This window comes from Clarias gariepinus, chromosome 8 (assembly GCF_024256425.1).
Source record: "Clarias gariepinus isolate MV-2021 ecotype Netherlands chromosome 8, CGAR_prim_01v2, whole genome shotgun sequence".
NCBI lineage: Eukaryota > Metazoa > Chordata > Actinopteri > Siluriformes > Clariidae > Clarias > Clarias gariepinus.
In genome coordinates this window covers 4,803,216-4,870,246 of record NC_071107.1, presented here as the reverse complement: position 1 = coordinate 4,870,246, position 67,031 = coordinate 4,803,216, and the positions used below count along the sequence as shown (strand labels likewise).

Sequence of the window (67,031 nt, the reverse complement as noted above, 5' to 3'; positions counted from 1 at the left end):
AGTTAAAACCACAGCCCTGAACTAAAAGAAAAAAATGAATTAACCAAATCCCTTCATTTAAATATAAAACCATAAACAAATCGCTTCTTGTCATTTACGGGTATCTTCAGCTGAAAGCCACGTTTATAGTATATATACACTGGCGGGCCGAAAAACTACTCTTTCAAAAGTGCTGTTTCAGCGTTTATGTACAGTAAAGGCTTTTTCACCTTTAAAACTGGGTGTCTTTTCAGTGCCATGTCAAGTCTTAAACATCCTGAATATCTCTTATAGACTTGTATTTTGTTATTAACAAAGCCTGAGAGTAGCGGCTAGTCTTGTCTGCTACTTAATGTTTTTTTTTTGTGTGTGTGTTATGGCTGGGTTCAATGGCGATGACATAATTACAGCCTAATATTTTCTCCTTATAATGTTCATATTGCGTCATCAGTCTGACTGAAGTGTAATGTGCAACCAGGGTAAGACAACACCGAGATGAGAACAAGTGTTGCGTTATTCTGTAAAGATACTGGTCATAGTATACTAGTATCACTTAGTCATACTGTATGCTGAAACTTGACAAACCATTATGCAAGTAAAAACTCATACTGCAAATGTCTATAATGTTAGGAAAACCCAAATAATTCATCATGTCCTGGTTTAACGGTTCATTGCCATGCTGTAAATAACGTAACCATCCATCCATCCATCCATCTAGGAACCTCTGTAGTCCAACTTGGGATCATGGAGGCCAATGGTGACCACTGTACTGTGTTTATTCCTATTTTTAGAACCATGCAAATTCACACACTATGGGCAATTTGGGAACGCCAGTTAGCGTAATCTGCATGTCTTTGGACTGTGGGTGGAAACCGGACTACCAGAGGAAACCCACCAAGCACGGGAAGAACATGCAAACTCCATGCACGTAGACACACGGCGATAATCAAACCGGACACTGGAAGTACAAGGGGACAGTAAAAAATATCTAAGCGACCATGCAACCAAATACTGTATATTATATATTTAATAATGAATACACTGTCTGATATAAATAGTTGTTAAAAATGTGTTGATTTTGTTTAAGACTGGCTTTTTTTTTTTTTTTTACTGTCACTCTGGAGTGCAGTGGCAAGGAGGGCCATTGCTGCTGTGCTGGTTCTTTTGTATTAGTCAAGTAAACAAATTATGAGTGTTAAAATATATGAAAAATATGGATATCTACTGTATTTCCTGCTTGCTTTGCCTCTTGACCTCATTTCAGCTTCGCACTGTGCTGCCCTAGCCTTATATTCTCTCCAGATTCGATTCTGGTTCCTGGATATTTTCCATAGCTGACCAGTTCGTGAAACTGGTAACTTAGCAATCATTCAGCTCTCCCAGCTCGCCTCAACATGCTAGCTAAATATTATGTATTTACTTTGGGCTGCAAGCAGTGTTTGCAGATTGATAAGGGAGTCCACCTCCAGTCTTTATCCAGGATATTTGTTTATTTTGTGCTTTTAGAATATTTTACTCCACGCCTCATTATGTTACACGCAGCACTTTGTATGCAAACGTGACCTTGCCTGTGTAATGCATCCACCCAGGTCGACAGCTGTGAAGTTCCTTGTCACTGGAATGCAGGTCAGCTGTGTAGAAATCAGAGAAAGGGTTTAACACGGACAAAACATCCACACCCAGGACATTCTCAAAAATATTTTAACTTTTTTTTTTTTTTTTAACATCTGGTCGAGGCAGAGGGACAGGTTTGCTTGCTTAACTACTCATGCCATACTCCCATGAATTCCATGCTATCACTGTTGGAAAACATTCCTAACACCTTCCTACTGTATGTAATCGTGTTCCTCTTACCACTTACAGTACCAAAGCTTTGAGGACCCTAATTCTTTTCTCGGTGTATTTCCATTGCATGTAGACAGTCACTAAAACTACTCAAACCATATTTAAACTTTAATCTGGATTTGACTTGACCCACAAAGCAGGAAAGGATCTTTGGCATTATCTTCCAACACGAACTCCAATTTATCAGACATAAGTAACTTAAAATCAGCCAGGCCTCTTTTAATCCCTTGTGACATTCTTGTCAAGCTATTATGAAGTCTGATCACTCATTTTTAAAGAAACGTCTCTTAAATAATGTAAAATTACAGACTTGCAAAATTACAGACTCCATGTGGTCTAAGGCAAGACGTATTTAATTTTTGCAGCATTGTTGTTGAATATAGACTCATTTATCTTGGCCAATCTTCTTCAGTTCCCCGAGGTTACAAGTTGTTCAATTGTTCAATTTTTATAAACTCGATACCAGTCCATGATAGGTGACATTAGATGACATTGCTTGAGTATTACTAAGGATTAACCCCTTATCATGATGCTCCCACCACCGTGCTTTACTGTGGGTATAGTGTGGAATGAGCTGAATTATTACCAAACACAACAAAATTGATTATTCTTCCAAAGAAAGTTCTGATTTGTTCTAGATAAGATTTGTGGATGGTGTAGAAATGGTATAAATTATGAGTGAGTCAGTATTTCTGCCTTCAACTCTTTTCAAGTAACCGTTGGCTCCCTTCTTACTGTAAGGTAACTTCCTTACATTATCCTGAAATCATGTTGTGAATTCTTACACAGCTCACTTGTCTAGGGATTATTAACTGTGATTCCATAAACGTTCCACCTCCATATTATTAAATCAATTGCAGTGACTGAACTTGTTGAAGGTTTTATCTATGAATAGCATTTTCCATTTCAGTGATGGGATCATCAATCATGTCAAGAACTTTAGAAAGCTCCATGGAGCTTGTCATCCTGATAACTACCATATGTGTTGCGCAAAATCTTCCAAGCCATTCGCAATGTCGTTCATAAAAACTAAATAAATAAATAAACGTAGTCAGAATAATTATTTGCAACATTTACATGGATGTTTAAGTCACAGCGGGACTTTTCTGCAGAATAACAGAACACAGTTCGGAGAGTGAAAACTCCCTTTTACACTAATGCACTGGAGACAATCAAGGAGGCAAATCAGACTGCCTGCTTCATGTCCAAAACACTGGCCCCCCAGGAACTCCTTCATTGGCCCAAACATGTGGAAATGGCTTGGAGCGAGCTCAGGACCGTACGGGGGATGTGGCAATAACTTACAGCTGAGTTCCTGTAATTTGCAAACGGAGTTTCTCCATTCATTGTTCATAGAATCATTTCATTACAATTTCCGGTTTGACTAGGACGTCCCTGTACAGCATATAACAGTATATAACCTGAATGTGTATTTCTATTTTTAATATACAATATTGTGATGCCTGTATACTTTCTTTCCTAGCAATTTTGTTTGTTTCTTATTTACTTTTATCACATTTGGTGTAGCTTATGAATACTTCCTTTTAGGCATTAAAATAATATTTCTATTTACTGTATACATGCAGATGTTGGATAAAACCTACAGCAGGCTCAGCTCGGTATCTGAACCAAATGTGCTTTATAGGGCACAGCGGTATTCAATTCAACTAAACACATTGAATACCTTTCAGTGAGAGCCAAAAGTAGCAGAACATGAGTGTCAACAGCTGTATAATGAGTTCCCAGAAAGCGTCAAATGACTTAAGAGTGTGTATATTGTTTGCATCCGTAAAAGGCACTAGGAATGTTGAAAGGCAATGCAGACTAGATTCCAGATAAGCATGAGGTGTAGAGTTCAGATATGCACTATGAACTATAGTGGGAAAAGCAAACACAATATCCTATTTTTAGTGTAAACACAAACGGTGGATTCTTCAGCTATGTTTTATAAGTTACGGAAGCGTCCCTTGGTCTTTGTTAATCATCACACTGCTATTATGGTTGCTCAAAATTTTTTGAAACATGAAAATACATAGAAGCAGACTGTAGTACCAGTAGTTCTGAAACAGATCTGATCTTGTCTGTTTACATACTTTAGAACTGACCCTTATCCAGTTTCCATGTTTATGTCACTACCTGCATGAAATGTGCTGAAGCAACGAACAACATTGCTGTGGTCGTAGGCAGGAAGCCGCTCTGTTATTCTGCTCCTTTTATTTTACATCAGCATTGCAAATTGGACTGACTGTCCCCATGCAGCTGCAGAAATGTCCTTGTAGTTTGTTTTATGGGTGTTTCCATCTCACCAATTTATCTTCTTCACTGCTCAGCCTTGATGACTCGTGTGTATCTTCACAAAACCATAATTCCTCAATGCTAACTGAGTCACTCCAAAGTAAGCTGCATATTTCTTTACAATTCTTGTCCAATGCTTGTCCCGGTGCACTTACCTTCCCACAAGTACATTTGTTATTCTAACCCTTCCCACAGGTTTGTGAAAACTATTTTGACTGGCAGACGACAAGCTTTGGGCCGGGTGCCAGTGAAAACAACTCCGCCGTGATTAGCCAAGAAAATAAAAGCAAGAAAAGATGTATGATTTCAATCAAGTGAGCACAGAGGAAATTCGTTTCGGAATGAAATGAAGAAAAGGACGCAATCTAGTGGGTCAAGGAAAAGCAATTATTCTAGCCAAGGAGCCAGGATAAATACACACAGGAGCTGTGACTTTCATACACAGGATCATTTTCCAGTCTTAGGTTTCAGTTGAACAAGGAATGTAGAGTATGCGGTTAATAAAGTCTGCTCCTGCACACCCACGTGCCATCCGGAACAACATACTGAACACAGGTTGTGTGATAGATGATGCAAGAGGAAAAATGGATGATTCTGATATTTATAGATCTAGGAATGTAAGTGAATCTTTATGGGATTTTTTTTTTTTCTTGTCAGGAGGTTTCACAGGGCATCTGGTTAAACCTAGACGTATGCAACCGCACTTTAATCACATAAAGCTACAAAAAAGGCAAATGGGAGAAATATAAAACTAAGATAAGAAGATCGCGGGAAGTTATTATGAGTCGTAGTGATTTAAATAAAGGTACAAGTTTATTTATTTTTAGATAGAAAGATAGAAAGATAGATGGATAGATAGATAGATAGATAGATAGATAGATAGATAGAGACCACCAGACTTGTTTGATTCCTGCCCTCATCTGTAGTTGACAAATTACCGCATAAAATGGAATAATATAGCTGAACTCTCAGAGCCACTGACCATGCTGATGTTTGAACATCTGGATTCTTCCCCCCCCCCCCCATCTCTCACAGAGGCAAAGTAGTAGATTTCCTGTTTATCCTAAAACAAAATAAATTGTGCATGATAAGCCACGCCCACTTCAGGTTCGCAATTCAAATACCGATATGGATTAATGGATATATTATACAGTACATTACAGTACACCAATGGTATGGTGCATTTAAAAAAAAAAAAAACATGTTTGACTTCTGTATTGCTAAACAAAATCACAAAGGTAAAAGACTGTCTTAGGGCCTAAATGAGTGCAGCAGATTTATTCATTTATAAAAAAAAAAAATAAAAAAAACGGCCCCAAGTGGCACAGCAGTAAAATCCTATGTGATGCTGTAGCCTATTTGCATCCCTCCAGAGGGGAGGGATGGGAGGCACTTAGTTCTTTCACATCAATCACGGCTCTACATCCAATCACGGGCATCTGTGAACGTACAGAAGTGGAAGGCGTGGATAGCGCTGTCCTCTGAGTGTGTTACACTGATCATAAGACTTATGTGAGTGAGCAGTTCAAAAGATGCAGTTGGCGGCGTCACGTGGTTCAGACAGCTAAGAAGGCATAGTCTGGGTCATAGTTGTAGCCTTGATGTGGGAGTGCCCTAATGACTGGTGCGAACTGGCTATGATTAAATTAGGGAGAAAATCGGGTAAAATCCGGTTCCTTAGATCTTTGTTTTTGTGTAAAAACATAAATGCAAAAAGTGCAAAAAGACTTGATTAGCTCTGAAATAAAAGGGGCGTTCAAGTCAAACTGGGATTTGTTGTGAAATTTCTGGTGACTGAAGGTGTAAAACTGATTGACGTTTACAGAAGACAGTACATTGATGAGAATTATAGCCGCAGTTAAACATTTAAACGATGCAAATATTTAAAAAAATGATGATGTGGTTCAGAGCCCATTCCATTCCCGTAAACATTTTGCGAGTGTTCTGTAACATTTCACTGTTGTTCTGTACAATCAAAAGTCCTGCTTTGATTTGAACACCATTTATAATTTAGTAGAATAATTTAATGGTTTTGGATGGTGTTTTATTTCCTTGGTAATCCTGAAACCACCAAAAAAGCTCGGAATTTCTGACATTTTTTTCACATTGCTAAAAGTCTACTGTACATTTGCGAAACCTTCACGATTTGGCCATTGCCCTCTTGCTCTGCAGATTTTTTAGTAAAAGCCACTGAGCACTTCATGTTCTTTTTGCGGTTTGGTTTATTAGTCTCTCTCCTCTCTCATTAACTTGAATGATGAGCTCAATTAGCCCAGCGTGCCTCAAGAAACGCCCGACACCAACCAATCAAGACAGAAAACAGTTCAGCGACGCGCACGAGGTACAGCTAATTAGGGCCGAGAACGAACCCGATGCAGGCCGTGCGTCTGGCAAACACTACACAAACAGACGCTAAGAGGTCTGGATGGAATGCTCTAAATGTTGATTTTCGTCCATTCTCCAGAAGCAGGATGTAAATGCCCCTGAGAATGAAATTTCTCACAATGGAGACCCGCCCCACCCTGCCGGTATGCTTTTCTGAGAGGTCGTGATAAATGGAGGTGCAGATTAGCGTAACGTTGAGGAGCACCAGAGGCATGCGCTCTACGGCTAATCAGGAGCACGGCTAATGACACGTTCGCTTGGGCTCCTGGATCGCTTTTCGTTTTGGCCTCCGTTCTTTAGCGTGTGATTATAATTGTAGTCATTAAGCCTAATATGCACCTTAATATCCATTTCCTCCACCTGAGGCAGCATGATTTGTCGTTCGGGTGTAATTTTTTTTTCCACAAACACAAAAACCTCAGTGTGGCTTAAATCTCAACTGTGCAGATCTGTATGGTCACAGCTGTTTGAACTTTCCCTGCTGGAAGTCACCTGATTTAACTTTCTGGGTACTTTCCAGGGTTATTTCCAAGCCTTTATGCGGTGAAATAGTGATATCAATCTTTCTGTTGGAAAAAATAATTAATTAATTAAATACAAATTCCACAATGTCCTAAATGAAGCTGATCGGCAAAAAAATGAGTTACAAAGCTACTGTAATTTTAAGCCATGTTGGAAATGTCAAGGAAGTAATTTGGGTTTAATACAAACAGCATCACAAAGGAACCACAGCGCTCACAAAGTCTCCATTATGATCGATCACAAGGTTTCACAATTTTCTCAAACATGTTGCTTTGGAAAGAAAACCTATAATCTTCCAAATTATAGTCTTCCAAAATCTTCAAGGCAAAGGATGCCATGCCTTATGGTTCCATAATAAGTTGTCATTTTTCTTTTTGTCTTTAACTTTAAGAGAGGCAGGAAAGTGTATGAGAAATGGTTAAAAGCTGCCAATTAAGTGAGATCAAGAACTCACCTGTTTTTTTTTTTGTAGCTACAGTTTAAATGGATAAAAAGTTACATTGTGGCATAAAATTAATTAAATCAATAAAACACTTTTCAGGCTGTGTTTGCATGAACAATCATTTGCACATTGCACAGGAGTACAATGAAACATATGCAGAAGTGCAGAAAACATATATGGGCAACATAATTTGTAAGCATGGTGTTAGTTTTTTCGTTGTTATGCTGATGACACACAGTTATATGTCTCAGCAAAACCAGAAAAACCAGCTTAATAAAGTTGTGCAATGTATGAAAGAGATAAAATACTGGACGTTAATTAACTTCCTTCTGCTTAAAACGTTAAAAAGTTTTAGTCATAGGACCTCAGGTACAGTAGCTAGATGCAAGCTTTCTGTTCCATCAAGTGCACCAGTAAAATACCTACTGTAGATGTGATTATAGATGCCAGTGTTTCATTTGAAGCTTATGTAAATAATGTTCCCAGGATAGCATTCTTTAACTTCAGAAATATTGCCAAGATAAGAAATACATTGTCATTAAACAATGCAGAAAAATTAGTTTATGCTTTTATCACCTCTAGGCTGGACTATTGTCATGCCTTACTGTACTGGTTGTACAACTGGGTGTATAAAGAAGCTTCAGCTCAAAAATTCAGCAGTGGGAGTCCTCACTAGGAACAAAAGATACGAGCACATCACCCCTATCTTATCTTCACTGCATTGGCTCCCTGTGAAATTTTGCATTAATTTTAAAATACTACTTTGGACGTATAAAGCATTAAATGGTCTCGCAGCCGCAGTATTTGAGTGAGCTGCTAGTGTCTTACGATCCGCCACGCCTACTTCGATCAAAGGATGCAGGCTGCTTGTCAGTACCGCGTATTATGAAAACTACAGCAGGGGGCAGAGCTTTTTCTTACAAAGCACCAAAGTTATGGGATAGTCTTCTATTAATGTTCGGGACTCAGACACAGTCTTAGTGTTTATCCTGTATTCAGGGTCACGGGGACCTGGAGCCTATCCCAGGAGGCTTAGGGCACGAGGCAGGGTACACCCTGGACAGAACTCAAGGCCGTTTCAAATCCATCGCAGGGCACGCACACATACACACACTCACTCGCACACTACGGGCAATTTGGAAACGTCAATTAACCTTACCTACATGTCTTTGGAATGTGGGAGGAAACCGGAGTACCCGTAGGAAACCCACCAAGCACGGGGAGAACATGCAAAATTTATGCACACAGAGACAGGAATCGAACCTGGACCCTGGAGGTGCAAGGTGACAGTGCTAACCTCTACACCACCGTGCCGCCCACATTTCATACAAACTTCCACGTTAAAATCGCTGCGAATAAAATTGAATTAAATCCTTAAAGATACAATAAAAGACCACTGCTGCTCATTATTTCATTTCACACTCCATGGCCACCCCGTACTGCAGCTATCACAGTGCACATTCCACATGCTTTATACAGTTCTTACTTTTTACATTTCTATATTTGTTATACTTTTATTTATATATTTTTCATATTACCTTATTTCTTTTATCGCACTGTGTAAGGGTGTGTATGTGACGAGTAAAAATTTGCATTTGCATTCGATGAACCCTAATCTTCCACTAAAAGCCCAATCAGAATATACTGTAAGTGCACAAGTGTGTTTGGACACACCTTCTAACTCCATGGTCGTTCCTGATTTTTAAAAAAAAGTTTTGGGCTTGCTTTCCTAGGAAAGGTCTTTATAAGAGCCAATTTGCTGACTCGTATAGTAGTTTGTCTGGGCATGTTTTGTGACATGATGAGTTTTGAAGAAGGAAATTTTGCTTTCATTTCTGGTTTGTAAATTTAATAAAATCAGACGACTATCTCACATGTGTCTTTATATCTAAAAGCTAAAAGAAAAAGAGTGCTGATACTGGAGACTCCTTCCATTTCCAAGGTTATATTAACACCTCGTTAAAGGAAGACTCTCCATGTTCTTGATTATTGATGAAACATGTTTAATCTTCTATTTTTAGTCTAAAACTCTCTTTGTTATTGTCACATTCCCCGTACAGTCCTGACCTCACTCCAAACCACCTCCACATGTTTTGGCTCTTTAAGAAGGTCCTGGGAGGCCAAAAGAATGTGAAGCAGACACTCTGATAATGCTTCTGGTGTACTGAGGGAACTTTCTATCTTGATGGTGTCCAAGCACTAGTGAAACACTGGGGTAAGTGCATTAGTGTAGCTGGGGATTATATAGAGAAATAATGGGAGTTTTTTTTCTTTATATAAGGGAGTTTCTCTATTTCTCAGAACTGTGTTCTGTTATTAAAAGTCCTGCTTTGATTTGAACCCACGCAAATATATATATTTTTTTGCATACAAAGTATTTTTTTCCATGAGAAAGGTCAAAGCATCTACATTTGTGTTTAAAATAATAGCAGTGTGTTAAAAAAAAAGTGAGTAAAGCTCCATATCCATATAAAAACTTTTTTATTTAAATCACATAAATGCATTGGACACCCTGCACATTCTATTCTGAATCACAACATTTCTATTGGATTAGGGTCTGGCGATTGGGCTGGACACTCCATAACGTTAATCCTATTGGTCTGGATCCAAGATGCTGCTGGCTTACTGATGTGTTCGGGGTCGTTGTCTTGTTGAAACACCCCAAATTTCCTCTTTGGCATAAGGCAACGTGACCTCTTTAAGTATTCTGATGTACTCAAATTGATCCCTGATCCCTGAAATGTGATAAATAGGCCCAACGAGAAGCATGCCCATATCATGATGCTTGGGCCTCTATGCTTCACTGTCTTTACAGTGTACTGTGGCTTGAGTTCAGTGTTTGGGGGCCTGACTAACTGTTTGCGGCCTCTAGACCCAAAAAGAACAATCTTGCTTTCATCAGTCCACAAAATATTGCACTATTTCTCTTAAGGCCAGTCATTGTGTTCTTCATTAGCACATGTCTTTTTTTCAACAATGGGATTATACGGGGGCTTCTTGCTGATAGCTTGACTTCACATAGCCGTCTTCTAATAGTAACAGTACTAACAGGCAACTTTAGATGTTCTTTAAATCAATTTTGTTATTCTTCGATCCATTCGAATGCTAGTTTTCCGTTTTCTTCCACGTCTTTCTGGTTTTTATCTCCATTTTAAAGCTTAAAAATGCCTATCATTTTCTTCACTTCTTTGTATGTTTTGCCATCTCTAATTAACTTTTGAATTAAAGTACGCTGTTCTTTTGAACAACCCATTTTACTCTGATTTTCAGAGAGAAATGCACAGGACAACCTTTTCTGCATTTAAACTTAAATAAGGGGAACACCTGTTTTTCACAGAATAATTTACCTCTCTAATTGAACTCCACAATGCAATTTTTTTTTAACAGACTAATATTTGTTTTTTTTTCACTTACGTAATTAACAAATAAAACATTTAGCACATTTTTCTTCATGTTGTGATTCAGAATAGAAGGTGCAGGGTGTCCAATGCATTTATGTGATTTAAATTAAAAGTTAAATTAAAAGTTATTATATGGAGCTTTACTCACTTTTTTACACACTGCTATTATTTTGAACACCACTGTACTTTGCGAAGTATCACAGCTTGTAAACATGTTTTATGAAAGTTGAAGTCTTTCAGCTGTTTTTTTACTCATTCTTTACAAAAGGCTTCCAGCGTCCTTCTCATCTAAGGTCTAATCACAGAGTTTTGATAAAGTGTAGGGAGTGCGAGAAGGCAAGAAGTGTGTTTTAGATCACCATCATATTGTCGAAGATCACTATCCTGTTGTTGTTGTTTTAAACAGACAAGGTGATGCTTGCTTCCAGAATTGTCCTGGTCTTTAGCTCAATCCGTTCCTCCGTCTATCAGGGAAATGATCCCCATTGCCCTAGCTGAAACACCAGCCCAAAGCATGTTTAAGAAAATGAGTATGAAATGTGTGGAAAAATAAATCATATAAATCATAATTGTCCTTGATGAGCAAGCCAAGGCGTCGGTGGCAAAAGAAAAAAAAATCCCCGAGTTGGTAATAGAAAGAAACCAAATTCAACAGGAAATCCATCACAACCTATTTGGGTGATATCACATAGCAGGGATTGATCTGCAATCCTACTGGGTGTTTGGAAGCTCTAAGTTCAGTATAACAGCAGGAGGATGTGTTTAAACTAATATGCAGTCCATTATTGTTATTGGAGGCTCAAGTATGACTTGCAGTTTGACAATTTTGTGCTTTATTTGTCCTCCAACATACCATACATACAGTACCATGACGTTCTGCTTTACCTTTTTTTCCTTGCTGTATTATATATATATATATACACACACACACACACATTATATATATATATATATATATATATATATATATATATATTTTACTATACAGACCTGCAAGGATTATTTGAGAAGTCAGATGATTTTCTAAAGCATTGCAATTTGCATCACATTATTACATTAATAGGTAAATCTCTTACTTTCTAAACTTTTGCACAGCAGTCCTTTTGCTTTTCATTTAATTTTTTTCATACTTTTTGTTCTTGTCAGTTTTTTATTATCTTAAAATGTACTTAAAATGTTGAAATTACAACTACAACTTTACCTTCATGCTTTCAGAGATCAGTTCATCACCTGATCATTTAACTAATTTAAAAAAGTTTTGACACCATGCATACTCAAGCTTTCATAAAAAAAAAAAGAAAAAAAAAGAAAAAATAAGTGTGTTTGTGACACCTGCCCGAGAGAGAACAACATCTACATGTCTCTTCCTGTATTTGTATTATTTAAGGCAAAGGACATTTTCTTTTTCAACTCTACAATAAACTGTTTAGACTTGTCTTATTTGCCTTAATATGCATCTATGAAGATTGTAAAGCAAGGCAGCTAAATGTAAAGTACCATACAAAGAGACTGCTTTGCTTTAAACCATGTGCATTATAATGCTTAATAATAGGCTTTGAATCTGATCAACAGGCTGGATTGTATGAGATACCTCGGGGTGATTTTGCTGCAGAGTTCCCTGCTCACATCTGTACAATCGCTCAACATAAACACTCACACAGGCTTTTACAAACTTCTGTGGTTTTTACTGGATATAAAGGCATACAGGCATACAAAAGGAACACATCATGTTTTACCTCTGCGCTGAAGAACATTGTGCTAATACACATCACGGCCCACAGGGGGCAGAAAAGGCATGATAATATGAGGTACAGCGTTACAGGGACATCTACTGGATAAGGCACTTCAACGATAATTAACCTCAGCCGAAACGGAGAAATGCATTTCAAGCACTCGAGCTTAAAAGTATAACCATAATCATAATGAAAATTCACTACGAAGCAGCTTAAATCATAACTACATCCTGTCTACTAAAGAGTATAAATAAATACAGCGGTGAGGATTTTAACCTCTACATTCACTTTGATGTGACACACACACATCACATGATCATCTCAGTCATATAAACTCATATTGTCGGCTCGATATTCTTTAAAAGGCTGGATGTGTCCTTCATCCTGCAAAGCACAAATACAGGAATACAAGAGATGTATATACAGTAAATAAGCATTAAAAATAATCTGTTCACTTAGATGACTGAAAAGAAATATACAGTACGCTGCATAAGTATCCCCCCCCCATCAGGATCTGACTTAATCACATAGACGCATGTGAAACTTTAAAGGGACTCGGGTCAATTCAATTCAGCTCCAGGTTTTAACATGAGGAAATGACGAAGGGGTGAATACTTATGCAAGGCATCGTAAAAAAAAAAAAACAGTTAAAACAGTTTTAAAACAGTTAAAAATACTATGAAAGGTGTTCAAGTCAAACCAGGACTTTTGATTTGATTATTCTGCACAATCAAAAGTCCCTGTTTGAATTGAACACCGGCCATATACAAGGTTTTTTTGAGCTTTGATGATGCAAACTGTTTTGTTGGTTTGTTATTTTTATGAAAGAGTTATAACTATTCTTACAACGATGATTAAGAAAGATTCATCACCCGTTATTCAGCATGCACAGAGTATTTTGGAGGTCAAAGTGTCAATAGTTGGAGCCTTGCCTTTGGTTATTAATCATTGTCAAATATTACAAAGAAAGAAAATACATGTTCAGGGTTCAGTCCAAGTCCAAATACCATTCAGCTTTGGACATGAAGAATTAGATTACCAACAAATAGCATAGCTACAGCGAAACCTAGTGGCAGGCGCACAGATAATACTTAAATGTTTGTAAATAAGAAGTTTGCTTCATGTATTGCATATATAATTATTTGAATTATTGCTTCATTTTGCACTTATTTTTAAAAATACAACACTTACATACTGGCTATTCTCTCCAGCCGCTCTTTAATATTCTCCTAAAGAAAGAAGAAAAGAACAAATTCAGTCGTCTCTAATGACAACAGATTAGAATACTACACAATGAGCTTCCTCTACACATGAACACCCTACACAAACTGTAGTTTCAACCACTTCAGGACGCCAGATTATAACATACTGTCATGCAAAAATCATAAAATATTAGCAGGGGTCATGATGTAGTAGATATACATTACACACTAATCTAATAATCTACTATACCTCTTAAAATCAACGCTCATTATTAAACAAATTCAGAACACTGGCACTTAACGAATGGGGAAGATTTCTTTTACTGGACTATACCAACACTGCAGGAGTCTGGAAAGACAAACACTTGTGTGTATACTTTGTTTGCTAGAAGAATTAATTACTTAATGGATGGATTTAATGATGGATGGATAAATGTTTTATGATGGACAGATGAACATACAAATGGAGATATTAAGAGAGAAACCGATTACTGTATTTAAGGGATGAATTGGGTGGATAAACAAATTCATAAACAACTTAATGGAGGGATGAATGGACTGAATAATAATCCATAGATGAATGGATGGATGGATAGAAAAATGATAGATGGACTGATTAATGAATAATGGATTACTAGACAGATAGATTATGGCCGGATAGATTAACAAGCAAATTAATTATTAGACAGAAAATGTTATGGATGATTGGATGATGGATGGAGGAATGGGTGGATTAATGAATGAATGAAATGGATTTCTGGACAGAGAGACTAAAGGATGGATAAGCAAATGAATGGATACATGGACAGGTCAATGAATATCCAGTATATGAAGACAAATAGACCGTTTATTGGATGAATGGATGAGTTGATAAACAGATTAAGAAATGGGTTAATGGATGGGGGAACAAAATGGGAAAATAAATTAATAAATGAAATTAAATGAAAATGAAAATGTACAGATTAATGTATGTATGGATGGATGGATAGGTAGATAAATGGGTTAAAGGTTGGGTGCATACACAGATTACTGGATAGATGATTAGATGTATTGCCTATTGAATTTATGAATTGTGGGATAAACAGATTGATGGATGGCTGTACGGAGAGATGGATGGACTAATTAATGGATGAATTGAGGTAAGGATGGCTACACAAGTGGACAGATTAACAAATCGATGGATAGACAGATGAAATTCACCTCTGAGGACGATGATAATCGGTTGCCTGGTGAGGTCTGGTGTGCCACAGTCGAACGACTTACCAGCTCTTTAACCCACATAAAAGAACAAGGACGCAAAAATACGAATATTTAATAATACATTTAGCAGAAATAATGTGTGTTAATATAAATGGGATCCGAGTTCTCCCAGTGCCGAGAGAGAATGAGCCCCTACTCCTCACCGGTCTCATCAGGGTGATGGCTCATCTCCACACTCCTAACTCCGCTCATTGGATCCTGCAAAAATTGAGAGAAACCCATTTCACACACCTCTTAGTAACACAGCTTTAATGAGCCAGAGTCACATGCATCCCTTGTTAAAACAACGCTAATCAAGCTCACTGCTCTTAAACGGTAAATAAATTAACAATCTGTGTGCCTGAGATAAGGTCAGCCCCGTCTCCAGCAGCAGCACCCGGTTCTCCAGCTCCTCCCACACGCTGCGCTCTATACAGATCGTTCCAGCTGTGCTCTTCTCCAGCGCCTGCACTCTCAGGTCCAGAGAGCTCAACTGCTGCTCCAGCCTGCACACACACTGCTGAAGACTCGTCTCCACCGCCCTCAGCCTGCTCTCCGACACACACTCCTATAGGAGTACAAGCGGGAGTGTGTGACTTTACTTGTACAGTGGTATTATTTCATCATATTCATTATTAATTAGATCACTTTTACTAGAAGTATTTCTGTTCTCCAAGTGACTCAAAGGCAGTGTTGCCTTTTTGAGATTTGTCTTTGTCATCTCTTTTATTCTTTCTATCTAATCTCAGAGTCGTGTTTTTATTTCACTGTTAAAGTCTCCAAATCGTCTGTTCCGAGTCGCCTCTCCTCGAGTCAGGTCTCCGAGTCGTCTTTTTGAGTCAGGTCTCCGAGTCGTCTTTTTGAGTCAGGTCTCCGAGACGTCTTTTTGAGTCAGGTCTCCGAGTCGTCTTTTTGAGTCAGGTCTCCGAGTTGTCCTTTTGTGTCAGGTCTCCGAGTTGTCCTTTTGAGTCAGTCCTTCAAGGCATCTTTTCAAGCCGTCAGTCCTCCGAGTCGTATTTTCGAATCGTCAGCCCTCCGAGTCGTCTTTCCGAGCTGTCAGCTCTCCAAGTAGTCTTTTCGAGTCATCTTTTTGAGTTGTCAAGGAGTCGTCTTTTCTAGCTGTCAGTCCTGAGTTGTCTTTTCGAGTCAGCCCTTCGAGTCGTCTTTTCGAATCAGCCCCTCTAATCGTCTTTTCGAGTCAGCCCTTCGAATCGTCCTTTCGAGTCAGCCCTTCGAGTCGTCTTCTCGAGTCAGCCCTTCGAATCGTCTTTTCGAGTCAGCCCTTCGAATCGTCTTTTCGAGTCAGCCCTTCGAATCGTCTTTTCGAGTCAGCCCTTCGAATCGTCTTTTCAAAGTCAGCCCTTCAGAGTCAGAGTCTACTTTTCGAGTCGTCAGGTGTCCGAGATGACTTTTTGAGTCAGTCCTTTGAGTCGTCTTTTCAAACCCAGAACATTTCAGAATCATCTTTTTAACTAATTTTTACAAATCAGCTCTGAGTCGTCTATTAGAATCATCTCTGAGTGGCAGCTTTAAATAATCTCTGAGTTATCTTTTACAAGTCACTCTCAGAGTTAATTTATAATCTCCTCCACTCGTTTCATTCAGTCTCCGAGTTTGTTTCGAGACAAACTTTTTACGTGAATATTTGAAGTTGACGCACATCGGCCGTGTTTTGACTAATGTAAAGAATTCTTAATCAAAACACAGAAGCTGCTTTGTTGAGATGTGCGCTTGATTCCCAGCTTTGTGTATGGAGCAACATGACGGAGAATCCGCTGCACTGCTGAGGATGTGCTGAATGCAGATGAAGAATAAATAAAACTACATTTCACCACAACTCCACTTCAGCAGAAAATTCATTACTCACATGATCGGAAACACGCTCAGGATAAAAAAAAACAAAAAAAAAACAGTGAGTTATTTTCAAGCCAAGAGAGGTGCGTTGGTGTGTATCTATACAGTGTATTTCAATACAGGTTTTTACAGATTCTCACTGTGTGAGCAGGAGGTGAAGGAACATCTCTGTTGTGAGGTCTCCGCCTTCCATCCTCGTTCTTGTCCTGATCTTCGTGCAGCTGCTGGTCGTCTGAGGAGAAGCTGGTGTGTGCTGGAGATCGGTGAAGCGGGTGTCTCTCGACCAGCGACCTGCTAGAAACTACCTGCAAATGGACAAAGCACACATCCTTAAAACCACTTAATGACCAAAACTTTCTAATAAACGAAGACAAAGTCGGTTTAATAGTCATTTAAATTATTCCCATGGTTACTAATAAGGATATGGAATATGTGAGTCAAAAATTAACCATTAAGTTCAAACTCATGATTTTTGGGGAATATTAAAGGTCACATATTTTACCTTTTTTTTTTTTTTTTTTTTTAATCCTTAAACACTTTTTTATTTTACTCCTGCTCCAAATGTGCCGTTATATAACCTGTATAGTGCAGTAATAAATCTGTCATTATAGATTTCCTTATTACTGCCCTACTGTTAAACAATATGAGCAACATCATCACAATCATTATTATTATTATTATTATTATTATTATTATTATTATTATTTTTCATTTGCTCACCTTCTGGCCAGGTGTCCTTTGGGTCTCTCTGGGTGGTGAACATTCCACAGATTTCGAGCGAGACAGCTGCCTCATTCTCAACTGACCGATGGGCTGAAAAATAAAATTTCACTCTGATTGTAAGTCATCTGAGAATGTTCAGAATAAGTTAGATTACAATCTGAAGCAAAGAAAAAAACTTTAACCACGTTAAAGATCAATTCAGCTTGTGTATTACTTGAAAGAATAATGAGGTATGTATAAATGTCTAAACAATGATTGAAATATTTATTTAATTCATAAGAGCAAATTAGATTTTTTATGAACCTTTGAGAAAGCCGCACTCAGTGACGTGACTTGTTATAATTTATACGCTATTTGAGTTAAAAACATGACTGATGCAGAGATGGAAAGAAAAACACAGTCAAAAAGTCAACAGGATGTGTTGTAGCTATTTTAAAATCAGCATCTTCACAATGATGTCATCAACCAGACACAAACTGGAGCTACTCGTATCGCCCTCAAGTTTACTGTTTTTCTATAATGTTGCGAGTGTTTTAATCCTCTTATGCCACAGTGGTCACAATTTTATTGGTTTTATGAACTCCATGGCTTACTTTTTATAGTTGTGAAACTTCCAAGAATTAACTTAGTTCCAGTTATCACTTATGCTATAGCAACTATAAACCACCTAGCCTCTCTGAGACACAAAAATGATGCTTGTCATGTAAAGCAATGTCATTAAAATGAAATAGTCAATGCATGACTGCGCTCCCTAATTTATATTCTGTGAAGGTTTGGTCACATTCCCATGAATGGTTTAGGAGGGGTATAGAGGGAAAAGTGTGACTGATTACGGTGATGCCAAACAGCAGATCATTTACATTTGTATACATAATGTTTTTTTTTGTTAGAGTGAGGATTAGAAGCCGTAGTAGTGCGCACTACAATCCATACCTTAGTGCCTTTAGTGAGCTGTTTGTGTTTGTCCAGGATGAAGCCGATGATGTCACAGAGAAGAGCGATCTTCCGCTCGGCAAAACCGGACTGCAGGAACTGCTGCCTCGTCAGCAAGGGTTTATAACTGAAGAGATCACGCAGAACCTAAAACACACACGCACGCATTGCACATTAATATTTCTACATCAGTCAGTAAATTACCTATAAAGGATTATTGATATCCCCGAAACTTGAAATCACTGATACTGAATTTATCTAAATAACAATATTATATCATCATATCACCCAGCCTTACTCCAGCTTCACTCCAGCTCTCAGTGTCAGGTCTCAGTCTCCAGCTAATCATCTGCTTCACCTTGAGCCAAATGCACGATAACACACTTAAACCAACAGAGATAAACATAAGTTTTTTCCTCTCCTCCCTCAAGTTAAAAATAGGAATTCCTCAGCAGCTGGCACAGAGCGTGAGCAATCGAGCCAGCAGGGAGGTAAAGCAGATGCTCAGGGAGAACCTTCTGGTTCTGATAACCTGCTCAGATAAGGCTTTACTAACTGATAAAAACAAAGCCAGGTCATGGGATTTGCTGGATCGTAAATCCATCATTGGATTCTCAGTCCTGGTCCTGCCTTTACCCCAGCATTAAGGCTCTGAGCCAGTAACCAGGGGGTTGTAGGTTCAAACCCCAGCTATATAAAATATATATATATTAATTAACAGCCAATCAGAATCAAAATTTGATGTTGTGTCAATGTTGTGGTATAAAGTGGAAAAAAAATGTTTTGTTTGTGTTTGGGAAAAAAATAATTTAGAGTAATTGAGGTGGGGACCAACAGATGTCCGATTGGAACTGGTGCATCTTCTTCTTCTTCTTCTTCTTCATGTTCACACTTTGTATTCATTTTATTAATTTATTCAAATTTGGATCAATGTTAAAGGACAATCTTAACTACCTTCACACCAATTTTGAAGTACACCCCCCCTTCCAGAATGTTAGGACCACTGACAGGTCATATATGAGCATTCGTTTATAATTACAACTGCATAAAGATATATCGTCCAAATGTGATTATGCATTCTTCTGATTCGTTGGGTCTGCAGACTACCATATTAATTACTATTAATTTCTACCATTTAGTATTTTCCACTATTTTAATTTTTTTATTTAACAACATGACCCAACATTTGTGTTAATTTGCAACCTTAGGAAAGCCAATAGAAACAGGAAGTTATGCAATATTCTAGCATCAGTGTTTTGCCCGTCCCTAAACATTGTGCAACCTAAAATGCTTGGCCCCACTTGATCATGGCCAGCAGCTAGAGCTTTTACTTTAAACTTAACTAAAGTATAACCACAATTAAGCCCTGGTATAAGTAAGGGTATACAAACTTTTTGACTGACCTTGTAAACAGATTCCATGAAGCTCATGTCGTTTTTTCCTGTGAGCTCGACGCCAAACTCCACCAGGTGCTCGGCCACAGCGGGAGAGAAGGAGGTGAAGGTGTAGCTCACGATGGGCAAGCAGCATGACGGATCTCCTTTAGCTAACCTGCAGGAGCAGGAGGGGAAGAACAACCCAGTTTAACACTTATGGGAGGTCTTGGGGTGATGTGTTAGACAGCATTGTCCATCTGCACAGGCATCATGTTCATACAGATATCTAGAACCTGCAGCTCTTCTGGTAAATGGTGTTGGCTCAACAACTTACTACTAGACATGTTAATGATTAACTAATTAAATATGTATTTGATGGCCTTAGTTTGTATTTCGCTTATTTAAACTAAGTGAGCGATTCAGTGAGTGTGTGAGTGAGCGATTCAGTGTGTGTGTGAGTGAGTGATTCAGTGAGTGGGTGAGTAAGAGATTTGGTGAGTGTGTGAGTGAGCGATTCGGTGAGTGTGTGAGTGAGAGATTCGGTGAGTGCCAGGGGCCAGGGGTAGCTCAGTGGTTAAGGCATTGGCCTACGGTTCAGAAGATCCCAGGTTCAATCCCCACAACCACCAAGTTGTCCCTGTTGGGCCCTTGAGCAAGGCCCTTAACCCTCAACTGCTCAGATGTGTAATGAGATAAAAATGTAAGTTGCTCTGGATAAGAGCGTCTGCCAAATGCCTAGATGTAGATGTGAGTGAGCGATTCAGCGAGTGTGTGAGAGAGAGCGATTCGGTGAGTGTGTGATTCAGTGAGTGAGTGATTCTGTAAGTGAGTCTGTGGTGAGTGATTTAGAGAGCAACTCATTGAGTGAGTGATTCAGTGAGCGAGTGATTATGTGAGTAAATTTACATTTACATTTAGGCATTTGGCAGACGCTCTTATCCAGAGCGACTTACAAAAAGTGCTTTAAAGTCTACATCATTGGATACATACTTACACTGGGTTAACTAAGTTAATGATTCAGTGATTCTGTAAGTGAGTGATTCAGTGATTCTGTAAGTGAGTGATTCAGTTATTCTGTCTGAAAGTAATTGATTCAGTGATTAAGGCTGCAAGTGAATGAGCCTGTGAGTGAGTGATTCTGTGCTTATGTAAGTGAGTCAAAGTGTGTGTCAATCAATGAGAGTCAGTGAGTTAACTATGTGACTTAAACATTCAGATCGGGTGAACGCGTCGGATTGGGCGAATGAGTCAGAGAATGTAATTCAGTGAGTCAGCAAATGAGGCAAATGTGTGTTATTGAGTACGTTAAAAAGTAAGGGTACTGAGAAAAAAGTGACTGACTCAGTAAATAAGTCAGTGATTACTGTATATGAATAATTCTGTGAGAGTTATTTAGACTAATCCATCTACTAAAAGAAAGGGGTAAACTTTTCACCGATGTGATTTGGCTCTTAACCCTCACCTAAAAGAGCTGAGCTAAAAAATAAAAAATAAAAAAAAAAGTGACTTGTAGTCTTTGAATCCTGTATATGGTTGAGTTACCTTCACAACAACTCTAAAAAGGAAATCAGACCTAAACCCTGCGACACATCAGCACTATAATCCCAGAGTTTTTATAATGTCCTTATTCGTTCTGCACTTTATAATATTAAAGTTTATCTCATTTCCTACCCCTGGTAATCAACATCTCGTGGGTATTTCACAGCTCTGAGAGATGCCTGCAGCTTCCTGAGACTTCCTTTCACATCACCTGTAGCCATCTTCCTCTTCTTCTTCCTTTTCTTCTTTACTCAGCCTGCACAGGAAGAACAAATGATTACATCCCTATATGCATCTTAGGTAATAAGGGGGAAATATCATTTACTCTTATGAACATCAGAGTTCCTAAGAGTAAATAAATAAGCCAACCTGAATAAGAGCAGAAAGCTCCACTTCCTGTGCCAAATACATGTCAGTTAATCAGCCTGTTAGACAGGAAGTGTATTAAATGAACTAATTTGATTAATGCATCAGTATTTTTGTGCTTTATTACCTCACCAAAATGATGAAGCTGATAATAAAGAAGATAAAGTTCCTTCTATTCAGCTCTCTTCACTATCATAAGCCTTACTTGTCTTTGCGAGGAAAAAAATTTGACCATGCTTAACTCTCAAATCTCGCACTACACACTAAATAGGTAGACTAAGTAGTGCATTAAATAACACACTACACACCCTACGTAGTGCGCGTAAAGAGCGCTACGACGCCATTTTGTTTTAGCACGTCCTTCGTCGGTTTCCATGCCGTCATACGTTAAAATTAGCTTTTTATTCCGCATTGAAACATTCGTTACAAATCGCAGAATCGCAAAAAAGGATAACTCTATCTATCTATCTATCTATCTATCTATCTATCTATCTATCTATCTTAAAAAGTTACACTAATTTACGTCATCAAAAATAATTAAACATTTAATTTAATAGAGAAAAAGAAAGAAGGGAACAGAATTAGCCTGTTTTAACTCAGGCGCCAATATTATTTCACTATTTGTTTAATATTCTACATTTTTTTTATATATCTCTTAATTGCATTTTTAGAATGTATTTACTTAAATAAATGTAATCACGTATTAAATTGTAAAATTTCTTTTAAATTTAGTGTAATGGTAGCAAAAGTAAAATACCTGGTTACATATAAATGTTCAGGATTAAAAACAAGATTTATATGCAATAGATTTCATGTTGTAATTATATTCTTAAAGTGATATATTTTATTAGAAAAACTGTACTTTTGAACGAAAGTGCGATTTTAAAACCTTTGAGTGGTTCTACCAGCGTAATTGACGTCATTTCCGTACAAAACAACGAACGTCAAACCTGACAACAGAGCGCGCGCGTGCGGGCATGCCAGGCAGGGGGCGGATCTCTGACGTTTTATTGCGTAGAATTATTAATATTACATAACTAATAACAGTTTATTTAAATACTTATGCATGTTCAAAACTCTCTATTTTAGAAAAGAATATCTTATTTAAATAAAAATGTTGTTACGCTTCATAATAAAGGTTTTACAAAACAGAATGTGGGCGTGACTGTAGCGACGAGGAGGCGGGGCAGATCAGGAAAAAAACTGACGTCATCGTCCCAGAGTACAGGACTGTGTGTCAGACTCAGAGTACAGCGGAGTTTGTGGAGTTTAAGCACCGGCGTATCAGCTGGAAATGCACCGTTCATTTGGCCACAGAGTGTGAAGGACATTTTTTCGCTCTGTAACTGGATCCAGACCAGCGTTGTTGTTTCGTCGCGGCGGCGGTAGAATTAATCCATAACAACACACAGGTGGGTGGGACGGCCATGAGCTGAAAACAATACCAGGTTTAAATGGCAGTTCTAGCAACCAATCACGATGCGAGGCTGTCTGACGGATCTGTGTTGGAGCCAATCGTTTGGTAGTAAGGCGGGGTTTGAGGGTGTACGTCAATCTAACTTTACATGGAACGTCGACTCTGTCAGTGCTGTACAGTAGAACAAAATCAAAGTGTTTGTGATTAAAATTAAAATGTAATGAATTTAATTTCCAGAATCAGAATGTTTATTAATTGGAATTATATAATGTCTAACTTTACACTTGGGTTGTGTTTTGTTTTTTCAGCAAGAAGTCTTGAGTCAATGCAAATATAAACAAATGATGTGCAATAACAGGTGTACAGAGTGACCATAAAGTGTGTGTGTGTGTGAGAGAGAGAGAGAGAGAGAGAGAGAGAGATTTTACCTGAATGGTTGAGTAGATGCATGAGTCAGTATTTACTCTAAACACAACATGGTGTTTACTGAAAATGCCAGAAACCTTAGAACAAGATGACTTTGTGTGTGTGTGTGTGTGTGTGTGTGTGTAAACCTTGTGAGAACATGCAAGGTATAAAACACTCACCTGTCAGTGCCAGCTCTCTCACAGTCAATCAAATGTCCAGTCAGAATGTTCTCTTTCTACCTGTTTCACATTGTTCTCAGTCATGATGTGATCTTTATTACTTTGTGTTATGGGTTAAAAAAAGTTCTGTCTGTCTGTCTGTCTACTTAATTATGATTCTTGTGTGTAGCGATTCATGTATCTCCACACTGATTCCAAATTAGATTTTCTTTTTTATATAATTAATTTCTAAACTGGGGTAAAATGTTGCAGTTCCTCCATGAACCTACAGGTGGCATGATCTTACTGTTCACACAGTTGGAGGCAGCACAGCGTCCTGAGTGTGGGAGGTGCGAATGACTTGTAAAGTTTGTTTAGAAATGGAACAAAATCTGAAAAAAATATTCATATAAAATGGTCATACTTACAAAACCGCAATCCAAATCGAATCAGCCCCTAGGTACCGTGATGACATCGTATCGGGTGACCCTACTGATTCTCATCCCATCTATCTATCTATCTATCTATCTATCTATTGATCAATCGATGTCTGCCTGTCCCAATCACTAACCTGTATTATATATATATATATATATATATATATATATATATATATATATAAAACATATATACTGTATACACACACACACATCTGTTCTGTCTATTTAGATATTTTTATCTATCTAGCCATTATATCTGCCTGCTCATTTGCATTTCACTGAAAACAGAGGGGTTATATATATATATATATATATATATATATATATATATATATATATATACATATATATATATATAAGTATTTTATTACATTCTGTTAGTCAAAATATAAAGTTTTAATAATAATAATTATAATAATCTTTTACTCACTCATCGTCATTACCGCTTTAGCCTGTATTCAGGGTCGCGGGGAGCCTGGAGCCTATCCCAGGAGACAGGGCACGAGGCAGGATACACCGTGGACAGGGTGCCAATCCATCGCAAATATTTATAAAAAAAAATAATAATAATAATTATTATTATTATTGTTATTATTATTATTATTATTATTATTATTATAAGCAGTAGTAGTATTTATAGGTGATATTATAAATGCTAGGAAATATATTTTGTGTTACATTTCTTTTAAACAACCAGGTTTTTTTTCCGTTAGAAAACAAGTAATACAGAAGTATACAATTTGCGACTAGTTTTTTTTAACGTGAACAAAATTTTATCAAAAAATCATAACTCTTTTTTTTATTGTATATTTGTGAACTTTAATATTTCGCCATATATGCACCAGTGGGGTGAAAGCAAGTCGAGGACTGTAACTATGGGAATGTTACTGAGCAAGTTCGATAGCTTCTGAGTCACGGCCTAGACTCTCTCTCTCTCTCTCTCTCTCTCTCTCTCTCTCTCTTACTCTTTATTTTGTTTTTAAAAGCTAATCCCTGTACCTGTTCTCATCCGCACATTGAACAGTGGAATTCTTGATTCTGATTGACAGTAAAAATCACAGGTTTATGTAATGGTGCTAATAATCGTCACAGTTTCTATAGTAAAGACTTATTAATATTGTTGCTATTGAGAGGTCTTATGTAAGGATTTGTTTAATTAGCCATGATGGAATGAGTCTCCAGTGTCAGTCAGTGAGTCAGAGGTCAGTGTTCGGGGCAGAGGAGTGGCCAATAACTTATTACTATGAGCTATACACAAATAAAAAGTAGCATTAGCAAGCTGGAGTGGAGTCAGAGGAATAAATCCCTGTGACGTTGCTACTGAAAGGTGAGAAAATGATGTAATAGGATTACTTTTATGAGCCGGAGTTTCTGCATGCAGGTCTGCAGATGGGTCAGGGCCTGTGGAGGGTGGCGAGGAACCAGCAGCTGCAGCAGGAGTACAGCGAGCAGTGTTATCTCCAGCGCAGCGAGCGTCGACGCAGGATGGCAGCGCTGCTGAACGAGACGCCGTCGCAAGTGCGCCGCACGCCACAGTGTCACGCCGACCTCGGGCACCTGCTGCGCGCACGGAGGTCTAAAGAGGAGCAGGGCTTTATTGACTTGGACATGTTGCCCCCAGAGCTCAGCATCACCATCCTGTCCTACCTGAACGCCACAGACCTGTGTCTAGCCTCCTGCGTCTGGCAAGACCTGGGCAACGACGAGTACCTGTGGCAGGGGTGAGGGCTCGCACAGTGTGTGTGTGTGTGTGTGTGTGATGATGATGCATACTAATGTAAGCATTGATCTGTCTGTCTGTCTGTCCGTCCATTGATTCACACACTCATTCTTCCATCTATTTATTCATCAATCTCTCCAACAATCTGTCCATCCATCCATCCAGTAAACACATTCTTTCATCCATCCACATCCCCATTCTTCTATCCATACATTCATCCATCCATCCAACCATAAACCCATTTTTCCATCTATTCACCCACCCATTCGTCTGTCCATTCATCCATCCATCCATTCTCCCACCCACATTCTTCCATCCATCAGCCATCCATTCCTCTGACCAAAAATCCATCCATCCATCAATAACCCATCCAAAAGGCCATCCATCCATCATTCCACATACCGATTCTTACATCAGTCCATTCAATCATCATCCATTCACTCCATCCATCTGTTCACAAATTCTTTTTTTTTATTCTTTCATCCATCCATCCATTCATGTGCATCCATTCACATTCTCACCATCCCATCCATCCAGCACTGGCAAATTCTTCTTCATCTTCACATATATAAACATGTAGAAGCCCATCGTTCCCAAAGACCATAGTTTTTTGTTTTTTTTGTTTTTAATCATTTTCAGTAATAGTTCACAAAATGTCAAAACAGTCTCTCAGGGTCTCCTGTTGACATTTTTTACCCCTCTCTCTCTCTCTCTCTCTCTCTCTCTCTCTCTCTGTCCCTGTTTGCTCTTCCAGCTTGTGTAAGTCCACTTGGGGTCACTGTTCCATCTACAACAGGCTCCTTCCCCTCGGCTTCTCCTACAGAAAACTCTACATGCAGCTCGATGAAGGAAGTCTGACGTTCAATGCTAACCCTCAGGAGGTGAGGGGACCTGGCACGCCACGTTCTCACGCTAACACGCCTGCTTCTTTTCACCGCTCGGATCACAGGCTGATGTTTAGGTGCTCCGGCGTTCTGGTTAATGATGAGAGAGAGAGAGAGCACGGTGGAAGCCGTTCATGTTTTATAGCTTCGTGCATGTCATTAACTTACATTCATACAGCTTTAGGGTTCGATTTAAAGCTCATGTGATCTGCATGTTCTGGCCTTAAGTATCTCTCTCTCTCTCTCTCTCTCTCTTTCTTTTTTTCTGTGTGTGTTTGCAGGGAATCGCTTACCTCATGTCCAAAAGCATTCTCATGGACCATCCGAAGGAAATCGCCAAGTTCATATTCTACACCCGAATGCTGAATTGGAAGATGCTGCGTATTTATCTCGATGAACGGTTTGTCGCACATTTTTAATGGATTTAACAGGAGAAGAGAAAGCTAAATCATAGAGTTAATTATCAATAGGTTAGACAGAGCATCTGCTATATCAGCCACATTTCCCAAAAGTAATGCCCCCGCCCGGCCATATTTTTTTTTTTTTTCTTTAAAAAGCATCTGAAGTTTTAAAAATAATTAAAAGTTTTTCGGGGGTGTCTTTTCACCAACACATGTTTTTTGTTACAGTGCAACTTTGAATGACATCATCCTTTTTTTTTTTTCCCACCTCCTCACCAATCAGCTCGCAACCCTTAAAGACAAGCAAGTAAAACAAACACATCTGACGGAACTCTTGTTAGCGAGGAGATTTATGAAACGTCGAGCACGAACATGAAATATTTCATAGCACATATTCCATAATTAAAAATAACAGCGTGTGTGACGTTGCGACGTCTCGCTTTAACTGCGGCTTGCATTCCCTCGCTTCACGAGTCGATTTTCTGCCTCCAAAGACACAGCTACCTCATTTACCAATCTAAATGTAAATCTAGTCTCGAAAGCAAGTTCATAATTTTTGTAATTGAATTTATTTATTTTGTACGTCTTGTGAAAGCAGTGTTATTGCAAAAAAAATTTTTTCTGTTCTTCCTGATTTACCTCCGCAGCCGTGACGTCCTGGACGAGCTGGTCACACTACACAACTTCAGTAACCAGTTCCTTCCCAACGCGCTGAGGGATTTCTTCAGACACATTCACGCGCCCGAGGAGCGCGGCGAGTACCTGGAGACGCTCATCACCAAGTTCTCACACCGTTTCTGTGCCTGTAACCCCGCGCTGGTGAGGGACGTCGGCCTCACGCCTGGTGAGCGCACATCACCTGTGCATATCACTACGACCGATCATTTTAAATAAAATTACAAGTAATAGTGCTTTATTAAAAAAATTAATAAATAAAATTCTACCAAATAGATTTATACACATTGTTTCCATTTCATACAAATACCAATATTTTTATTTTTATTTTGTAAAGCTACTTTGCGACAATGAAAGTTGTTAAATTCGCTATACAAATGCATTGAATTAAAAATAAATTGAATAATTTTTTTAAAGAAAGAAACAAATATTTAAAAAAAGAAATTCAAATATTAACTTGGCTGCTTCCAGTTTTGGTGGTCACTATTAAAAATAAAAAGAAAAAAACATACCACCGTAATATCTCATAAAAGTGTGTTTCTTATAATGTATAGATGGATAGATAAATAAATATAGAGTCAAATTTATTAAAGCACATTTAACACAACACAATTGAGTGCAGTACAATCCTAAAATAACTCAAATATTTACAAACTATTGTTTCACTCATGTTTTTTGGTAATTTCTAAACTTTTTCAAGAATATTAAAAGGAAGAATTTTATTTTATATGTAAGTATGTGTCAAGTATGTGTAGATTTTTTTTTTTGTATTTAGATTTATATGAAATAATATTATGGACCTGTACGATTACGGCATACTGCAGTTTATTACATTTAATATACAGGAATTTATGGATTTCGTCAATAATTTAATTTCTTTTTTGTTTGTTTTAGAATTTTAAGATGATAAATAAAAATTGGCAAAACATCCTCTTAATGAGTTTGTTTCTGCCGTTCTTTGCTGTTTAGCCTCGTTCGAATACAAAAACAATATGTTTAATAGTTAAATAATTAACACTAATATCATGCTCAGTTTGAATCATGAGTTATAGGTAACCTAAATTCAGTGATTTATTTTATTTTTTTATTTTTTTAAAAACTATTTCAGTTTCTGATTATCGGGGCCATTTGATCAAATGCTTTTTTTATATTAAAAAATTCCAAAATATTATTTTTGGAGACCGAAAAATAGAACTTACAAGGTTTTTTAAGATTTATTTGTTTAATTTTATATTATATATATATATATATATATATATACTGTATATATCTTTTACATTTATTATTATAATTGTATTTAATGCCACACTCTTTAGACAGTTGCTTACTTCCTCTTTATTTTGTTAAACATGGCTTTTATTGTAGAAACTTCTTCGAAAATTGTGTTTTGTTGTAAAATCTGTTTCTTAGACACTCTTATTAATTATTAGCCATTCTTATTAAGATTAAATTATAATTTTACAATCAATAGTGATGACTCGTTTAAAATGAAAAACCCGATAGGGAAATATAGAATTAGATTTGTCGTTTTAATAATGGATGAAATAAGAAGTGCTTAATAAAAATAAGCCTATTGCATATTCAACATATTAATTATGTCCAAGACATCATAATGTAAGTTCTAAAACTCAGAAACGCCACAATAATAAATAACAACCTTTAAGTGTAAACAGTTAACTCTCTCCGGATGTAGTGGTACAGGAAAATAATCAACGGCGGCGAGGTGCGGTGCTGGAGTTTATTAATTTCCTGTAACTGCATGTCCAATAGTATTTTATACGTCTTATACTGGAGCAACGGTATTAAGGAACAACGTCTTATAGTTACGTTTAATGTTGTAAAATAACTCCCTGTTCTCACTCGGGTTATAGCAGCTATAAACAGTTGTTCCCTCATCATCACGATCATCATCATCATCATCATCCTGACTCCACTTCCTTGTTTTTCTTAAAGTTAATTAAACTAAATTGTTCATGAGAAACTCCTCTCTCCTGGAAATGTCAGAAAGTTATAAAATGCTGAAACTGTAGACTCCTTCCATAAACATTACAAAAGCATCTCTTTATAATAACAGCAATTATGCATGCGATATTCGGAGCGTCCGCATAACACATCAGTACTGTATATACGTCCCTGTGAATGAGCCGTTACTACAGAAACAGTAATATCAGAGCGAGCACGTTAATATGATCCCAGCTTGCCTGGGATTTGCAGCTTGCTCTAATTGTCAGAGCTGCTGTTGAAGAAAATTCATCAACGCCTCCCGACCAATCAGAATCCAGGATCAAGGGCTGATTTAGTTAACGCGAGGTACACACATGGCCACTAAAGCTTGGCTTAGACTCCAGACTGCTGGCGGATTTGCAGCCACGTTTGTAGTGGTATGTGGTGGATCGTGTGTGTGTGTGTGTGTGTGAGAGCGAGAGAGCGCCAGGGTGGTACTAAAATCTCTCACAGTCTCTTAAGCCTCGAGGCTTAAAGTGTTATCCGAGCAAGGAACCGCTCAGTTCCAGCCAGCAGTGTGTGATGTTTTTCCAAACAACACACACCAGAGTTGTCCTGTAGGGCTGAAGGCAAGGATGTGCTGTGTTCATTCACACAATGGTTGCGTCTCTTAGCACATGTCTCAGTGCTTAAGGGATATAATCAGGAGTTATCTTTCAGCACTAAATGACACGTGTTGTGTTCAGGGTTAAAAAATGTCGCGCGGTAAACAAAGGCCATGTTAAAAGTGGCGATAATCAGACAGACAGCTTTCTAACCTTTAACCAAGACATCCAGAGGACATCTGGTTTGTAAATATTTCCCTTTTTAGATTCCTTTATTTAGGGGGCGGGGATTATTTCTTGCCATTAGAATAATTAGTAATTTTGACATTTTATTTTTGTTGTTGTTGTTGTTGTTGTTGTTTTAATGATAATGGATTGCGTGTTACAGATGCCGTGTACGTGCTGTGCTACTCGCTCATCCTGCTCTCCATCGACCTGAGCAGCCCGCACGTGAAGAACAAGATGTCCAAGCGCGAGTTCATCCGCAACACGCGCCGCGCCGCACAGAACATCAGCGAGGACTTTGTGGGTCACCTGTACGACAACATCTATCTGATCGGCCACGTGGCTGCCTAGCAGATCGCACACACACACATATGCACATGTACGCACACTGGCCAATATAACACTCGGCCTTGGCACTGATGCAAATTCTACTCATACGAAGGAGTCAGACGCGCCCTAACACAGGTGAAGAGATGTTCATTAGAATACGGTAGTGTAGGAAAGATACACACACACACACACACACACACACCAACACAGGTCGCCTTAAGCAACTCGAGGCAGAAAAGGGTAGCGACGCACTCGCAGAGCCATGTAGCCACACAAACTAAATGCAGCCGTGTTATTATACGTCCGTTTTAATCTCCGAACTTCAAATCTGACCCGAGTCTCTTCGCTCAACATTATTACGTTTGGTCTGGTTATGAAGTCTACGAGCGAGATGACTTTTCCACTCAGCGTCTGTCTAGTTCTCATTTACTTTATATCCGTCGATTCTGGTGCACCCACAAAAAAGAAATCTGGTTTGTTCTGGATGGAATAACACGAAGAGCCTTTTTATTTTATTTTTTTCACCTGTGATGATGAAGATGTACAAAATTGAATCATTTAAGAAGAAGAAAAAAAGAAGAAATCTTGCACTTGGTCCCTTGATAAACTCTTTGCGCTTGAATGTCCGCAGTCTGAAGGGTGTCGCAGCTCTCCGTGTTCCATCCCGAGCTCAGGTCCGTCTTCCTCCACCTGGTCCTCTGGATTCCTCGTTTACTCGCACGCCAGGACGTGAACGTGTGTATGTGTGCGCGCGCTGGCGCCTCGTACAGGCTGCATGCCTGTAAGCCTCACACCCAGCGTTCCCTGGGTAGACTCCAGCCCCGGGATGAAGCACGTCTTGAAGATCCCTTTATCCAGAATAAACATCATTTTCTTTTCTGTCTTTATTTTTTTAAAGCTCATAGTTCATTTAAGACTGATGAACTGAGTAACACTTGCTTTAATTAGCTGTCTAACACCACCGTGTGTGTGTACGCGTGTCTGTGTGTAGGCGTTGCTCCCTAACGAGGACAGGAATGTGCCGCCTCGCCCCCGCTGCCTGTATAAACCCCCTCCAGCCCCCCACCCACCCACCGTCCGCTTCAGCTGTGTAACCAGAGCGAATCTCTCACACTGTTACTGTTAGGTTGTTGATCAAGAGCACTTTAACCCAAGGAGATATTTTTTATTTGTATTAATATTGTTATATCATATTATATATATATATATATATATATATATATATAATGTTATTTTGAATTTGAGGTTACTGCGCATCTGAAGTAGCTCCACAGTAGTGCCAATAGCAACCCTGACGTGTGGAAGCCGCAGTAACTATTACTCGTTCGCATTATATAGCAGAAACAGATATGAATAATACGACTTGTTTTATTTGCACATTATGTATATATTTAAGTATAGAGATTTATATAGAAAAATAATTTTATTTTTAAATATTTTAGCCTTTTTTTTTTGATGGTTTTCCCTGGTAGGTTTTGGTAGGGTGAATTCTCTTTTTGCACTTATGACATTTTTGCCACGTGTCTCTCTCTCTCTCTCTCTCTCTCTCTCTCTCTTTCTCTTGCTCTCTCTAGTTCTTTTTCTCTCACACACCACACACCAGTCACATTAGTTTATGTCATCCATCATGGAAATGAATATTAATTAAAAAAATATTTTATTTATATATATATATATATATATATATATATATAATTTTCATGATGGTGACCAATTATTTCTCTAACATTATCAAAAGAAAAAAAAGATTTTCTGGATTATTATTTAATTATTATATATTTTAGTAGGCATGTGCCTGGATGACTTCAACTATATGTTTAGAACACTTCCGATCTCGTTATCGAGGTAATGATAGCTTTAAATTGTCATTTGAAATGATCATCACGTCTGCCGAGTTTGATTTTATCCAAGCCGAGCACAGTGAAGTAACGAGAGTAAATAGCTGTCACATGCACTAGAAGTGAAGACGTAAATGGCCTCAGGAAGATACCCGAGTTCATTCACCCTTTTTCTTCTTTCTTAAATATCATAATAATGTAGTAGAATAAAAAGTAAAGCTTATGTTCATGATCATTTTAAAAAATTCAATTCTAGCACATTCTTATTTATTCCTAATTTTTAAAAAGCTTTCTAAGAGGCCTTACAGAACATCATCATAAAAGATTGTCGTGAATTAAGTTGGAATTTTTTTCTTAACAGCAGAGCAATACTGCAGATTAAAACTCATAACTATGAAACTCTTATGTTTGATCAGATGTATTTAATTCTTTGAGAAAGGTTTCTGAATGACAACACTGGACTAAAACACTTCTAGATTGTATAAAAAATAAAATGTTAAAAAGCATAAAAATCATCTTGTGTGTTTGTGTCTAAACTTTTAAACAATTTAATGTATGTATATATATATATATATATATATATATAGTTACATTTCACTCCTTTAATAAGGATTTATACTAATTCTTTTTATTTAAATAAGCAGTACTAGTCACATGAAGCATTTTCCTAAAAGGATTAAACTTCAACTATAAAAGTTGTAAACGCTGCATTAAAACAAACCTGAACACAATTTTGCACTTCCTTATACCCTGCTCTGGGAGTTACTGAGATGATGCCAGTATAATTCAGTATAAACGTAAATGTTAATATAAGCTAGTGTAGTAATAAGGAGGGAGACATTTCATCATGGTACTCATATCATGTATACTCCAGTTCACTAAAATCAGAAGCTACATTTATTTTTGTATTTCCTGGATTAGATTGTACATATAGAAAAACAAAATAGATAGGATAAATAAGTATATAGCTTTGAATATATACATATAAGTATATAACCATCGCTTATGTATGTTTACATATTAAACAGCTAAAGAGCTAAGAATAAATGAAGCATTTATCTTTAAAGATCATTATCTGTGTGTGTGTGATTGGGAGAAAGAGACTTCAGTGTAGTAGATGTCTCATACTATTCAACAATTTGGAAACTTGCCCCAGGATGCCTTATGAAATTCAGTATTACATGTCCCAAACAGAAAGAAAAAGTAGTTAAACGCTGCATTATTATAGAAATTATTTATTATATATATATTATTACATAAAGAAGCAATCAATTAATTAATTTACACCATTTATAATCTTGACATAATTCGAGTTAATTCAGATTTTACAGAGATTATCTAAAACATTTAGTTAATACTGAAAGTTCTAGAGCAGTTATTGAAAATAGTATTATTCTCCACAGGGACAATACATTTATTCACTACAGTAACCGTTCATTGATGTTCATCTGAACTGAAAATTGAATTCAAGTATAGATCACAAAGCAGTTACAGCAGTATGTTAGTCACTGAACTAATGCCAAAATTACTGATTTAAAACACAACACCTTCCATATGTTTATAGCGCAAATAAACAAAACAGTCACAAATTAATTCAGATTTTTTTCAGGTCAACATTTAATAAATAGGTAAATTCAGAATATTTCAGAGTTTCTAAATTACAATATGACTCGTGGATTTAAAAGCAGTGAGAGTGTGAGTTAGTAACAGGGTGAACTGTAAGCTCATGGCTTTACTTAAAGAGCACATTTTACACTTTTTTAATGTAACTCTGTCTTTCTAAGAAACTGTGTGAACATTAAAGCTCGACTAGGATTAACGTTTTAATGATGGGCGGGGTTTTGGGCGGGGCAATGGATATAGCTATATATATGTGTATAGATCTCTAGTCTGTTTAGTCTTAGAGTGTTCTTTTTTTAATTAAAAGAAATGTATGAATACTACTACTACTACTACTACTACTACTAATAATAATAATAATAATAATAATAACATAAAAAAATCAATAGCCAAATAAAAGTTATATATATATATATATATATATACACCACTGTATATACGTAGGAAAGGTTAAACATCATGATATTAAATTAAATTGTAAGTTGAATAATTTACATTTTGCTTAAATACATTCTACTGGTTTAAAATACTCAGCTGTTCAGAAACGCATTTGAAGATTAGCTTTTTTTGGTTATTTTGGTCTATTTTTATTTTTTTTTTTAAACCTTGTCACTGGCAATACCGCATAAACGTCTTTTCTAAATTTTATTTTTAACTGCCAAAATCTTTGCAAAAAAATGAAACATGTTCATTGTGCTGTTTATTTATTTATTGTTCAAAGCGACATTTCAGTCCAAGAACAGAGCTGCTTGAAAGAGTGATAAATGGTCTCACGCACAGACAGACAGACAGACACACACACACAGAGACAGACACACACACGCACACACACACACACAGAGGGAGGAAGAGAGCTGAGAACGTCTTGTCAAAGTTGGTAAAACTGTCAGTGTAAAAATCGGTTTTGGTTTCAGTAATCGCTAAATGCAGGCTTTGTGTTATTCGATTTTATAATTAATCACGAACAATCAGCTATTTTAATTTTATTAATGTTTTTTTTAACAAAATGGCTGTATTTAAGTCGTTTATTCGTTTGTTGTCTATTGGGTTAGAATGATTTCGTATGACAGAATGATGTCGATATGGTGTTTATGTTGTACAACTCATTTTATTTATAAATTTATTCATTTGGTATACTTCTTACTATCTGTTTAAGACATCGATATGTTATTTATTGATTTATTTATTCATTTATTTATGCACTGTATATCTCATATTTAATTATTTTTGTTTGTTTGTTTGTTTATGCACTGCATAACTCATTTATTTCTTCATATCCGTAGTTTGTCAGTTTAGTTAGTCAGTTAGTTAATTATTACAAATTCTTCTAAGTAATTAAGCGTCTCTCAGCGAAATAAAATCTATACAAAGACATGAAATAAATATCAAAATTAACAAATAAAAACACTACAGTGTCTGACATGAGAGAGTTTCACACATCAGGAGATGCGTGATTCATATACAGCACACACACACACACACACACATATATATATATATGTGTGTGTGTGTGTGTGTGTGTGTGTTATATGAATGGTTGTGCAGGTCGGTTGGGAGATGGATTTGATTTTGCCGCTGCTGCTCCAGGTTAGAGCTGATGTCTCGGCTGTGTTTATCAGAGCTTTATTGGGGAAAGGCTGTTTATGTGAGGTGACGTGTGCATTAATGGCGAGGCTTGGCCTGTAATTTGGCATGATTGATGAAGTCCTTATGTGCAGGAGAGCTGCTGTTCGTCAACACTAAAATCCGACACACCGACAGAGTGAACAAAAATCCTGAATAAAACTACAAGAAAAAGTCAATTCAAAAGTTACTTTTGTAAAGGGGGTGGAGAGGGGTGGTGATTCGACCAAATCAGATATAACAATAATTCACAGAAATATACAATTGTACAGTAAATGTTTATTATTATTGTTATTATTATTATTATTATTATCATCATCATCATTAATAATAATAATAATGTAAGAATAAATCATAATAATAATAATTATTATTATTATTATAAACAATTTACGTATAATAATATTAATCATATAAAATAATAATAATAATAATAATAGGCCTAATAATAATACAATTAAATACAAAACACGTGAAATAATGATGATGATATTAATAATAATAATAATAATAATAATAATAATTATTATTATTATTATTATTATTATTATTATTATTATTGTTGTTGTTGTTGTTGTTGTTGTTGTTGTTGGTAGTGGTGGTAAAACATATCTAAATCATTAGTAATAGCGTTTAGAGGAACGTCTGCAAAATCTCTCTCTCTTTCTCTCTCTCTCTCTCTCTCTCTCTCTTACACACACACACACACACACACACACACACACACAGGATGGACTACGAACACCTACTTTTGATGTATACCAGGATTTAAAAACGTCCAAACAAAAGACTTGGGGCGGGAACCGATCTTTTTCTCTTTTTTGAACTGCGCATGCGCGATTTATCAGCCTGCGTCATTATCCCTAAACAGATATTAATTCTGACTGTTTCTGCCCTGGATTAACAGAGCCGCAGTTTTATTGGACCCTTTCCCACGCAGTCCGGCTCAAGATGTCAAGCAGATGTCAAAAGAGTCGAAAGAAAGAAAAATAATATTTTAAAAAAAGAAATCGAAAAAAAGAAAAGAGGAAACAAAGCAAACCATATACTTTGATCAAACCCACTATTCCATCCTCTATAACACACTGATCCTGAATAACACAGAACACACTGTTCCAGAGTAACGCACAAGCCCACTGAATCCCACTGATCCTGATTAAGATCCCCAATAACACATGCATCCAGAATAACACACTGATCCCCAAGAAAACTGATCCTGAATAACAGACCGATCCCAGTAACACCCTGTTCCCAAATAACAGATTGATTCCCGAGAAAACACTGATCCTGTAAAATACACACAGCGAACTGAATCCCAATAAAGAGCTAATCCTAAATAATATATTGATCATAAATAATACACTGATCACTTACTTGAATAACAGACTGATTCAGGATAGCAGACTGATGCCCAATAACATACTGATTTCTACAAAAACACCGACCTTGAATAACACACAGAGATAAAAACTAACACCCTGTTCCCAAATAACACATTGATTCCCAAGAAAAAAATGATCTGGAATAATACAATCCCCAATAACACACCGATCCTGAATAACATACTGATCCTCAATAACACACCGATCTTTAATAACACAATAACTAAAACAAACTAACTAAAAACAAAACACTAATCCTAAATACCAAATTGATCCCTAATTACACACAGATCCTCAATAACACAGTGATGCTAAATAAAGCATGCATCTCGAATAACACCATGATCACAATAATATAGTCGATCCCAAATAAGACACTGATCTTAAACAAAACATTAATCCAAAAAACACACTGATCCTAAATAACACACTGATTTCCGATATCACTTCGATCCCTAATAAAACACTGATCCCCAGTAACAAACTGATACAGAATAACCCACTGATCCCTAATAAGACAAAGATCTTAAAAAACAAACTTATCCTGAATAACACACCGATTTCCCATAATACACTGATCCCGAATAGCCCAAAATAACACACTAATCCTGATTAAAACATTTATTAATAACAGACTGATGACACAGACTAAATAACACAATGACACCCAATAACAAAAAGATTCAAGATTTTTATTTGTCACATACATGGTTGTACAAGCACAACAGTAGTGAAATGCAATTGCAACAAACTTCATTTTTTTTAAGAAAAGAAAAGAAAGGAAAAGAAAAGAACAAGTATATAATAACACACTGATCCCCAATAACACACTGATCTTCAAGGTCACACACTGATCTTCAAGGTCACACACTGATCTTCAAGGTCACACTGGTCCCCAACTACACGATGATCCAAAATAACTCACTAAGCTCCAAAAACACACTGTTTGTTTTAATACATGTAGCACTTTTAACAACATACAGTACACTTTCCATAAGCACTGTTGTTTTATTGCATTTGGCAGACAACTTTATCCAGAACGACTTACATTTTTATTTCATTATACATCTGAGCAGTTGAAGGCTAAGGGCCTTGCTCAAGGGCCCAACAGGGGCCACTTGGTGGTAGTGGGTTTTGAACACCTTCACCACTGAGCCATGCTGCTCTATCCCAAAGCACTTCTAAAGGAATCTAGATAACATTATTTTTTAGAGGCATTCCTTCCTCATCTGGGTGAGACTAGATATTGTGGTTATAAATAATTCTTCCTCTATAACACTGTGTTATAGACTCAAGCGATTCGGAGTGTGTGGTGTGTTTAAAGGATATTCAGTGAGAGCAACAGAGTCATTTTTTAAATTTAAAACTGCAATCACTGGGCTCTATGTGATGTGATTGGTGTGTTTATGTGTGTTGGCATGTCATGAGGTGACGTGTGTGTGTGTGTGTGTGTGTGTGTGTGTGTGTGTGTGTGTGTGTGTGTGTGTGTGTGTGTTTGTGTGTTATGAGGTAATGTGTGTGCCATGTTTGAGTGTGTGTGTGAGTAATGCATATTATGCCGTGATGTGTGTGTCCTGTGTATGTCTGTGTGTTATAAAGTGACGCGTGTTCCGTGTAAATGAGTGTGTGTTAGGAAGTGATGTGTGTGTCTTCCATGTGTGTTGTGTAATTGTGTGTTATGAAGTGATGTGTGTATGTTCTGTGTTTGTGTGTTGTGAGGTGATGTGTGTGTTCTCTCTCTGTCTGTGTGTGTTATGTCATGATTTGTGTGTGTGTTCTGAAATTGAGTGTTGTGTGATTTGTGTGTCATAGGGTGATGTCTATGTGCGTGTTCTGCCTTTGCATGTTATGATTTGTGTGTGTGTGTGTGTGTGTGTGTGTGCTATGATGTGACATGCTCTACACTGTGTGGTATCTCTCAGTGTTCTGAGTGTGTATTTGAAGTCCAAAATACTCATGATGTTCCTCATTAAGTCCCTCTTTATAGTGTGGTAGAGCTTTGAGGCTCTGTGTGTGTGTGTATGTGTGTGCAAGCACACGCACTTCAGGAAGATGTGCAACGCAGAGCCTCTGTGGCTCGGAAAAGGTAAAGTGCTTAATATGAAGCTGTGTGTTTAGGCTGGCCCTCTCCCCGCATGTCCCTTCCCATAATCCCGCTATAACCCAGAGCCCCATAGTGCCCCTGCTGGGTAATTATTTCCTGCGCTGCCCCCCTACTATACATCCAAAAAGGCCACACATCCAAGCACCAAAAAATCAAGAACCCGGCGAGTGAGTGATTATTTAGGTTCTCTCACTTCCTTAGCCATACATCATCATCCGAAAAGCTTTGATGGATTCATTTACGTTTCGTCTTGCCGGGACCATTTTTACAACGACCGGGTAATCGTTCAATAAATTCAGAATCTGAAACATTATTTATCTAAATGCAGAATAAAATTAAACATGGGGTTAAATTTCTTCTTATATCATCAGTACATTGCGAGTCAAAGATTCAGAACCGCTAGATTGGAAATGTATGTTAAATGTGTTAAAATTCAACATTTCGAAGGAAGTTTTTGCTAATTTGATTAAATTAATCTATGTTTAAATGAAGATCTTAGAATTCCAGTAGGATTTATGTACATGGAATTTAACTAAATTCTCAAACCAGTTGAGGCGAAGTGAAGCTCCTCCTGAAGCTGGTTAAGATACCAAGTGTGTGTGTGTGTGGGAGTGAGTGTGTATACCACTTCACCAGGAATACTATAGAGAATCCAAAACATAGGCTAAAATATCACGGATTTGTTTAACACCTTTTCAGGTCATTCGAAATCTAATGTTTTCTTTCAAATGTTATCTTAATACTTCATTCCAGTCTTCTTCTTCTTCTTCTTTGTTACCATAATTACATCAGGGAATCATCATTAGGTATGATGGAATCATAAGCAGAATTAGCTTCACCATAGTCACTGTCTTTGTTAGCTTCATCATCGTCATCATTCCCGTAAGTATTATCCTAAAAGAATCAAAATCATTAACCTCATCGTGACAATCAGCTTTACTCCAATAAAAAAAAAAATCAACTTAATAAAACCTACTTTAAAAATACATTTGGACTTATACTTGTACAGTATATACGTATAAGACACCTGATCGAGCAGATTTTAGTTACCAATTTTTCAACATATTAAAGTAATTTTCCTTAACTTTTTCACCAACTTTAACATCAAAGCGCACCATATACACATGTCTCAGCCTTCGTGACTCTCTCAGAGTTCCCCTTTAAACCCTAAAACCCCCCAGGAGCAGTTAACAGGCCCGGGCGTTCACCATGTGTCCATGCTCTTAAATAATATCCTGTAAGATAAGCTAATAAAGTAACTGAATAGTTACTTAATATATAGTGAAGAGATAAGAATCTTAGTATTTAGATTCTATTTAGAGACACACCTGATAACTCGTTCGGGTTCTTGCGCCTAAGTTGCATGTCCTGGTTGCCTTCTGGAATTCCTGCATTAGAAGTCTATAGTCTTAAACGTAATTATCAGTGTAAAGTGTATTATATAGTAAACTTGATTAAATCTTGTCATTAAGAGAGAATACAACCCTCTGAGCTTTATTAAAGAACAAGAAAATATATGATTTTTACTTATCAGGATGTATATTTCATTCTGAGGAAGACATGCCGAATGAGAGCCAGGTCTGCTGAGATGTAGAAAACAGTCCAGGTCTCATGAGGAATTTTTCCCTCCTCAAATGATACACAGTCTATAGGACATGATCGGCACTGGTTAAACAGTAGGCACTAAATACGCCACTCTCTCAATCTATCAACAACAACTGAAACAGCTTTCTCCTATGATTATATTAAAAAACCTTACTGTCGGAGTCACAGCAGCATCGTCCCAACGGCTGTGTACGTTTTCCTCCATTCACAATCTCTTGTGTCAGTGTGTTGAGCAATCCTGAAGAGGCGAGTAATGTGGGAGAACACCAAGGCGCCAAAACAAACGTCTACTCACAACTCTGCGGCCTAGATTTTCTCTCCGCCGGTTTTCCTTGGCTGCATTTCTGTCTGACAGCGGTGAACGGCCATTTTTTTTAATCCGAAGTGAAATGGCCGACAATAGAGACCGGTTACAAAACATCGTTTCATACACCACTTCCGTACTGCAAAAGGAATTACTACAGGCCTACACCAGACCTTCTTTTTTAGAGGAGTAAATGTCAGTCTACGTTTTATTCAGTGCTCAAAACTAACCTGACGCAGGAAGTAAAGCCTGTAAGACACCGATAGGAACTGGAAAACTAGAACGACGTAGAAAGGAGATGTAATGACGATATTAAGATGCATATGGAGATTTCTGTGATTTGTGTGCCTCCTTGCTGCTCTTAGAAATGAAATTAGATTTTTGTTTTCAAAAACTTTTATTTTCAATTTTATTAAAACTATACATTTTATCCTTTAATTTTTTTTTTTTGCTGCCTACTTTGACGTTGTTTAATGTCCACATGATACAACTGACATTCTGAAGAATTACTCAAAATTCAAATTTACATGAAATTTTAAATTAGGGTCCGGAGTTTTCCTTTCTGCACGACTGTATCAGTCCAAATCACAACATCACTGAAAATTTATGCTAAAAATTGAATAAGAAAAAAAAGATCTTTTTTTTTTTACTTTTCCTGATTACCTGGAAATAGATGATGCAACTTCCCATTAAACATGTGGCTTGTGGAATAGTTTAAATATTTCAATGGGGTGAAGGTCTTCATAACCCTAACCCCCAACCCTAGTCTTTAGTCTTTCTTTTAGAATTTGAAATAAAATGTTCTTAAAAATGAAAAATTGTTGTGAAAAAAATACAATAAATAATATTTAATAAGCATTGAATAATAATTTACATGTGCTTTAATGATTGTATTTGAGGATAAAGAATATAGATATTGTTGCAAAAAAAACACTAAGACAAAATAAATTGTTTGACCGGTAATCTACTGAAGAATCACATAAATTCAATAAAAAATATGTTCTAGATCAAAATTGTTTTAGATAGTTGTTAAGGAATTAATAAGTTGTTCCAGAAGTGTTTCAGGGTTAACTAAGTAACTAAATTGCAAGTATCAGGATCAGTGATTTTTTTTTTTCATGAAACTATGTATTTTTGAATATTTGCACATTATGTTTAAATAATTGTGCCTTTAAGATTACATAATTATGGTAACTTTACTGTTTATTTGCAACAATGAAATTGAACGGCAACAATTAAATATTTAGAAAAAAATAATAATTTTCAAGTGATTCAATGGGCCCCCAATGGAATGTTAAATGCATTAAATGCTTTGGAGGTCTTTTTTTAAATTTAAAGTGATTTAGTTTGTTCCAGCTTTAGTTTACACACAGATTTGTAAAATAAATAAATAAATAAATTGGGTGTGTAGAACATCCTATGTTTAAAGCATTCTGAAAAGCAGGAAAATCAAAAGAGGTAGAAAAAGACTTTCTTCCCCCCACTAAACTCCAAAATGCGTTAGTGTTGGTCTGGCAGTCCAAAATAGTATCAGCAGCTATTATTATATAACCTTACAACAACATACCAAAAAGCTTTGTATAATATGCAATTCCCAATTACTCATTACTCTATTTAAAATTCAATTTAATTTATTCGATTCAAAATTTAAATTTAAATTTAATTTAATAATTCAAATTCTGTCTTTAAATTATTATTTTTATGTAATATTACTATCTAAAAGTAATTGATAAACTGAGTATTAAAGAAAGAAATTATTTAAAAGAAAAGACTACTCATATTGTAATTTATGATAGATGGTTTTATTTTATTTTATTTTATTTTATTTTATTTTATTTTAATTTATGTTTTTTTTTTTTTTTTTTGGCTGTTGTTATTTGCCCATGCAGACAAAATGGCATTTTTATTTCAAAAATCTCCTTAATTAAAACAAAATCATTAAGTGTGCCAATATTACCTAATGTCATTATTAAATAATAAACAGCACATTCTTTAGATGGTAACTGCTTTTGGGACATCACTGACTAATCCACCAATTCTAGACTATTCCACTCCAGCTTTTGCGAATTACTGAAGGAAGGAAAATACTATAATATTATAAATCTTAGTGTAACTCCTTTAGAGTAGAATCATTAAGTAAATCTATACACTACACATGTGCATGACTGGGTTTACCCTAAATGTCCCAAAATGTATCCGAATGGTGATCAAATATCTACTTGGGTGACATACTTGACACTACTACTTAAATAATCATAAACCAGTTTGCTTAAAGTAGTAAATAAATCTGGTTAATTGCCTAGACTAAAGCGAGCCATGTCTGTAAGCTATAATGTTCTAGATATCACACGGACACCAGCATGATTTGTTTGCTAGTTAAATCATCCTGTTATTGTCTGTTCATTGTCCTGCTCGTTTTGACCTGTTTTGGCGCACTTGAGATGCCCTGTCCGTCTCCATGTCTGCTAACTTTCTTTTATAATCTTGGATGATTTTTTTTTATTTAGATGTTTTAGATTTAACAGGGTTGACAAATGAAATTGATCATGATCGAGTGTAAACCTTTATAGCATTTGGTTAACAGTTATTTGTATTCATTTCAGTTATTAAATATGAATTAGGAAAATATAAAAATAATTTATCATAGACCTTCTCTGTCACCTTACTTAATTGAAAGGAAGTTTTATTTACTGCATGTTCTACAACAAGTACATACAACTCCTTGATTCTTTTATATTCCTATATTCATCGTTATTATGCTTCACTGTGGTCTTGATAGTTTGCCCGTAACAGCCCAATACAGAGTGTTTTAAGGCTCAGAATATAAAACATAATATATAAGTACAATAATATCCTTGAATCAGAATTTAAAATAGATTGCAACAGACAAAATATACAGTAGGTGTATGTAGTTTTTATGAACAGATAAGTTGCTTTATAAATAAACACAAATACTTTTAGCACATAAATGAGTTGCTAAAATGCCATCTGTCTAGAATTCATTCTTAATGCCAAAAAACAGAAAAAGTATAACTGTATATGATTTCTTTATACTGAATTATAGCCTTGCTAATGTGACTGCATTACGGTGTGACCTGGATATCATCACCTATTCCGTGTATGCTTTGGGAGGCTGTGTGTCATGGTCTATGTCACCTTTAATAAAACTATAAAGTCAGGAAAAAGAAAGAAGTGTTAAAGCAAAAGTTTTCCAAACACAAAAATTAAATCCTCAGTTTCCTGATTAGCAGAGTCATCATTCCTATCGCTTCATCACTCTGGGTTAAAATAGTTTGTTCCCCTGCATACAATCACTGGTGCGCTTTAAAGAGCAAGCCATGACAACAATGTCAAACAACTTCTACTTGTTTCTCTTTATTTCCCTCTTTGTTTTCTATCCTGACATTTTCTAATACACTATGAGTAAATACAAACATTTTATATATTATTTACACATTGTCTTGTATACAGATGTTTTCCTGGAAATAAAAAAAAGCTGCATTTCAAAGAGTTTTTTTTTTTTTCAATGCAGAACATCTTCTACATTCATTATAGGGAACCACAAAGAGTTTTAGGTTTACTTTGAAATCCAGTGTCAACCATTACATTCTAAGGAACTTTGTGTACGTGAATTGGAATGAAATGCATAAATGTAGTACAGGCAGTTGGCACATAGAAAGCTCATTATTAAGCATCTCAAATAAAGAATCTATGCTGCAAATTGCACCATTGTGGAAACCAGTATAAATGTAGAAAGAAATATGCACACCCTCAGTCTCAGTCTGATCACATTCTTATAGTTTAAGTGCCTATGTTATTAGCAGCTATTGAGATTCTTCCTGTCTTTCTGTTTGTGAAGGATTTGATTTTGTTGAAAATGATCAAAGTTTATTATTTAATTATTTATGTTATTAGTTAGTTTTAAAATATCTAACTATACTTAAACTAATCAGTATGTAAGTTTCAAGAGCAAATGTTTTTTACCAGTTCATTTATCCATTTATCTACTTTTTCAGCCATTTATTCATCTATCCATCCAGCGTTTGTCAATCAAGCCATCCATCCATCCATCCATCCATCCATCCAAACATCCATGCATCATAGAGTAAAATTAAACCTACATCTAAAATAATACAGTACTAAATCCACAATAATTACTCTATCTGTCTAACAGTTTGTCTGACAATCCTGCATCCATACATACATCCATTCATCCATTTATCATAAATGCAGTAAAACTAAGCAAAGTACTTAACTTTTACTACATGTACAATAATTGCTTTAAAATTCAAGATGTTACAAAAATTTAATGCCTTTACTTACATTTTCCTATTGCTTAAGTAAATTGCAGTTACTCTATCTATCTATCTATCTATCTATCTATCTATCTATCTATCTATCTATCTATCTATCTATCAGAAAGACAAAAAGTGGATGAACTTGAGGGAAACCCTGATTGAATTCATTCATCTCTCTCTCTCTCTCTCTCTCTCTCTCTCTCTCCCTTCTGGCTACAATAATATCCAGTGGCTCCAGCTCTGAGCCTGGATAATGCCATCTGTCCAAAGGCCGCAATTACCAGGTCACAGAGGGAGCACCCCTCCACACATCTCCCTCCACACCCCCACCTCAGGCTGCGTAGTAGTGTTAGTATTGTACTACACTCATCCTGTTCGAACCAGTGAAAGCAGCATTTCAGACACAATACTTACATTACTTTTAAAAGGAAACTTTAATTTCTTAGTTTTTAAGCCTGTGTGTGTGTGTGTGTGTGTGTGTGTGTGTGTGTGTGTGTCTGAGTTGCATTTATATAACGTATACTGTACACTTTAACAACAATTGTTTTAGTAATAACATTAGTACATTAGGCAATTTTAGTAATTTTGAACGTAAAAATGCTTGTTATCGGCAAAAAGCAAACAACAATATACAAACACAACAATCAGCCATTAAACACGGAAAAGCTGGTGTTTATTCTAAATCCTTTATAATAAGTTAACTTCTGTGATCTTTAGGAGCATTTAGCGGAAAAAATGGAATCAAACCTTTTTTTGTATTTTTTTAAGTCCGCATCTTTTGCTTATTTATTTGTTTGTTCGTTTGTTTTTATATGCCATTCGTATGGTAGAAAATATGAAATCATTTAAACTTTTTGGTTTCTATCGTGTACATTTACAAAATAATTTTTCACAGTTTTATAATATTCTTTCTTTCTTTCTTTCTTTCTTTAAAAAACAGTTAATTTCTATTTATTAGCTCCTATTCCTGTTCAAAGTCGGTCAGTGGTAGGAGATTTGGGAAGGTGTATTATTTCTAGAAGTAACAGAAAGGATGATTATGTGGCTGATTTTGCGCCTGAAATCCATTAAACCCGTGGCATTAGCAGGTCATTGGGCTTATAAGCACGGATCTGCTGTGTGAGAACATAATCTCACCTTTCTTTCAAATGCGACCAAAAAAAAAAAAGAATTCAAATCTTGTGCTAAAAAAAAAAATCTTCATTTTGACCAACAGACGAGTTCTGTTTATTTTTACTTACAGAATTACTTTCTGTATAATTACGGTAATCAACCTTTGCCAAATAAATATTATTACTTATAATGAATGGAGCATTAATTATTTAGGACAGCGCGAATACGTCACGGAAATGAAAATGTTCATTTCCGCAACCAGTTACACCTAATTTTTACTTTGCTTGACCAGAACATTTTAAATTATTATTATCATTTTAACTTTATTTAATATAGTTCTGTATTTGTCTGCATTGGCTATGTTTTAATATATATTTTAAAATATATATTTTGTAGATTTTAAATACATTCTTGTATGTATTTCTGTATAATTTATTGCAGTTGTGTGGTTAGGGCGTTTTCTCCAGTTTCATCTCATACAGCGCAGTTTATTATGATTATTAACCTTTTATGAAAATCATAACAGCGCACATACCGCGCAATTTAAGTATTTACATATAAAATGTTATATTTTGTTATTTTATGCTTTAAGTTACAAAGTAGCAGATCTGCTCAAACCCACTGGAGAATGGATCACCATGGATGATTAATGAATGTATGACTGAGACCTAAAGGAGTGAAAGAATTATGGCACTATGGAGAGAGGACAATGTTAGCTCAGTTACCACAACATCAGCAGAACAGTCTGGGAGGCAGAAACTGCTGAGACCTTCGTATTTCAGCCATAATATTTTCCTTATCCATTTTAATACAGACACCTAAATAAACAATTTAAATGTTGTATTCACGTATATACATCTCTATATACATCTGTGTGCTATCCTCTAGTCTCTATCATTTGTCTACTCATATGCCTTACCATTTATATGCAATGGCATATAGGCAATGTGTAACTTTATATCCTATATTTTATGTATATACTGTACGGTGTAAAAATCTTATACACCGTTTTTGTATATAAACACGCTGTCTTACACGTTTATTTAATGTCTTCCATTCCAACAAATAAATAAAGCAGAAATTGTACAGCAAAAAAAGCGTGCACCGAAAAATGCTGTCCTCATGTTTTACCTGCAAAACAATGGCAAGAAAAAAAACTTACCAGACATTTCCAAAATGCTGCATAAAACATACATACATACTACTGATACATTTTGAAGGCAAAGAGACACAAGTATTTTCACACTAATTTGATTTTTTGCGCAGAAAAACTTTGATTTAATTTTTTTAAGCATCTTTGCTTTAATTCCCTAGTTCATTATCTCGGTAATTGTTAACCAACTCTATTTTTCTGAATAATACTTGGTTGTATTTGAATGAAGTCTAAACATGCTTGTGAGTATCCATAAACCGGTTTGGCTCTTGTTTAAAGTGGAGAGAGAGAGAGAGAGAGAGAGAGAGAGAGAGACGTCCGATGAGACTTTGGCGAGTAAAAGACATGAAAAAGAGCAGAGTCCCCGAGATACTCTGGAATATTTCATCATCCTTAAGATTAGTATTGAAATCTTCAGTCTCGCTTTCGCTTTTAATGCGCGATCATGTTTTTTTTTAAAGAACGATTTAAAATTTCGTACTGTTTTTTACATTTGTGACGAATTTGCACGAATAAAAAGCTGCTGTAACGTCAAACCTATAGGTTTAATTTAAGTTCTTAATACAGTTTTTAATACACTTAATACACTATCCTTAAAGGTAAATATTTTTAATGCACATTTAATATGTATAACTGAAAGTGCGGGAATATTGTACGTAATGATTTAGGGGACATAAACAAACCAGTTTTTAAGACTTAAAATCGCACTACTGGCGACATGGAATGGCATACTATTTATTTAAATTTCGTTGTAAGAGTGTATTCTTCTCCTTCATATTATTATTATTATTATTATTATTATTATTATTATTAATATTATTTATCTTCCTGAATCAGATCAATATATTATATTCTTATGTGCAAAAAACACAAGTCAGCTTACAGCATCATGAATGCCATACTATTAACCATGGACTAAAACCAAGCCCACATTCTTTCTATCTAAAGTGTGTGATGCTACATGATTATCCAGAGCTCATTTCTGTCTCTGATAAGCTCCTTTAATTAAGCAGCTATTTCATTGGGCCTTAATGCAATTTTCAGTAACAGAAATTTCAGTGCAGTTTTTAATTAACGCAGTTTTATCAATTAATGCTGTTTTATTAATTAATGCTGCTTTAACTGCTCAGACGACTTGATTTTTATCTTCCTCATTAAAATGATTGAAATTGTGGTAGTACAACTGGATGTAGATGTTTTTTTTTTATATTAGATAGACATAGATTATAGATTTGATTGTTGTACGAATTGATCTGCTAAGAGACACTTCATAGTGTGGTTTCATGTTTTAACAAAAAAAAAAACAATAAACATCAAAATGCTTTGATCCAACAAGCAATAAAGCGTTAGTCCCTACCATGCTCAAAGCTGGGGCGTGCTTGTTTGGTGAGAGTCAGGAATCCACTAGGTGGCGATATAAACCCCTTAAACAGACTAATTAGTGCTGCATGGAAAGTCTTAGATCAGAACTGCTTTTTCAATATGTAAAGCACAATTAATGAACAATAGCATTAAAGATGCTGACTCAGCAACAGTGGTGAAAGTATGATTTACCATAACTTACATTATGTAATGCTCTCTCACTTTTTCTTTCTCCTTTATTGACTCATTCAATTATTTCTTCTTTTGCCAGGCTGATGCACTTTGAGTTTTAGAGCTCAAAACTGAAGCTTGATCTAAACAATTCTAGTGTACAAACTGTCATCATCATTATCATCATCATCATCATCATCCTTAATTTGTTAACCAAGTGCTCCATTTTACGTCTTTAAAATCTAATGCATGAACATATGTTGAGTTTTTGACAAATTTACAAAAATGTCCACTTTACACTAACTGCAAACAATTAGCCACGACAGTTTAAGGGTCTGAAGTTTGTTATTGTAGTTCTTGTCGTTCTTGCAGTGCCAAAGCGAAACCAGCTAGCAAATCAGGATGAACAGCTTAACTGTATTGCAGTTGCAAACCTCAGTTGTAGTGTATATAACATAAGAAAGCACTTGTTCTAGTATGTTAAAATTTCTATAGCAACAGCTCATTTACTTGTATGGTGAAGGCTCATGGAAATGGATACAAAAGTGTTTGTTGATAATTTTTTTGTATGTAGGTAAATATTAATTTTTTTGAAAAAAGTCTCTGGTGTCAGTGTATCGTAACAGCCAAAAGCTAAAGCTATAGCATTTTCAACTTAAAAGAAAATATAGGAACTAAGTAAGAATAAGAGCTACCTCATTTTGCATGTAGTCTACAACATTAAAACGCCACGTTAAACAGATAATTTTTAGCAAGTGAAATAATTGACCAATACATGCGGGGTACGAGGAATAAACCACACCAGGGCATGCTGTTATTGGAAAGTAATCCACAATACCAGGAACCCAATATCATGACACCACCACGTCGCTAGTTATTTTTCTACATCATGATGTCTATTACATCATAAAATATTGGCAGAAAGTAGCTTAACCTAGCTTTCAATATGTCCAAATCCACGCCCTGAATATCCGCCTAGACTGAAGCCCTAAATGATGGTGCAAGATGAGGAGTCAACATGACAGACATAAAGTGAGTCCTGGTTGCTTGGATGCTCATCAATTTGTTGTCTCCTTCTGTTAATACAGGGACTGTGATTCCACACAGATGGAAGGTTCATCTCTGGGCTGTGTATTTTTAGTTCCCTTACTCAAATATGTACTAATCCCTCCCTAAAGTAACACCATGCAGAAGTGCAGACATGATTTAGAATACAGTATGACCAAAATAACCAGTCTGAAATAGTTTGAAGTTATGCAAATAATAATGTTGTGCTAGTTTGAATCCCTAAATGCAGGCTTTTTTTAAATATATTTTTAAACTTTTTTTACATAGCAACATTTACACCAAAGCTTTTTTGGATCCTTGATTCTGATTAGTCCGAAGTTGCTAATTCAACATGTCCTAATGTGTTATTCTGATTATACTATGGCAATTTGCCAGTGATGGGGTAATAGTAACTCTGCTTGATATCCTATCACCCTACACCATCATTAATTATTTTCCTATAAGATCGTTAACACTAGGGTTGAATGAAGTGGATGAGGCTCCGCTGTATTTTAACCTTCTGATTCCTATCGGTCAAAACACAATATTGGTGCTTGTTATATTCTTTTATGTTATACATATAATATAGAAAATGTGTGCCAAGAAGATACTTCTGACTTTTATGGAACATGCAAGTAACCAGTCTTGCTTCCCTAATAATTTCAAGTTGCTAACTTCAGCCATTTTGGAGGCCATTTTTCAGCAAACAACAATCATTTAAAATGTTAATTATTCCTATTTCTTTATGAGTATTCATACTTAAATTGGTGTAAGCTTTTGGAAGCATATGACCTTATGACCAAAATTGTTGCTTAAATAGTTTTTTTGGTAAATCCTAAAAAGCAGAAAATCTGTAGTGTCCGTAACCATGTCAAATTCATGTTGCAATATCTCAAAAATTTACTGTAGCATTTTAGAATTTTTTCTGGTTTATGTCTTTTCATGTGAAATCTAAATTAGCCAAGTTTCATCTGAATGTCAGTTAAGATCATTGAAAGATTAGAATTCCAAAAAGTTGTAGACACTACATAAAAGGGCATGAAATTGTATTTAGCAATTGTGTTTCTTATTATCTGGAAAAAAAAAAAAAATGTGTATGCATATATAAACAAACAAAGTATGGATTAGGAGATAAGAAGCATTAGGTATTTTATATATTAAAAAAAAGGCAGACAAATGTTTGGCCAAAAAAGAATATCCAAGGTCCAATGAGGATTATACAGGGATATACAGATGATTTAGTTGGGAGAAAATGTCATATCTTCATACTGTATAACGACATTCAGGTTTTAAAATATTTTGGTTAAAAGATTTTGGTTGAGATAGACCCACAGACTCATAAATCAGACTCAAAGACTCATCCCAATTACTTACGTACAGTACTATATCTCTATGGTGTAATTCTATTTATTTCACAAATTTTTAGTGTTATTTTTGTTATTAATTTTTTTTTGCATGTACATACTTTTACATTATAGTCGTTGTCTCTACTATGCAAATAGAAGCGATTTTGGGCCAAACTATGCTGTAATGGTTTAAATCTCACATGTGTCCTGGTGTGTAAGAATAATAAATTCCATTACTCACTTCTGCATGGCTAAATTTATGAAAGCAATACTGCGTGTGTCTCTGTACGCTCTCATTTGAATTCACTTTAATAAGATGACCAAATTCCCACAATTAGGTCACTTATTTCTTGACAGGCGACGAAATACCTTGGCAATAACATTGCGTAGAGCATCAATCATACTCGGGTTTCAGTGGCTGCAATTGTATGGCTGCTATAGACACAGGGCACTCAGAAGTTAAAAGTAAAGCACTGTACCTGGATTATGTACCCTTTTGATGTCTCTGCCACTACTCTGAGAAAGAAAAAAAAAACAGGAAAAAAGGCCCATCGTTGGAGAGGGCAGAGAGAGAGAGAGAGAGAGAGAGAGAGAGAGAGAGAGAGAGACCACCAACAGCCAAAGCACAGTTTTTATGAGCCTGGCTGGTCCAGCTAGTAGCTCAGAATCCATTTCAGTTTTTTTTTGGAAGAGTTGAGGGGGCAGTAAGATGTATAATATGGCCTCTTAGCCCCTAAGGGGGACGCCATGGATTGTAAATCCTGCACGTCCTTTTTTACTACATAGTACCTTGTGAATGGGAAACGGGTCGGCTTTCAATCTGGACTGAAACAGGGTGGGGAGATAAAACAAATTGGATCCTAGGCGCTCTCAGAAGAGCCAGGATCCTTTGTTTTTTCCCATCAAACACAAAAGCTTCAAAGGCGAGGTGGAAAAAAACGTATCTTAATCTGCCCATTGTGCAGATCTGCCCACGAGACAATCAGACAACACTTGGGTGATTTCATGGCGGGGAGAAAAAAAAAGGAGACAGGAGGGAGAGACAGGAAGAGCAGAGGAGGGCGACCCTTTGAAATGAGAGAAGTAAAATCAGACAAGTATTAGGAAGAAGGAAGCAAAGGGATGAGAAAAAGAAAGATAGGAGTCGGGCCGGTCCAAATCAGTCTGTCCATAACTGTAGCCTTTATGCTGTAGGTCCTTCCTTCCAAGCTGGTAGGGTGTGATATGTGGACCAGAGGCCCTCGGAGCAACAGGGTGCCCAATCATAGACCTGCGACGTCCCCTTGGGTTAGCATTGGCACGGTGTGAGAAAAACCAGACGCTGGTCTGAGTTTACTAGGCTGCTCAGATGGGGGAGGCAGCCAGTTTTCCCATGCACGCAGAACAGGTTTGTCCTTGCGCCCAAGCTTAGTTTCAAAGCTTAGAAAGGAAATGCTGAAAGAATACCCTGGCATATGGAACAATCTTTTCGGTTACAATTGCTTAGTGTACATCTGCAGAGAACTACATTTCCCAGAAGTCTTAGCAAGCTGTTGAAAGCCGCAGAGGAACCGCCAAAGCTAAGCAGAGCAGTGAAGCAGGGTGTTAGCACTTGGGTGGCGAGGTGACTTTCCCATGTCATAACGGCTCTGGCGAGTTCACTCACACTGATTACGTAGCTGTAAAAATACTCAAGGACCGCAGAGCCATAGTGCAGATCAGATCAGCTTCACCAGCTACATTAGCATCACACAGCACATGAGCTGACAGCTTTAAGCACAAACGGTTACTGGAGAAACAACGAGCTGTTAGTAGCTTGTTTCCCTGAATGATTCTGACCTATAGACACCTCTCTGGATTCGGCAAGGTGACTCAGTCCATAGGCAGTCCATTCCATTTTAATTTCCTATTTCTAAATCTTAAGAGTGTTGCCTAAGGGAAGGGCTTAGGGATAAAAAAAAAAAGAAGAAAGAAAAAGATAGTGGATGTGACTTTGTGGAGGAGCCATGTGGTCCTAATGAGAAAGCATCTCAGTAATGACCTGGGTTAATGGCTGGTGCTGCTGCTTAAGGGGTCCCAATGTCTGCCAGACACACACACACATACACACACACACGCACACACAGACAGAATAAAAATGTATGAGGCCACAGGCGACAGGATTCAGCCACTGTGAATAAAATTGTCAACAACAAAAAAAAAAACAGAAGGCAACAGAAGAGTTGTGAGAAAACTTTGATCATTAAATAACACAACAAGGTTCTAATTGACTTTATTGTTGCTTTCATTCTAAGAGCTCATATTTTTTTGTTGCAAAAGTCTGTATGCAGCTTGTTTTTGATAAATCATAAAATAAAAAATAATTTAAATAACTTAACACCATCAGCTGTCGCATTCAGTGGAAAGACAGGTAGGTGAGACATAAAGTCTCTAACTGTTCCTGAACAAGCTGTTCCTCGTGTCGCTTTATGGGCAGAACCACACACACACTCCATGCTACACTTCACACCTCATTAGCCGAAATAAAAAACCCTACCTGATTCTGTGACGAACAGGAAAGGTTGTTTAGTGTAGTGTGAATTTGCCCCAGTTTAAATCACACTTGGCTAATTATAAAATTTAATTTGGAGCACTGTATAAATTTCTAACCAAACACTTAAACGGCTACAGCAACAAACCCTGTTTATGATTGGTGGACTTTGGACGTTTACGGACTCACAATCCTGATTGGTCAGATCCGATCATTAATTTTTTTGAATTAATGTATGTACTCTTTTTTTTAATATAGTACCACAAAAATAACTTTTGTTGGGACCAGAACCCCTACGTAAAAAGCAGTTTCTTTGTATAATGAATTATTATTGTATATTTTTTCCAGAAGAAAGAAAAAAAAAAGATGGAAGTGGTGGTGAGGAAATAAAACTGTTTAAAGCCTGTTTAAATGGACAGTACACAAGACTGAATGAACATAATTGTAAACAGATCAAATGAATGATGCGTCTTTAATAAATAAAGCATGATTGAAGTGCTGTATGAAATAGAAAACACTTCAAAAAATTTTGTTATATAAAAACGATAAACATTGTAGTAGATCTGTATCACCTTGCTTGATCAGTGATTGGACCCTCACTTACATTCGTTTAACTTTTGTCCTTATTTTCAACTTTTTATGCTTTTTTGAGATGAATAATAAAAAAAAAAGAAACTATATGTTGGGAAAAATGCACAATATAAACACAGCAAGCAATTTAATGAGTATAATTTGCAAGTTTGACTCAGTCATTAATTATATTAATATTCCCGGGTCCGTTCTCCATCTGTGGAAATTTCCATGCCTGGGATCAGCTGGCAGATAGCTGCTTGATGACAACCTCGAAATATCTTACAGTCATTTCTTTTAAGTTCCCTGTACATGTTTGTAATTTCCTACATCTACACCGTGTGTGTGTGTGTGTGTGTGTGTGTGTGTGTGTGTGTTATACTGACTTTCCTGCTGCGACGAGCTCATCTGCTGCTCTCTCAGTGTTTACCTCCACAACCAGAGGAAGCTGCGAGATCTTTCCATACTGGAAAAGAGGAAACAGTGTGTTTCCAGCCCTGATTAACCTTAATTACAAACTATGATTATGAGCTGAGTCAGAGAGAGAGAGCACCAGAGAGCACGAGCCACTGTATCCTCAAGACCACGCTTGAACTTCTGCTCGGCCTTCACCTGCGTTTCGATACGCGCTACAGTACTTTATAGCTGTTTAGTCTTTCTCTGGGAGATAGAGATGCAGATACGCAGACGGTGAAGGGGTCAGGGGCAGAGAGTGTGTGTGTGTGTGTGAGAGAGAGAGAGAGAGACAGAGAGGAGACAAACTACTGGTACTCTGCTATCTGTGCCGTGTGTTTCCCACAGGAGATACGACGTGGACGGGCCTCTTCCCCTCACCTCTGCTGACCTCCACACTGGGAAGCCTTCTCAGCTGACTTGCTTTTAATGACAAACTATATATAAAGTTATTTTGTCATTAAAAGCAAGTCAGCTAAGAAGTCTTTCCCAGCCATTAGCCTAAAGCCTTCCTATATATACTGTATATAGATGCACACATACACTCTATATGTACTGTGTTGTGTGTGTATATATATATATATATATGTATAATATATATATATATATATATATATATATATATATATATATATATATATATATATATATATATATATATATATATATATATATAATCTACTGTACATTGTTTTAAAGATGAGGAGGAGTCACTAATAAAATTAACTATTAATATCATTAAGTAAATTTTGAATCTGATTTTAGATTTTTATTAGTTTATTTTGTTTTTGTTTTTTTTACTAGAAATTAAGCACTTTAATTTAACTTGTGTTTGCACTTTAAGCACTTTAAGCAAAACCTATTTTTTTTTCAAATATTAAATTTTTCCAAAGATTTTGTTAAATAAAAACAAGATAAAAAAGATTTTTTTTCCCTATAGAGCTACTTTTTGTGTAAATAAATATGCTCTTTATAACATTTTCAGCTTCCAATTCTAAATACAGACATTATAGTAACCAATTAATGTTGGTTACCAAATATTGTTTGGATAATTTTTTTTATTTTTAATTTTGTTTTTCTTCTGTTTAGAGAACTGTTCTAGCCCATTAATGATCAGTTTTTATATTTAGTTAAAAAAAAAAAAATTTATTCAGCGTTTCTGTTTATTTAATGTAAATGCTGAATATAATTTGGTTCTTTGAATTTTCCTCTATTAATTTATGTATTTTTAATTCACATGTGGACAACTTTTTCTCAAATAAAAAAAAAAGTCTTGTGTTTTTTATTAAATAGTAGATCAAGCACTTAGAATACAGGGGAAAAAACAGATTATAACATTTACCTTTAGTTAATTTCCTCAGAAAAGAAAAACAAATTTCATCAACATCAGCTTCATCCATTGACCAACCTATTAGTGAAACCAACCTCAAAAACGTTTTTTTTTTTCCCCCTTTTCTTTTATCATGACAGTAAGGTAAAAAACATCCTGAACAGAGCAGGCCAGGCGACGCTGGTCTTTCAGTGACGGAGTCCAGGCCGCGTCCAGTCCGCCACGCATAGGTAGAGTGCTGAGATAAGGGTCGTCTGATAAGTCAGCGAGTCTGATGAGGATCTGTAGTGGAGCTCTGCTCCGAGCGGAGAGAGGGCGTCTGGTGCTGAACGCTAACGTGATTAGACCTTTACGCCACCGCAGTATTGATGTCACGCTCTCTAAATAAGGGGCTCTAGTGGCCGTGAGGGCCAGCTGGGCAACGCAGGCCAGACCCGGCCCGGCCGGTCAGCCATGAGGCACAGGGGGGCGATTAGAGCAAAGTGTCACAGATGAAGCCTGGAGGGTTTTAATGCTCAAAGTACTAAGATGATCCTGATTCAATTACGTAGATATGAGGTGACTGTATATGATTAGAGCTAGGGTGCGAGCTGGATTGAGAAAAGGTATTTGTAAAAAATATTTATTTTTTTTTGCATTTCCAGCATTTTCTACTTAGTTTATTCTAGTCCATGCTTTAGATCAGAGCTGATCAGAAAGTCCAAAAGAAGGATATATGTCCTCTACTAATCTTCTTCCTATTGCAATCCCATTATTCATTGTTGACCAGAAGATGAGATGATGGGTTCCCCCTTGGATTCTCTTTTAGCTTCACTGTTTATATGTTTATTTAATCTTATTACTGATATTATTCATTCCTATGCTGTATTAAACCTACCCTAGACGTATTAAATTCTTTTTAGTAACAGATCATACGTCTATCAGACAACTCAGATACCTTAAAACAAACGATATTTTCATCAAAGAGTTTTCTTAAACTGCTTTTCAATGTAATGGACGCAAATGCAGCCTGCATGACCAGTACTGTAGAAACACAAACGAATCATAATTTGCTCATTATTTTTGAAAAAGGTGATTCATTTTCAACATCAAACACACACCTTGCAGAAAAAAAAAAAGGAATCTGCAGTATTGCAAAGAGCGCTGGAGTGTCTCACAGGGTTAATCAGATGTGACGTTTTTACACACCACACAACACAATCAAAAGCTCTGCAGCTGATACAGTTTGCAAACACCTCGAACCACAGTTCATCTCGCCGAACTGGGATGCTTATACCAGTTCATAACAGCTTTACCATTTCAGACAAGGGTGGTTTAGGGGGTTTAGACAGGACAACAGATTATGAAAGGAATTGGGCAGTTTGTAAACAAGTCACGTCGAATTTCAGTGTCAGATTAAGAACAACTCGCTGCACAAAACACCACCAATTCGACTCTCTTTCTTTGTCATGCCCCGAGCTCCGCACTTCCACCGGGTACCCTCTCAATCCCCAGCGCCATCTCGATCTCACGGCATAAGGCGCTTTTTGTGTGACTGTGTGTGTGTGTGTGTGTGACACTACGGATTACAGCCTGACCACATCTGTGACCGTCTCCATGACTCCACGCTAGTCACAAGTTATTAGCGGAGCCATCTCTTCTCGAGCGCTAAAGGTTAGCCGCATGCCAGCTTTCATCTCGGCCGTGGCCCTGCTGGTGGCACCGCTCAAAGGAGCCCTTTATGCCCGTTCTGAAATAAATGACACTGTCGTGCGCAGAGACGCCGTTCCTTCAGGTCTTTTTCTGTCCCGTTTGACAGAGGAGCACTCGGGCCAGAGGGCCATTGAGGATTTCCCTAATTGCTCTGGGGGAAGCAATGCTCCATGTTTAAATAAATACAGTTAGCGCTGACCCTGGCTGCTGATAAGGACTTTGTGCAGTGTGTGTGTGTGTGTGTGTGTGTGTGTTGGGCCTGTTTTGGTCAGTGTGTGCCCCCCATCACTATACAGTATGTGAGAGGGCAGGAGCGAGGAGCAGAAGGGAAACAGGAAGTTATAAATCAAAGAAACTGCCTGACTGATTGCCTCTGCTAAATCAAATCAGCAAACCATCTCTCTCTCTCTCTCTCTCTCTCTCTCTCTCTCTCTCCATCCATAACCAGATTTCATCCAAGTTTCGAAAATCAGACAGTCAAACAGGGGACTATAGTGAGGGAGTGAGTGTGCATCCTCATCCCTTGTTCTCTGGACGCTTGTTCTATGAACTTTACCCACACACACACACACACACACACACACACATATGCACATGCACGCGCAAACTTGACACACACCAGATACCCAGAAGCCTCGTTGCTAATCGGTTTAGCTGCAGCGCAGTTGTGGCTCTGCGTAGCCATCGGCTTTTGTTTCGGCTCCGTAAGAAGAAGAGTTAACCGGATTTTGGGTTCGTAATTGATGTTCGTACATACGGTTGTTCTTGGAACAGGACAGGGGAGCCGGTCGATAACGCGGTTATATATCGAATATGCGCAGAATAATCGTAACGTTGAACAGACACGGCGTCATGGAAGACTTTGTTATTTGTCCATCTTGACATTGTGTAATGCGGTCTGTCTGTGAATGATTAAATTTATGACAATGTTTCTTTTACCAATTTTATTTGTGCGCTTTTAGCTCTCCAAGCCCCTCGTTTAACTATTATAACAAGATGTGGACGCAGCTGACGATGGGCCGCGCTGTTCCAAAATAATGGAAAGAAAAAAAAAACAAAAGAGAAAGAGAGAGAGAGAGAGAGAGAGAATGTGGTTTTAGTGGTCTGGATTTATCAATGGTTTTGGGGAGCCGGGGCTCTTAACTCATATCTATGTGAAGTGAGGGTCAAAGTTCAGCTTGTAGTTCCTAAAAGTGATGATAGGGCCAGTGGAGAGCAGATAAGAAGGAGCCACAGAGCTCGGTTTGATAAAAGGGTCGACATGAACATGCATCCCCATTTTGTGGTGGTGGTGGAGGTGAGGGGGGGGGGGGGGTTGGTGTGTTTGAGAAAGACAGTATTTCTGCTCGTTTCTACCAAAACCGAAACCACAATATCAGTATTCTGAAGTCGTCGACTGTTTACTCCGATGAAGGGGAATTCCCTGGACATGATGTTAATGATGTAACTGTTTATGCATCTATCTAAATGAATTTGTCATCACAAACCAGTGCATTCTGAGCAAATGTAATGTAATGCGATACAGAAACATAAAACTCATTTTTTTTCTTTTTTTTTTTTTGTTTAAAATCTGAATCCATTTCTGTCATTTGGATCGATTCTCGGTTGTTGTTTTGATTTTGTTGTTTTTATAAAAATGCTGCTGCCCGGGTCTTCATGTCATCTGGCTGGTTATAAAAACAACAGATTCGTATTTGCAGCTACATAGTTTTATCCGGCGCCAGCGTTTCTGAAACTGCTTTAGTGCTTTATAAAATTGAAAAGAAAAATAATTAAAAGTTGTAAAAGACTGCTGCGTATTTCATAACTAATTCAGTTATTCATGAGTAATTCAAAAATCCATGAATGTGATTTTTTTTAAAGATGAGATAACTGTTTGAAAAGTTTTACACTTAAAAAAAGTCACCATGACAACAACTCTTAACTGCTTTTCAATTTTTTGTTATTTTTTTTTTTTTTGTGTGTGTGTGTGTGTAAAGGTTGACCAAGTGATCTGATGACTAAAGTTTAGAATGATTTCCTCATCAGCCTTAGTGGTTTTTGGTTTTTCAGTGTATGTGTGTGTGTGTGTGTGTTGTGAGACTGTGTATCAGTGGCAGAGAGATGCTGATTGAGCTGTAGGTTTGCTCTGGACTGTGTACTCACCGTCACAAACCAGAAACTCTCTCCCTTTCTCTCTGTCTCTCAAATTAATTTCTGCGCTCACAAAGGTCATTTCAAATACTATTGTGTACAAATGTATATATATATATATATATAGTACATTTATATTATACTTTTACATGTTGAACACTTGTATAAGAAATCTCTCATTTTTTATTTTTGTAATGTTTTCTCATATCCATCAATAATAATAATAATAATAATAATAATAATAATAATAATGACAACACATGATGTAATAAAATTACTGGTGTGTTTCATTCCCTTTACACCACATCACATTGCCCTCGATGTCTATTTTCATTACTTACATGAGGCAGAAATTTCAGAAACTCAGTCATGTTCGAACACTGACACTGGAGACTCCTTCCAGAAAAGGTAAATAAACCTCTCTTCAAGGAGAGGAATAACTCAAAACCTTTTGTTAAGTACCAGAAGAAGAACATGATAATGATGAAGATGATGATGATGATGATGATGATGATGATGTACACTTTTTATTTATTGCTATCTTGTTATCAATGTATTAATATTAATTGTGATTACCTTTGTTTGTTTGTATGTAAATATTATCCAGTTGATCAGGATGGCACGTGCCACATGACTAATGGATGCAGCTAAGACTTTACGAGGAAAGAGGTGCTCTGGGAATAAGCACTCATCTGGACGATGAACAGAAATAATACTGTACATCATTCAAGGTCATTCGCACTACTAGTGTTGGTATTTCACGTTTCCAAAAGCAGGATGACCTTTAGTTAGGTTAAACATTAAAGGTGTTGCCATGGCAACAGTGGAACTTTAAGAAAGAATAGATTAAAAAGATATCAGCATGTTTAATCTTGTCCTTATACAGCACGTTTCATCACATGTATGCTGTATACTGTATGTTTTTGTTAAAAGAAGAACATTAGCCTCTACGTGTATGCCTGTATGCGCGCATGTGTGTGTGTGTGTGTGTGTGTGTGTGTCCAAGCAGGACACATATCTGACTCACATTTTGTATTTACTAACTCTTTCGATGGTAATATAAATATGGAAATAATCCACGGATCTGCCCGAGAGGTAACTAAGGAAATATTTACACACAGATGGCACTAATAGGCCGAGAGGCATGGTGCCAGTCATCGTGGCATGCTGGGTTTAGGTTGCCCCAGGTGCTGTGCTCGTGCCCTGCGTTAACCTTTCAGAAAAACTCACTTCGTACAGAGAACAGAGACCACGCAGAGCGCTGCTGAACATCACGTACAGTACAGCTCAAGTCTGCTGGATGCTTGGTCATACACTAAAAATAGCTCTACAGAAGAACATGGTCAGGTTTATCTTCTGGGGGTTCAACGTCGCCAATAAAACGGCTTTCTCTTTAAAAATATTTGTATAATGTCAAATGTGAACCAAAAAAAATTATTTTCCTTCTTATTTTTTTTTTATTTATTTTTTTGTAGCGCTGTTATCCAGTCAGGGTGTGTAAAGTTTAATGTGTGTGAAATTCTTATTACACTATTTGAAAAAAAAATAACAAATGTAATTTAATTTTGTAAAAATTTCCAAAAATAAAATCTATAAATTAGTTTATTTCTTCTTGTTTTTAAGATGTGCTTGTTTGCTCACCCATTATTATTGAAGCTCTAATATTTAATACATTTTATAAAACATTAGAGCAGAAAAAAATATTTGTTTATTTTATAAACAGTTCTGCAGTATATTGGCATGTTATTAAATGTTAAATGCATTTCTTTGTCTTTATATATATATATATATATATATATATATATATATATATATATATATATATATATATGTGTGTGTGTGTGTGTGTGTGTGTGTGTGTGTGTTTAAAACTATTTAAAATGTCTTTAAGTTAAAAAATAATAATAAACAGAAAGAAAATGCTAGTTCTTATTTCCGTTATTGAATCTGGATCTGGTGTTATTCTTGTTGTGTATTTTGCCTTTTTACTGCATGAGAACTGCTGCCTTATAAACTGGCGAGTATGTTTGATTGATGTGTTTCTTTCAGCTTGATATCTGATCATTAGAGTGTGTGAAGGCTTTACCATCAGGATGTTGGATGTTAGTTAGTGCACCAGTGGGACATAAAGACTTTAACACACACCACACCAAAGTCATATTCATCCCCTAATGAAAAGACAAATATGGAAAGGATTCTCTCTCACTCTTGCTCTCGCTCTCTCTTTCACACACACACACACACACACACACACACACACACACACACAAACACACACACGTACACACCAGCACTGTGTGTTCGAGGGACTGCTGAAAGCCAATATGGTTCCGATTTGAGATCTGCTCATTGGCTTTTGGTTTCTGCGGAGGGCAAGAAGGTGGGGGAGACCGAAGAAAAAAAAAAAAAAGATTTCGACCAAAAAAAGTTCAGGTGTGCGGGCTTTGAACTAGGAATAGTGAGAGAGGATGAAAAAAGTTACAAGGTTAAAAAAAAGAAGTGAAAGAGACTCAACGAGGAAGAAAGTGAAGGTATGTGGTGCAAGAGATGAAGGGGGGGGCAACAGAGACAGAGAAAGAGAGAGAGAGAAAGAAAGGGGGTTAAGGTTTGGGATGAAAGCTCAGAACACCCTGTATACCCCGACGTTTTTACGGCTGCCTTTCAAGATTACTGTGCAGAAATACCGCGGCTCATTTGGAAATCAATTAGTCGGCAGGGTGATGAGGTGTAGGCCTCTAGCAGCGTGACACCCGCTGTCCCTGTATTACTGTCAGCGCTAGCCAGGCTCAAGCCCCCCTCCGCTTTTGGGCATCTGGACTACACATGTGAACGCTCTCTCGTTCGCTCATTCTCTCTTTCTCTCACTCTCGAGCACCCCCCCCCCCAAGCCCCACATCCCCAATGCTTTCAAACGTGTGCAGCTAAACCCCACCACTCCACCCACAGTGGATGCCTATCAAGGCTATTGAGGCCAGATTGAATGTCAATCGAATGAAGGATGAAGCTTTGATCGCATGCCACATCGTACATAATGGAGGAGAGGGATTAAAGCTCTACAGCGGACACAACTTCTAGCTCCATAAGGACGTCGCTGTAAATTCATGAGGTTTGAATTGGAACGGAAATATTAAGTACATTGAAAAAAAAGTAAAAACTGAATTCTTCAATGAACTTGTTTTAATGTCGGATGCAGATTGGAAGAATAATGGTTCGTGACCAAACTTAAGGTAAGGCGTCTGATGGTACGGTGGTATCAGGAGGTCTTGGATCAAAACGGGTCTTATTTAAAGACAGTGCGCAAACCCAATGAAAGCTTTGTTGCAGCTTCAGAGAGCAGCGCCCCCATGTTCTCAGGATCAGGATCTCCAGGCTGATAAGCAATAAATAATTGCCCTGACTGTGAGTTTCCATCATGGTGAGGTCACTGGAGCCGGGGTCCCCAGCCACTGCGAGCGCGCTGTTTAGAATGATTCTCCCTCCCCCGTGCCGGGCACTGCGTAGAGATTAGAGCCCAGCCAGGGTGCCAGTGTTATCTGTGTTAGTGAAGAAAAGGTTACACTACACTAACAAGAATGTCCCTGGTCACGCATGACAAACTCCAGCTGCCTGCTCTCCAGCGATTCGCTCAGAAGGTTCCACTTAAAAGCCGCGGGCGAAGTGTGGGGTGGGGGGTGGCGGGGGGGTGTCCGAGCCTGAGGCGTCTCTGGAGATTATGCGCCTCTAACTAGCCGTTTCCACCTCCAGAGGAAAATGGATCGGCTCATTGGGCCGCCATTGGTGCAGGTCTGCTGGCGTAGTTCGAGCCCGGCAGATGAAATCATTTACCTTTATAACCTCTTGAACTTTTATTGCAAGTTTTTTTTTTTTTTTTTTCTTTTGAGTTTTATCGCATGTTTTGGGTTACAATCATGGCAAGGGTTATAATTTTTTATCCTTCCAGAATGAATCCAAACAGGAAAACAAAACAGGGTATAGTAATAAATAAATTTATAAGCAAAGTAAATTTTAAAGACCTACCTAGGGGGAAAATTTTTATTCTTTTTTTAAATTCTTTATGTTTGCCTATTATTAAATTGTTTCGAACCCCACAATCATCTCAAAGAAGCTTGCGCCGCCGAAATGCTAAAGCGCTGATACGGACCCTTTCAGACACTTAAAAATGATAGATGTCGGTCTTTCGTCACTGCGCTCCTGGTCACATGACCAGTTCTACTCTATTATCCTGTCGGCCTGTTGATAATAGAGAAGATTGCTTGTTTAGACTGTGTAGTGCCTGCCTCTAATTCACCGTGGCTCCAGAGTGACACCTTTAAATGGCCCATCATCGGAAAATCCACATTTTCCAGAAGGACTAAAAACAACAGGAGCCCGGCCCGAGTGAAATTAGCTCCTCTTTAGGTGTAATTACCTCCTCACATTTAAGCTGCAATCTGGCCCGAGCCCTTTCCATTTTCGACCACAGCCAGACCAGCGATTGGTGACTGCCACAGTCAAGGAGAAAGACCTCCTCTAGAGAAAAAAAAAAGGGAAAAATAAATTCAAAATGTCAAAAACGTACAAACACACACACACACAAAAAAAAATAAAAAAATCCAAGAATGCTCAAGAGACCACAACACAGAGCTCTGGAATGCGCTCAGGGTCAGTGCGTGCGATCAAATCATGATAGGCGCCGTGTTCTTGGATAAGGTCGGAAGATAACCTGACGTCTGAACGAGTATTAAAAATGTTTACGCTCGAAATCAGTAAACTAGCATGCCTCCAAGTAATATTCCGCAGTCCTCCGCCTCTCTTGGCTGACGTCCTGGGGAAGGTTGCTACGTGAGCAGGAGCGCCGTGTATGGAGAAATGTATTGGTTCTGTAATACATTTAAAAGCGATCAGAGCCAATAAGCAGAGTTGCAGTACAGTGCTCCATTGTCTAAGCTGAAACAGCAACTTGTCTCCCAAAGGGCCCTTTGGAGTCCACCATTCCCCTCTCATAAGATCATCTGGGTGGAAATTGCAAAAACTGACAATTTTCCTCGGGAAGTATAAATCACATTCAATTTAGGGAAGCTTAAAGAGCATCGTGGGCATTGATCTCCTGCTGTGAGCAACAAGAGTGAAAGAGGGGGAAAAAAAGCCTTGTCTACATAACAGCTGGAGTTCAGGAAGTGATGCTCGGACTCTAGATCTCAGCTATAATGTCTTATTAATGTCTTATTATATTGTAAATACATATATATAAACCAGGTGAAGCAAGCTAAAATAAAATGAACCATTATTTGCCAGCAATTTTTTTACGTATGGTAATATGAATAAAACCTTTAGCTGCATATATAGAAATACTGTATAATCACCATTATTTGGTTGCTTAAATGAAGCAGAGACAGCAATTTACTAACCATTACACTTTTTTTATTCATTAAAGAATGACAGACAGACAGACAGACAGACAGACAGACAGACAGATAGATAGATAGATAGATAGATAGATAGATAGATAGATAGATAGATAGATAGATAGATAGATAGATTATATGTCTATATATATACAAAAGACCATTTCAGAACAGTGTCTGAAATGTTCATATCAGCGCTTTAACATTTCGGCAGCGCAAGCTTCTTTGAGATGATTTTGGGTTTCAAAACAATTCAATATTAGGGAAACAAAAAAATTCTCCTTCTAGGTAGGTCTACACTGTATATATACAATAGTGGAATTAGGTGAGCGTCTAAGAACTGCACATTACAGTGCATTAATGACGTAAAATGTTGCATAATTTTAAGACTTTACTGTTCTATGTACATGATTGTTTAAACAGGTGGATACTTAAATGAAGGTACTGTATGGCAAAGCCGTAAAAAACAAAAAAAGAATGAACATACACGATCGTACTGGCGCAATCGGTTGCTGAGAATATATTGGAAAAACATACAACAGTGCTGATATTAAAGACTCCTTCCAGGAAATTCTGAATCTTATCCATCCTATTTCATTACATTTTATCTAGTCTCATAAAATCAATATTTTTACCCCTGTTACAGTAAAAAAAACTGTCTGATGATCTACCTATCATTAGAATTTAGTTATGCTGAGTATGCACTATACAATTCAACAAGAACGAGTTGTTTCCATTTCAACGAGCTCATTGATGCTGAATAGACCTATGATGATATGCAAACAAATCAATCAGGCCTGACATTTCAGGACTGCTGATGGTTAGAGCTTAACTCCTGTCAAGTCTTCATCTCTAAACCTTGCCAGGGCTACTCTTGACTTTTACGCACCATGTGATAAAAGTTTTATGAGTCGTTTTGGGTGTATGACATCAGGCATATGCAAGATTGTAAA

At 37.0% G+C, this 67,031-nt stretch overlaps 2 protein-coding genes across 5 annotated transcripts; one reads left to right on the top strand and one right to left on the bottom strand.

The window, feature by feature from the left end:
• Positions 1 to 12,532: 12,532 nt before the first annotated feature.
• On the bottom strand, positions 12,533 to 22,113 carry cep44 (centrosomal protein 44). Of its 3 annotated transcripts, none has more exons than XM_053501424.1 (11): positions 21,967 to 22,113; positions 21,601 to 21,724; positions 19,957 to 20,104; positions 18,554 to 18,700; positions 17,618 to 17,710; positions 17,038 to 17,202; positions 15,405 to 15,611; positions 15,208 to 15,262; positions 15,005 to 15,072; positions 13,794 to 13,831; positions 12,533 to 12,986 (listed from the first exon to the last, which is right to left on the bottom strand). In XM_053501424.1, exons 2-11 carry the CDS (start codon positions 21,687 to 21,689, stop codon positions 12,938 to 12,940), a joined length of 1,059 nt encoding a protein of 352 aa, XP_053357399.1. In that variant the 5' UTR covers positions 21,690 to 21,724; positions 21,967 to 22,113; the 3' UTR covers positions 12,533 to 12,937. The 3 variants fall into 3 exon arrangements, with proteins under 3 accessions (XP_053357399.1, XP_053357400.1, XP_053357398.1); XM_053501425.1 differs by having other exon boundaries at positions 13,798 to 13,831; positions 21,962 to 22,112; XM_053501423.1 differs by having other exon boundaries at positions 21,962 to 22,111.
• A 697-nt stretch (positions 22,114 to 22,810) lies between these two features.
• On the top strand, positions 22,811 to 32,646 carry fbxo8 (F-box protein 8). 2 transcript variants are annotated; one of them, XM_053502873.1, is made up of 6 exons: positions 22,811 to 23,246; positions 25,639 to 25,978; positions 26,732 to 26,858; positions 27,143 to 27,261; positions 27,910 to 28,106; positions 30,875 to 32,644. In XM_053502873.1, exons 2-6 carry the CDS (start codon positions 25,647 to 25,649, stop codon positions 31,060 to 31,062), a joined length of 963 nt encoding a protein of 320 aa, XP_053358848.1. In that variant the 5' UTR covers positions 22,811 to 23,246; positions 25,639 to 25,646; the 3' UTR covers positions 31,063 to 32,644. The 2 variants fall into 2 exon arrangements, with proteins under 2 accessions (XP_053358848.1, XP_053358849.1); XM_053502874.1 differs by lacking the exon at positions 22,811 to 23,246 and having other exon boundaries at positions 30,875 to 32,646.
• The last annotated feature ends 34,385 nt before the right edge of the window (positions 32,647 to 67,031 follow it).

Bases quoted from the DNA above. Each gene is read 5' to 3' on its own strand.
- cep44 (XM_053501424.1), bottom strand. From the start codon at position 21,689: ATGGCTACAGGTGATGTGAAAGGAAGTCTCAGGAAGCTGCAGGCATCT. The intron at 20,105-21,600 runs GTAGGAAATGAG...CTGCTCCTGCAG, and splicing joins CGAGATGTTGATTACCAGGG to GTTAGCTAAAGGAGATCCGT. The intron at 15,263-15,404 runs GCACACAGATTG...CAATTTTTGCAG, and splicing joins CGGGGCTGACCTTATCTCAG to GATCCAATGAGCGGAGTTAG.
- fbxo8 (XM_053502874.1), top strand. From the start codon at position 25,647: ATGGGTCAGGGCCTGTGGAGGGTGGCGAGGAACCAGCAGCTGCAGCAG. The intron at 25,979-26,731 runs GTGAGGGCTCGC...TTGCTCTTCCAG, and splicing joins GACGAGTACCTGTGGCAGGG to CTTGTGTAAGTCCACTTGGG. The intron at 27,262-27,909 runs GTTTGTCGCACA...TTACCTCCGCAG, and splicing joins CGTATTTATCTCGATGAACG to CCGTGACGTCCTGGACGAGC.